At 41.9% G+C, this 68,151-nt stretch overlaps 2 protein-coding genes across 4 annotated transcripts in view; one reads left to right on the top strand and one right to left on the bottom strand.

The window, feature by feature from the left end:
* adamts3 (ADAM metallopeptidase with thrombospondin type 1 motif, 3) overlaps positions 1-6,377 on the top strand; it is a 136,466-nt gene extending 130,089 nt beyond the window's left edge. For both annotated transcript variants that reach the window (XM_085295590.1, XM_085295591.1), the window contains one exon: positions 2,318-6,377. In XM_085295590.1, coding sequence (XP_085151716.1) covers positions 2,318-2,787 — 470 coding nt within the window. In that variant the 3' untranslated portion in view covers positions 2,788-6,377. The remainder of the gene's footprint in view (positions 1-2,317) is intronic.
* Positions 6,378-29,201: 22,824 nt separating this feature from the next.
* Positions 29,202-67,899, bottom strand: npffr2a (neuropeptide FF receptor 2a). 2 transcript variants are annotated; one of them, XM_085295587.1, is made up of 4 exons: positions 67,702-67,899; positions 54,641-54,975; positions 47,276-47,375; positions 29,202-37,687 (listed from the first exon to the last, which is right to left on the bottom strand). In XM_085295587.1, exons 2-4 carry the CDS (start codon positions 54,966-54,968, stop codon positions 36,835-36,837), a joined length of 1,281 nt encoding a protein of 426 aa, XP_085151713.1. In that variant the 5' UTR covers positions 54,969-54,975; positions 67,702-67,899; the 3' UTR covers positions 29,202-36,834. The 2 variants fall into 2 exon arrangements, with proteins under 2 accessions (XP_085151713.1, XP_085151714.1); XM_085295588.1 differs by lacking the exon at positions 67,702-67,899 and adding an exon at positions 58,834-58,945.
* Between the last annotated feature and the right edge of the window lie 252 nt (positions 67,900-68,151).

Genomic DNA, 68,151 nt, shown 5'->3' with positions numbered 1-68,151 from the left:
ATTGACTGAAACGTGCCGTCCTGTCACGCTTTCATTTAAAGTCATTTCCTTTAGTGATTTAAAGCCCAGACAATGACATTTGTGAAGAAATAACACATTATTACTCTTACTTTGCTGCTAACGTCATTCTTCCAGTTGGAGCTGCTGTGATGACATTTGAAAGTGTCCAGCGTCTGTATGAAATTGCTTCACCCCACAAAAACTCTACTCTGTGGTAGCACAGGAAGGCGTCTGCGCCTGCACGAATGTTTGCTAGACTTTGGTTTGAAATGCATCAAAGCAAGTAAGGCCGAAGGAATCATCCCATTCTGCTTTGATCGAAAGCTCATTCATAGATCTAATGGAATAACACTTTTGTGTCTTCATTAAGTAAACTGCATAATCGCTCACTTTCTATTCTGAGGGGAAACTTCGTGGAGCTTACGATGTCATGTGCATAAATGGCCGACATTGTTTTCAAGCAGTCATGCTTCTAAGTGCATTGTGTGTTAATTAGCTTGTGCTTAATCTACAAATAGAAACATACAAAGGTTAATGACGAAGTCTGCTGCTGTTGGTTGTTTTAAAACCTTTCTGTCACACAACCTTAGAAGAAACCTTTTAGAGATGCTCCAAAAGATTCTTTGTTCATTCATCTGCAATGAGACAAGATGTGAAGGAAGTTCGCCAACAGTCCTGCAAAGATCTGTGAAGAATCTGAGGTTAACATACAAAAACCTGCAGAAAGCTCTACAATGAAGTAAAAACCATGTTATATGTCCAGTGTAGAAAACAAACCTGTATTTTGGCAGATCTCAGTTTTTCAAAAGAACTGAATGTTCCACACAAGATTTCTAGGACAGCGTTTAGCGAACAGATGGGACAAGAGTGTAACTCTTAAGCTACACTGCACACCAAAGCATGCAGGGTCTGGGTGACTTGTATTCAATAAAAATAGAAACACAAACAAACTCAAGGCAGGAGGCTGGCTTAGCGTTTAGGAGACGAGACATCGTGTTAAAGTCAGGACGAGTGAGATGCTGCGACATGTTTGAAGGGGGCTGTCCAGTGATGTAAACAGTTTGGTGTCTATGAGAAGCTAACACAGGTTGCTGCTGCTGAAGGACGTTTAACAGGTTACTAAAGTCAAGAGTTTACCTATTTGTACAGCCGTGACAGGACGCGATCACAAACATGAAATTTACAGATTGTGTGTCACTATTCTAGGACAACGTGCAGTGAAACAAAAAAGAGACAAAATCCCCCCAAAGCATTGTGTTTGTTCACAACAGCGATGAAAATCTGAAAATCAGCAAAAGGAGTCCAAACAGAATCCTGCCAAATCCAAACCTTTTCATGGAACTTCTTCTGATTTTAATAACCCGCCCTAAGCGCCTACGTGGCCTTTCTGAGACAGCACACAGATTTTTAAACCAGCGTATTTTATTGATCGTGTCAGTGGAAGTGCATGTCATTTGTAAATGTCGCTGCATGCTTTATGCGAAACATAAATGCCAAGTCAGTATTTAAGTTACAGAGATACATCTCATAATAATAATAATGTAGCACACTCATAAGTCGGCGAGAGCACATTAAGCTCTCTGCAGGTAGCATTCCAGCTGTTATATATGCATGTGTTTATTTTATCTGTGCATGCTGTGAGTTTATGTAGAACATCGTCCCTCAAAAAGCAAAAGAAGAGGTTTGAATGAACAAAACGTCTGTGGTTTGTTTGGCCGACGCTGCTGTGAGATTATTACCTTTACTTTCAATCTTTACCGTGCTGCCGTGCATATTTATTTATAATTTTAGCCGAGATAAAGGTACTTATTTTGCATTTTTGTGTTAAAGAGCAGCAATTGAATGGCAAAATATTAAACAAGGTAAAAGATCTTTCTGATTAGACCTGAGACATTTTCATGCATGTGCTTAGAAGAGTCGTTGAGGTCTCTGGAAGTCGTGTTAGGACGGATGTAAGTCTTGTTAAGCAACACTCAGCAGTTTTGTTAGAGAAACAAAAGCAGAGTTCTGGTGCCTGAGAGCGTGAGGGGGATGAACCGGAGCCAACACCAAACACGCTTGAAATTGGTTTGTACAGTAGTAGAAGAAACTGGGTCACATCTCCCGTCCAGGCAGAACAGAATGAGCATTGTTATGCTGAATGTGCCGTTAGAATGTGCACAGACACTTTCTTTGCTGTCAGTCTCTAATTAAAAGCAACGCCTCTGCGCTTTGTAAGGCATCCCTTCCTTTCTTTTGATCTCTTTCCAAGGCCATTTAAACTTTCCAGAGTTTTGACACTGCGGCGAGCTTACACTGTATGCTCTTTGACTTACAGATGAGCCGTGTAATGGGGACAAATCCATCTTCTGCCAAATGGAGGTGTTAGCGAGATACTGCTCTATCCCAGGCTACAGCAAGCTGTGCTGCGACTCCTGCAGTAAGCGCACCGGAGCCCTGTCTATGTTCTCGGAGGCGGCTGAGACCGAGGAACACGTTCGCTTCGGATCAGCCTCGCAGCTCCTTGAGACGTTAACGGCCGCAGTAGCGGCCAACGGCACTCGCGGTGGGAAACAAGGCGCGGGCAAAGGATCCGCCACGTCGGGCGGTGCAGCAAAACACATCACCACGCCTGCTCCAGTTAAGAAAACCCCATCAAAGATCGCTACAGCACCAAGGCGGGTTCCACGACATACGGACCTCACTGACAGGAAGCTGTCCACCCAGGCTGGTCCTACTCGGGGTCAAAGGTCAAGCAGTTTGGTGGACAGTCGGCAGCCTGTGGCATATTCTGAAGTGGAGCGATGAAAGTCATAGCTTTTGCCTTTAGGACTCGTAATGTACAGTAGATAATCCAGCTTCATCCTGAGTCTTCTCACACCAGAAAACACAGAGAAAGAAAGAAAAGTGCTGGTTCACTTTGTAAGAATTTGACCCTGATACGGACTCTAAATATCTCTTTAACCACCTGCAGCTTCCAGATTGCTGAGGCTGAAACAGCCGTGCTACTTTGCCCTCATACTTCTATATTAATATGAAACAAATATGAAATCATTTCAAGGTGTAGGGGCACGTGAGCCACGGGGAGTTTTCAACCGTGTCAAATGAAAAGCTAAATTACGTTCGTAGTGAATACTTTCAGGGATACAAAACAGCCAAAGGACAGTTCAGTATTCAAAAGATGTTTGTCGCTCCGACTCATACATTCCCGATGTCTGACATTTATTTCATTTTATCACCTTGTTCACTTGTTCAGGCAAATGTTTCTCTAATGTCACCTGCACAGTGAAAACTGAGAGAGCAGGTGGAGGAAGGTGTCTGCATTCCCCCTCCGGACGAGCGGTCGTCTGGTCTCGTTACTGAATAAACCAGACCCCTGCTGCCTGCAGAGCAGCTATGCTGCTGCAGGTATCCAGAGAGAAAGTGTGAGCAGGTGCAGAGACCAGAGCTAATCCAGCTGTGTAGATTTAGTAGAACTCAGAGAGCAAATAGATGCAAGAATTGGTTTAAATGCCTCTTGCATTTCAGTTCATTTAAAAGTGACTCCACTAAAGGCCGCCCATATGGAAAAACTTCTATGATTTACTCATGAAAGTGGCCACTTTCTCATTACTTTCATATATTGTTTTAGTATCCAAAACATACAAGTTTCATTATATAATTTTTCAAGGCATCTTATATCTGTTTTCACTCTTATATGCTTTTCATTCAAGTTTCACACAAGACAGATACAAACTTTATAAGATTTATAAATATCTTTTCCATATGGACACGTTTGCCACATTGGTTCTTTTTGGATAAATCTCAGCTTTACGATGCGTTTAATTGATTGCATCCATATCCTGTCCCCACATTGTGACCTTTGAGGTAGATGTCAGAGTTCGGTGTCATTTTAAAGTTAACAATAGTCAAAGCCAGATCAGCTGAGAATTCCCACTACTTGAATGTTACAAACTGCCAGTTTTCTTGCCAGAAATCGAACTTTAAAGCTCGACTTACAGAAAGTTCAGCCGTCAAAGTATTCAGTGAAAAATGATTTACCGTACTTTAAGTGAATATGAAACACGAACAGAGATGAATTTCCCCGACGCACTATTTATAAAGCTTCCTGTAAATGCTGTACATGAGAATATCAGTATTATTTTAAGAAGGTGGGATGCTTTCAAATACATTTTTAACCAGTTCTGACAGATGTTGGTGCCAGTGTTTACCCTTCCAGGGACTGTTCACATGGGCAGAAAGGGATTATTGACTGATTATTGATGTAGCTTTCCTTTCAGAATGCCATGAAGGTTTCTGTTCTAACTTAAGGAAAAGTCAAAGTGCAGAGAGATGGGATGTTTGATACCTTGTATGACACAATTAAGTTAGTTTTTCATAAACACTGAAAACATGGGGAAAGCTAACCGGCTCTGTCCAAAGAAAACACCACCTATCAGCACCGAAGCATTCATCCTGTTTCTGTGTTTAGTACAGGAACAGCTTTGTTAGACAGAGCTCACTTATTGCTAACAGTCGCTTTGCTGCACCAAGCTGGCTGCCTTTCATATTTAGCATGTTTTTCTCTTCTTCTCAGAAATACTTAAGGGCAAAGAAGAGAACTAACTAAAGAGCATGCGCATATAAAATAGACCGTACAACACTCAGGTCAAAGGACCAAAATTATTCATAATACATGTAAAATGTGTTTTTACTTTAGCCTCACTTTTACCGTGACTTTTCGTTAACCTGTGAAAAGAAAGAAATGCAATCCGATATCAGCACACCGCTATAAATCCTTGTCCTGTGAAGCTTTCTGTTTGTGTTTGTTATTGAGGTCATAGAGGGCAGTGATGTGGGAAGGAAGGGAGGCAGCCTATGTAGCCTACACGTCCTCACTGCCTGAAACCTCCATAATCAGGTAAAATCATAAGAACCTTTGAGGAATGTCAGCAAAGAATCTAAATGATGAGTTGTTAGCAGAACTGCTGTGTTAGATTGCATTCGCGTTCACAGGTGAGCCTAATAACTAAAGCTGCATTAGTTGACTTTTGACCACTAGGGACCAGACAAACTCAAAAACAAATTATCTTTAACTTTTAGACACATTAAATATTCTCCCCGTGCAATGAAGTCCGACTTATTTTAGCTCAGGAGTCCCCGCCATCTCTCACTGTCTTCACCACCCAGCTGTTTGTTCCAGCTGTGCTTTTAGCTTTTTTATGAAGAGCTAAAACAATGTAATCTGTCAGTACTGAGCTTGGAAAATTGATCTACCCTTTCACAGTCTGCCAATACAGAGCCATGTCATTCAGTTTTAATATGAAAATTGCTTAATGGCCCTTGGAGCTCGTTCGATCCTTTCATGATTGGCCTGAACGAGGTTCTCTGGTACGTGTTACGTTTGCAGGAACAAAGCTTTGTTGTAAGTACAATAAGCTGGAATTTAAAAAAAGACTTACTGTATGTGGAACATCTTTCTTTCCAGAGTATTCTCTAAATGGCTTTTTTATTAAGGTGGAAAAAGGTTTTGGAGAGAGAAAGCTATTTATTTATAAGTGGATTTCCTTGCAACCACCATGCATCTGACTGCAATAGCAAAAGGCACAGATTTGTGTTTTCAGCAAAGAAATAGCTTGCAACTATCCACACTCAGTCCTGTGTGCCAATGTATAGAACATGTATATAGCATTGAGTGCATAAATATTTATTGAAAGTTAAAGGGTTCTGCTTTGTTGTCGCAGCGTGTGCAGCAGCCGGCCGATAAGCTGCATTGGATAAACCATTGAAAACTGATCACCTCTTTCTCCGGTCATATTTTCACATTGGAAGCAGATTTGTGCTTGTTAACAAACACAGTAGACTAGAAATGACATTGTTTTTGCAAACAATTAGATGTAAATATACATGCTCAATTTTGAGATGTTTTACTTGTCAGAAAGCTGTTTTTTCACAGCTGTTTTGTAGAAGTCTTTATCCGAGTCGTTGCAACGCAGCAGCGTGAACTGACCAGACAGATGCTTTATTTTAACCGATAAAACATGAATAGCGTAGTACCAGTAAAGCTGTTTTATGCTGTTTGTAGTTGGCAGTATTTTCATTTTCCTCCCAGTTCTTTTCACATCATTTACTTGCTGCCTATAAACACTGCTGCTAATGCTATAGAGAGCTTGTAATGATAACTAGAGTAGCCGTAGATGTTACTTTGACAATCCCTGAGCCTCAGACAGCTGTTATTGCATAGGATTTTCCATGTACTGTATCAATACCCCTGTGCTGTCCATGCATTGAAGTATTGGATTGTCATGAACGCAAGTCACTCTGTTCTATTTGCTTTACTATGTATTTGTGTAGATTGAAGTGTACACTACTGATGCTGTTTGTTGTAATGGGGAGCACATAGCAATAAAAGATATAATTATCTAGTCTGTGTTCTTGCCTTCGGCTCTTTCCACCATTGCTTTTTCTTCTGGGAAGTGAATTGATGCAGAAAAGAGATATTCTTGGTATGTAGTAATAACAGTGATGTAAAATAAGCCCAGAGCTCCTGCAGTCTGTAAACATCCTGTCTATCTTTGGATTGTTCAGAACACGACATACACACAAAAAACCACGAAAGCATATTCAGAGATTTTGATCATCATGCTTAATTTCTTTTATTAACGAAAAGACCAATCATGTGTCTGCGATGGGTCCCTGCTTTTGGCTTTTTTAATGAAATCCAGACTAAAAACATGACATTATATCACTTTTCCTTTTCACATACAACGACACTGAAGCCGTTTTCCTGCACTCCAAAGTCTTCGTCTCCTTCAAATTAAAAGCCAATTCCTCATTGATCACAGCTTCCTGCCTTTTCCTTGTATCACAATTAAGTGATTGTTTAATGTTTTGAGTTATTCGCAGTTGGTGGCAGGAGATTGATAGATGCCTTCTTTTACATGTACAGTATGAGCTTTGGAGGCAGTTGTAGGTTTTGGTGCTGCTTTCTGTGTCCTTCCCCTAAACCATGATGGTGAACAAGCTTTGTCTTCAGGTCATGTGAGAGTTGTTTTGAGACCCCCGTGTTGCTACTGAGAGAAAATTAAAAGAGGAGGGAAACTTAGTTTACCCCCTTAAATACTCTTTCTCATTATTGGATTCACCTGTGTACAGAGATGGGCAGTAACGCGTTACTGTAATCCGATTACTTTTTTCAAGTAACGAGTAAAGTAAGGGATTACTATTGCAAAAACGGTAATTAGATTACCGTTACTTTCCCGTAGGAACGCTGCGTTACTGCGTTACTAAAACCGTGATTTTTTTTGCGAGAATGTCTCATGACAGTGACGTAAGCGAGTGTGACGTTCGTGACAACAGCTGTGTGCAGATCAACAATGGATCATATATCGAGTGTGGGAGAGAGTATGAGCGTGCAGCGTTTAAAGCGTGGAAGTACTGACCTTACTTTGAGTTTGATTCCATAAAAAGTGACAAAAACATTAGCGTCCGCTGTGCGTGGGAAGAAAACTTCTTTTTACAGCGAAAAAACCCTAAACTTCCAACAAGCACCGAGTAGCTACGACGTAATGGGAAACTCACAGAGAAACTCACGGATTCTTCCACTGACCGCGGCACACCTGCACCAGGGTAAACCTCCGCCTACCCCACTCCTGCTTTACAGGTGAAAATAGAGCAACAGGACCGCTGAGTCTTTGACTTTATTTATTTTCTGCTGTGTTTTACTTGCATCTATTTGAAAGACTGAGTGTAAACACAAAAAATATTTTATTTTATGTGCTGGAATGTGTAGAAAATAGGTTTAAATGTTAAACTAATTTCTTCCAGTCAGAGAATGTTGCATATAATTACATTTTTGCTTGATGCATAAAGTTAAAAGATTAAAACTAATAAAACAAGTTTTAAAAAGAGACTTTTCCATTTGATTACATTTTGTATGATGGATTATGTAGAAAAAGTAGAATTAGGCTGAACGATCTTTCACTTTATTACCTGTTCAGGTTGTAAATCGTGTTTTTAAAAAGTAACGAAGTAACTAAGTAATTAATTACTTTTGAAAATAAGTAATCAGTAAAGTAACGGGATTACTTTTGGGGGGAAGTAATCAGTAATTAGTTACTGATTACTTTTTTCAAGTAACTTGACCAACACTGCCTGTGTATGTAGGTCAGGGGTCACCTGCCTGATTTTGTTTAAACAATTCTTGCACACTTTCTATAAATCCAATAAACTTCATTTCACTTCTCAAACATCACTGTGTGTGTCTCCTGTATGATATATTTAACTGACATTTTTTATTGTACCAACCAACGATTTATACAGGAAAATAATGACTATTAACAAGGTTGCCCGATCTTTTGCATCCCACTGTAGGTTTCATGTTCTCCCCACTTTGCAAATCAAGCCTACACCCTTGCTGATGAACGCCCACACCCTCCTTTGTAAACCAGCCATTGTGTGGTCTTCCATGTTGTATTACATAATGTGCAGCAAAGCATTTTTCATCCTTACACTGAATTTCCTCCTAGATTTAACAAAAATGTCCTCAAAAAATAAAACTCAGTGCGTGCACCTTGTACCGTGTTGTCTTTAAATAGATTCTGTGCAATAGGATCCTGGTCTTGCTTTTAATAAGTGTGACAGCAGCAACAATAGCTGCGTGTGGCTGTTTGCTTGACAGAAGCCAGTATCTCACTGGTATTATTATCCTTTGACACTTCCTAAAATTGCTTTGCCCACACGTTGGTGTAGGAAAAACCTGATCTATTGTCCTGGCGATGAGAGAGCGGCGGAGTTCTGTTATGAGCACTCACCTTAAAGAAGAGGGCCTCTGAAAAAACACTGCAATCACTGTGCTGAGTGACCACAATCATCCTTAGATGAAAACTTCCTATTGTGCTGGAAGTAGTCTCCTCCAGGATGTTAAAGGTCCATAGGTCAGGAGGGGTCAGCGAATGGTTTGATGAGCTGGAAATGATCGCTGGCACATCTCAATCCCAAAAACACCCTGGGAGGATTTTACACACGAACAGGCTTTATTCTCACCGGCTGCACCTTCGACTCGTCAGTGAGGAGTCTAGATTACACGCTGCTGAAGAATCCTCCGTCACAATCATTGGAAAAGAAGGGACAAAAAAAGGAAGGAGCATCGGTCATGTGGGATTTTACCTGTAATGCTGCTGCTGTAGTTTCTTAAATTTGAATGTATTGTGCTTTCAAGGAAATGCTTTCAGTGTTTTCTGGGTTATAAAATTATATAATAAAACATAGGAAACAGAATTTTTTAGCTTATTAGCCCAAATTTAGCATCTTAAAAACCTCCTGAGGTCAACATCCTGAAACCTTCAGTGCTTCTGTTTTTTCTCTCGTTGCTCTTTTTGTATTTGAATATATTTATTACTGGATGATTTGTGGTTTGTGACACTGCAGTGTCCTGTAGTTCCACATGGGACTGAGACCATTTTTGGCACGATGATGAAATAACAATTAAGGCCCGAAACAACCCAACAGTCATTTTGAAATGAAATAACAGGTCAACACTGTGTTAGAACTGAAATGAGTGAATTTTCATTCACTTTGAGTAATGCGATTATTGACAGCTGTGCGTCTTTACTCTTCTTGTATTGACACGGCTGCTGTGAAAATGGTTTGTGATCAGATTTTGTCACAGGCCCACTGGGTAACAAATCACTGGTCTGAAATCAGATGCGCAGAGAGGAGCCGCCTCACAAAGAGAGAGACATTTTAACAGGGCTGTCTGTGCTGTAATTCCATAGATCCGGTCAGAGAACAGATAGATGGTTTTGTATTGACAGTTTTTGCAGCGTGCACTGCAACAGGCCGTCCCAGGGGAAGGTCACCACGTGGGCACAGCCTGAGCCCTGACAGAGTCTCTCATTGTGTGTGTTTGTCTAATTGAGGGACAAGCTTGCCAAAATCTTTTGTGACACAGCTCACTGTGGAAGCATGCAAGGAAGTCTGACAAAATCTTGGCACAATAATGATCATTTTTGTGCGGTAGAACATCTGTGATTTGACCGACGGCTGATTCTTCTTTGTTTGCTGAAAGAAAAGGCTGACAGCTCTTTCTTTTTTTTATTCTTTCCCCTTTTTTGTGCGTTAAACGTGACATTCTCATGCAAAGTAAAAGAGGGGGAAGTTTTCCTCAGGTAAAAATGGACTGATGTCCACCATGATTTTTATATGGAAAGTCATTCTGTTCAGAAATTAACAATGGGACAAAGAAAAGAGCTTCTGCATAATTTGCTGTCTTTATACAAATGCCTGCAAGGAAGTCAGTGAGAATAACATTTACACAAGCATTCAGACTAAATCTGTGATGTGTTCATGCTTGATAGACTTACCAGACTCAGCCAAGCCTACCTCTGTGCTCCAAGGAGAGGTTTTTTGTTATCAGCATGTTTGGGACTCTACAGGCTACAGGCAGACCTGAACATTAAAAGAACATATTTCATAAAAAGTCAGATGCTTTTATGTACAGTACTGTGACAGTACAGTACCTGATCCAATTTTATAATTCAATATTTTATCAATTCTTAATATTAGACTAAGAAAACCTGAGAAAATACAAGATGGAATTTAAATTGCGTTAGCAGCAATAACTGTAATCAAGCATTTGTGATAAGTGGCAATGAGAATAACAATGGTTAAAATTGCTTGTGAAAAGAAATGCATGTGATAAAAGACCCAGCACATTTACATCTTTGTAGTTCTACAAAGAAAAGCGTCTCTGAGCAGCTCTATAATAACAGATCCGGGGAAACCTGATAATGTGTTGTTTCTCAGTTCATTCGGTTTTCTTTTTAAGATCAAGTTTGTCAGAAGAAAATAAGCTCAATTCAATTCTTCATCCGCTTTATCCGAGGCCGGGTCGTGGGGGCAGCAGTCCAAGCAGAGAGGCCCAGACCTCCCTCTCCCCAGCCACCTCCTCCAGCTTATCCGGGGGAATACCAAGGCGTTCCCAGGCCAGCCGAGAGATATAATCTCTCCAGCGTGTCCTGGGTCTGCCCCGGGGCCTCCTCCCGGTGGGACATGCCTGGAACACCTCACCCAGGAGGCGCCCAGGGGGCATCCTTGTCAGATGCCCGAACCACCTCAGCTGGCTCCTTTCGACGTGGAGCAGCAGCTGCTCTACTCTGAGCCCCTCCCGGATGGCCGAACTTCTCACCCTATCTCTAAGGGAGAGGCCAGCCACCCTTCGGAGGAAGCTCATTTCTGCCGCTTGTATCCGCGATCTCGTTCTTTCGGTCACTACCCACAGCTCGTGGCCATAGGTGAGGGTAGGGACGTAGATCGACCGGTAAATTGAGAGCTTCGCTTTTACACTCAGCTCCCTCTTCACCACGACGGACCGGTGCAGCGTCCGCATTACTGCAGCTGCAGCCCCAATCCGTCTGTCGATCTCCGGCTCCCTTCTCCCATCACTCGTGAACAAGACCCCGAGATACTTGAACTCCTCCACTTGGGGCACTCCACCCTTTTCCGGCTGAGAACCATGGCCTCAGATTTGGAGGTGCTGATCCTCATTCCTGCTGCTTCACACTCAGCTGTGAACCGTTCTAGTGTGAGCTGGAGGCCCCCACCCAATGAAGCCAACAGAACCACATCATCCGCAAAAAGCAGAGATGAGATTCTGAGGCCAACTAAGTGAAAGCCCTCCGCCACTTGGCTGCACCTAGAAATCCTGTCCATAAAAATTATGAACAGAATCGGTGACAAAGGGCAGCCCTGGCGGAGCCCATCACCCACCGGGAACGAGTCTGACTTATTGCCGGCAATGCGAACCAAGCTCTTGCAACGGTTCAGTTCTATTTTATTTATGTGGCACCAAATCTCAACAACAGTCACAGTTATACTGTAAAGTGAAGACCCTACAATAACACAGAGAAACCGCAACAATCATACGACCCCCTTATGAGCCTGGCTTGGTAACAGTGGGAAGGAAAAACTCCCTTTTAACAGGAAGAAACATCCAGCAGAACCAGGCTCAGGGAGGGGCGAGCTGTTGGGGTGAGGGGACAAAGACACCCAGTAGAAGAGAACCAGAGATTAATGATAACTAATGATTAAATGCAGAGAGACGTATAAACACATAGATAGTACAGCTTGTTTGTATCCCGATGACCACACTTTTTTAAATTTTAAATTCTAAAAACTTATTGATGCAAATTTTCTGCAGGGGGATTTCATAAAATATTATCTGTACAGGATCCAATTCTTCAGAAATAATGCTTATAATGATGCAACGCGACCTCGGTTGTCAAAATTAGAAAACTATATAATACTTCTCATGTTTTTAGATTCAAATTTCAACATGTAAATATACATGATGCATGAATGATAAATATAACCTTCAAAAACAGAATACCCCCCCCCCCCCAGAAACTTAACAATGATAATTATTAATTATAAATAATAATTATTAGAATGTATATGTTAAATATTAAACATATATGTTAAAAGTTTAAAATGCTCAGCTGTTTAGCCTAGCTGGATTGTAAATAAATAAACATATTTCATGGTGGCATCACTGACAGTACAACAGAGGCGTGTGTGGGCATCATCTTCATCACTCGTTCAGGTGTGTTTGTTTTATTCATTCATTTTTCTGGCCATTGATGAAAATGACTGCATCTCATGTTTAGCCAAAATATTTACCAGTCTTATGCAAAATATAATAATAATAATTATTATTATTTGTGTCGAGGTGGGGCTATATTACTAATTGCGCATATTCGAGCGAGGGTTGTTGCACACTGGAAATTTTAAGATAACGCTACTGCGCATGTCAGAGGACGACTCAAACGTTTGGCGTCTGACTGCGGGCGAATGCTCGCTGTGAGTATTATTTATATGAATACGTTTAGTAGCTTGAGATTCAAACGTGTAAAAGGTGAAAAAAATAAAATATTGAAAAAAAATTCTTGATTTTCTATTTAAAAATAACACAATTCTAATTTTATTTCACTAACAATCTTTTCTCATTGCTGGCTAATGTATTCTAATGTATTCTGGTTTTAATCTCCCTTAAGCTGCATTTAGGAGGGCATATAAGGAGACTGTGCACCATATATTAATCAATTACTTCCACAGCTGGAAATGTTTAGTTAATGACATTTAACATAATATAAAAAATGTAATAAATGCTGCAGTCTGAGTTGATTATCTGCTTCCTTTCCTGCCTATGATTTAGGAAGGATGGAGACGGGTCATGCGTTGTTCCATGATTGGTAAATACTGTCTTTGACACATGCCTACAGGCTTGCTGTGCACCTCTAAAATGCAGCTATCTTGGTAAAATAGCCAACTCAGCTTAAGATGACAGAGAATTCAGTGCTTGCTCCAATAGTTTTAGACTATTCCTTAAGGGGGAAACAGTTTCCCTCCTCACGGGGTTATTCATGTGTGAAATTACACAAAATTACAAGAAACAGAGCAGAAGAATACTAGAAGAGTATTATACTATTATACAAGAGTGCAGTATCGAGGCAGAGAAAGCAGATGTGGTCACACGTGGTTGTCTGGTTAGCTGGGAGGGGAGTGTAAACAAGAACTAAAGTGGCATGTGAGAGCGCCAGCGGGTGTGCAGAGTGGATGTTACCCCACAGCCAAATGAAAAGCAAGTTGCTTGTCATGTGTCATTCTGTTGACTTGCTGGTGAACAGCACAGGCTGTAGTTGTGTGGGTAAACCTCTTGCTTGTTAGGCCAGGAGGACCCTTGCTCCTAATAGCAGTCGCTTCAATCATGCCCCATCAAGGTTGAGATGAATGTAACTGGGCACCTGCCTACTCCTCTGTACCTGGGGTTCTGTCAGATTTCATTGGTTTTTCACAGCCTGATTGCTGTGTTGCGATGTTTCTCTCCCCTGTGTGCGTCCCTTAACTGTTCAGTATAACCTACTTTCTTTCACGGTTATATGATCAGTGCAGCACGATTTGTTGTTAATAAAAGTGACAACCCATCTGAGTCTTCCCTCGCCACTTTCAGTTTGTTCCGCTTTGCCCAAACTGCCTGAAAGCCTTGATGATAATGATGGGATCCAGAGTTAAACCTGCTGCCATGTCTGTGAATCATGACATTATTACACTGAAGTCTCTTCAATTTCTCAGAATGGCCGCAAGCTTCTCCACTGTCAATTTTTCTCACACTGTCCAGGACGGTGTGAGATAATACAGGAGATATACAGCTTATATCTCAGTCTATCTGGACCCGCCTGTTTTCCCTCGTGGCTTTGTTCCTCCCCTGAAGCTCTGCATGACATCCTGTAATTTCTTTGGGTCTGTTCTTGCTGTGGTTGTGAATGCAAGGATCAAAAGACCTTTCATTTTGAGTAGACAACAGCCTGTGTTTACCACCCGCAAAATGTCATATACAGTGGGAAGAATTTCAGCCTGTAGATGTGCAAAGCTGGTAGAGTCAGACCCCAAAAGACTGGCAGCTATAATTGCAGCAAAAGGTGGTTCTACAAAGTATTGACTCAGGGGGCTGAATAATTACCACACCCCACTTTGCAGTTATTTATTTGTAAAAAATGTTTGGAATCATGTCTGATTTTCGTTCCACTTCTCACGTGTACACCACTTTGTGTTGGTCTTTCACCTGGAATTCCAATAACATTGATTCATGTTTGTGGCTGTAATGTGACAAAATGTGGGAAAGTTCAAGGGGGCCCAGTACTTTTGCAAGCCACTGTATGAGCTGGATAGACATCATCACCTCAGCTACAAACCCAAGTGCATGGAAGTAGTTGTCTTTGGCCTTTGGACAGCTTTGGTTGGAGGTAATGGTGGCTCTTTGGCCAAGATCTCCCTGTCGTCTTTCATCTGAAAAGCCAAACCACTGGCTCAAAACCCCCAACAATCTATTTGACCAGTTTCCAAGTAACTCAAAGCCACAACATAACTCACATTATGAGACCTCAGTAAAACCCGTCGTAGCTGGAACCCCACTCGGGTACTCAGTGTTTTCTGTATTTCACCCTCCTTTTAAATGGTCTTAAAAAGCTATGATGTGGTTTTCTTGTGGTGGTGTTTTGCAGAGTGAGCGAGACACTGAATCTAACGTGGGAGCTGCTCAGAGCTGAGTTATGGCCAGAAGGTGCTCTATTGGATTTGAATCTGGTGAAGGACACGATACTTTGGCTGAAAAGTATCACGTTTCTTCCGAATTCTGATGTTCATTTTGAACTTCACCCTGAAGTCCCCTGCATGCCTGAGTGCACCAACTGCTCCTGCGATTCACTCATTAAATATTTGGAGCATTTGAGCAGATGTACCTAACAAAGTGGCGAGTGAAAACCTTCTTAGTGAGGAACAAACCTCTTTTCATCAGAGTTTGTATCTTCATATATTGTCTTCTGCTGATTATTGAAATCAAAGATAATTGAAATAATGGTTAAAAACAAGATGAGATGAGCTTACAAAAAAAGACTTTTCTATATAGAATCTCCAGTGTTTGAAGGTAAAAAACAGCAAATTCATCTGTTACTCTGCGTATCTGTAGGAGGCTAACTGCTTTTGTGCAAGCTTTCCTCATTTAATGAATCATTGTTGTTTATCTCCTCATCGCTACCCAAGGAAAAAAGGTTAATGAGAGGAATTTAAAATTTGTTTAATGACGCAGTAAAATTTGTAATATTTTTCTTTCTTTTCATAAACAGAAAATTAAGTGTTTATGAGAAGTGTTTGTATTTAAGTGCTCAGTTAGGTGTAGATGAGGTGAAAAATCACCTGCACATGCATACTGTGAACATTTATCACAGCCTTTTTGTTCTTTTTTTTTTTTAAAGGCAAAGGGTTGAGACGCACACAAATGTACATCTTTTGTTAGGACAACAGTTACCAACTGTTATTTTGATTGGTTGCTTTATAAAACTGAATTAATAGAACTGAATTAATCATTTTCAGATATTTTTCCTGGGTTTCATTTCTAGAAAAAATGTGTGGAATGAAGAAAACGTGTGTTTAAAGTAGCCTGATTTTATAAATCACTTTGACTTCAACAATAACATGAGAAAAAACATTCTGGTACAATTTTTTTTCTTTCTTAGGACTGAATGAACTTTCTGAGGACTGGCCCAAAAGAGAGGAAAGCAGCAGCAGTATAAATAACTAGCCTTTATCTTAAATAAAAGCTTGCTCCTCTTTAATCTTGAAAGCATGATGGGGTCTGTAAGAGAGGATAATGGTGACTTTTTGAGCTGTCTGTATTCCTACTGAGGAGGTAATATCACCCCTGACTGAAGCCTAGTATGCACTATATGATGACACACCCTGCTAATGTGTGTCCCCTGAACGACTGAAAGGAAGCCAGAAATCTCAGGAAACTGAGTTGTTGTGCTGCATAGGGAACAATAACTACAAAGGCTCAATCATTAGCTAGATTTACTTCCTCATTATGTGATTTAGCATGGGATAAATCTGCTTGCTCCAAGCATTATTTAATACAAATGAGGATGCAACCTTGAGTTTTTCTATACTTGTTCAAAAATAAGCTGCTTTCATACAAACATGCTGATGTGTATCGGAGGACGTACACTGGGAATGCCAGTTGTATTAGCATGACCAAGTTAAGTACTGAGTCCTGGTAAAAGAAATTATCCCGTCCTTACTAGAGATGGCACGATACCATTTTTTTAATGTCTGATACCGATACCATAAATTTGGATATCTGCCGATACTGATATGAATCGATATAGTCAATTATATAACGAATAAAACTGTTTTTTAATGTCCTGTTGGCTTGGCTGGACAATATTTGCACATACAGCCAAGTTTGCTGCTGCCTCTTCAGCTCCTCCATCTGTCCTGGCACTCTCGTCTCAGTGAAGCTGGTTAATAGCAGCTGTGCTTCCACCTCAGCAGGGCTGTTTGTTTCCTACTTCAATTAGGAATAGCTAACTGTGAACTGCAGCGTGGTTGAAGATGCCGAAAGCTGTGGTTTACTGCAGCAGGACGGGTCTGTAGATTTTAAACCGGATGCTGTGTAGCTTATTTGACAGAAATCTATACATTTAGATGTTATTTATGATTGTTTGAAGACCAGATGATGGAACACAAATTCAGTAAACTATGAAAAAACTAGATCTCCACTCATGAAATAATGTAAGATAAAAATAAGAGCATATTTAGCAACAAGTGCACTCACTTGGGTGAATTTAGTATTTGACATTAACCACTGTAAAATCATATAGATTCTGCAGTCTAAAACTTCAGAATAAAGTATTTTACCTAAACTTTTTAGTTATGCAGTTTAAAGTAATCTATATTCATCCTCCACTGAGCCTTGAAGTCCCTCAGTTCATCCACTGTCTGAATATATTTTAGGTCTCTTCCTCATAAGGTTAAACAGCATGTGGGTCTGGAGTGTGGGGCCTTCCTGCTGCTGCGGAGTCGGGGCGGTCTGCCTCCCCCCACCGCAGGGAAAAGGGTAACACAACCTGGGTCTGGGTGCAGTTCCCCCTCCAGGGGCAAGGGTACCTAGACCCGGTTTGTAGAGTACGCTTGGGGAGTGTGATCGTGTGTACAACGTCTCTTTATGTCTGTCTCCACGTTGGGTGAGTGTGGAGTAAGTGCATATGAGAGTATGAGGGTGGGAATGGATGTTTGTATCTGTGTGTGCCTGTATGTCTGTGTCTATATGTCAGGTTGGGTGTCAGGCGCCACCTCTCTGGGGACATCTCAGGCCCTCCAAGGTTTGGAGGCCTATCTCCACCCACCACCACTTCCCCTGCCAGTGGCGGACTCCCTCAGGTGTCGGTGTGTTGGTGGTTCTTTGTGTCCGGGGATGGGCGTCCAGGTACACACCGGCTCACTCCTTGGCGGCCGCTTATCGGGGCCTGGAGCCTGGGGCTCGCTTGAGCCACTTCGGAGGTGGGGTGCCCCCGGCCTCTCGGCCTGGGGCTCGGTCACTCAGGCACGGCTGGCTGCTGGCGGAGCTCACGGGCGCGTCACTGCAACCCCCCCTGGCTTCTGCTCCACGGCTGCTGAGTGAGCCCTCATCTGGGACTCTCCTCAGCTCTTTCTGGGACAGTGGCGCGGCTGCCCCTCTGTTGGTCTTCCTTGGTCTCTTGTGTTCTGGGGGCCTCTGGATGTCTGGAGTTTTGATCTCCTCCATACCTGCTTCATGCCCTGGAGGACGGGGCTGTGGCCCCCCCCCACACAAACCAGAGCCAGGTAGCAGCAGTGGGCTTCCCACTGACTCCCTCTCCTGAGTCTGGATACTTGCAAAGGTATTCAAAAATGTCAGTAGACAAATAAAAACAACAACTCTTAGTAATTGTACATTTATTAACTTGTGTTCTTAAGAATTATCTTGTTGATAACACACATACATACTTTGTATTTTTTTAAGTTATCTCATTTCTTTCTGGCCTGCGAGGTGGGTGACTTTCCCCTGCAGGCCCATCTTCTCCAGAATTGTCCTGATCACACACAAAATATAAGAGACGAGAAAAAACCACGGCAACTATGATGATCCCTAAATCCAAAAGCTTTCACAGCAGAACACCAGAGGAACACCGTCTGGACATCACATTCGAGGACTCTTCTAATTTGGACAGCCTTCGTTGCGTCGCTGTGACATCATTGCCTCCAAATATGGCATTTGAAGCATCCTTCTCCTGAATTTGGACACAGCGTGGTTTTGCTTTCCCCTTGTCTTGTGTTTGATTGCTCCCACAGCTCTCCCCCTGTGTCCCAGTCCCTCGTTATCCCTCAGTCTATTTTAGCCCTGTGTTTCTCTCTGTCAGTGTTGTGTCGTCCCCTCACCATGTTGTGTCTCCTTCCGTTCTCCCTGAGATCTCTGTCTCTAGTTTCCAGGTTTCCCAGTGTTTTTGTTATTAGTTCCCAGTTTCTAGTTTGGTTTTTGCAAGTTCATTTTTGTGAAAAGCATGCAACTGCAATAAAACAGCCTCTTTACATTTATTCCTACGTTGACTGTTTTGCGTTAGGGTCCTACATCCTGCCTGCCACACAGCTGTACCGCGACAGTTTCTATACAGATGGGATGTGGGAATACAGGGAGAAATGCTGCATTTGTATCAAATATTGATTAAAATAATACAGTAAAGTGCTTCTTTGTACAAATGGGATATGGGAATACACTACAGCTTTATGATGCTCGGGGGAGAGGCTAATGTTGCGGGACAACCCAGGAAGAGTGGACGGTCTGATTTCTTTGTAAATTTCAGATGAAATACTGCTGTTTAAACAGCTGGAAGAATCTGACACTCTGCTTGTAGAGCTCAGCTCTGAATGTCGTGGCAGAAACAAACACCCAGAGCCTGTGCGGACAGAACATGATAACAACATGTTGCTTTTACTGTATTCCCCTCCTGCTGTCAATGACAGCTGTCAGGCGCTGGTGGGTAAAGCCGTCATCTGTCAGGGCTCTGTGTGCGGGCAGGAGGAGAGCAGGACTCGAACACTGAGTAGTAACTCAAAAAAAACTCAGCTTTATTTGCTGGCAGAAAACAAAACAAACTGAGCAATGGTACTGAACACGAAAACACACAGGCATAATCTGAAGGTGCGGCAGGAAAACACAGGGCTATATACACAGGGTGGTAATCAGGGAACGGGCAACAGGAGGGAGTCACAGCTGGGGGTGTGTCTCCCAGCTGTGTCTCCCTGACTAACGAGACAGGGGGAGCAAAGCTGCACACACTGACATAAGACATAGACCTTCACAATAAAACAGGAAACAAGAAAACACTAAACAAAGATGCAGACCCGACACAGAGAGACAGAAAATGACACGTGGAACTGAACTATACATGAAACAACAAATCCTTAAATACAGATACACAGAAACATGAAACTAATAATAATCTATCATCATCATATCCATCACCACCACCACAAGAGACTGAGAAAACAATCCATAACACCAAGATAACTGAAACACAAAGACCAGAGAAACCTAAAGAATAATCCATCATTCAAAAATAAACCAAAACGTAACAACTCAAAAAGCTGGGTCAAAATCATCGCTGGATTCTCAGTGGCACAGAATCTTTAATACTCTGAGGCAGAAGGAAGTTGTTACCGTCAGACTGTTATGGGTGATTGAAGTGTAAAAGCTCACTGCTACCCCGCCCTGGCAGGAAGCTTTTTGACATGAGGAGAAGTGGGAGGGAAAAAATCCCTGATGTGATTTAAAAAAAAAATGAAATCATTGCTCAGCAATTTAGTTTTAGTCTCTTATGAAAACTGCCCATTAGTTTCCCAGAGGCCGATGTTTTATGTCGCCTGTATTCCCTGAAAAGCAGACACAACCCTAAAATTTCCAATCAAGGGAATATTTATCTGTGCAACTGCAAAACTCTGCTTGCTGTAATTTTGATTATGCTGCGCTGCATGAAAGGTGGATGGCAACAGAAAGCCTACAGTCTATCTGTGACGCCTACAATAACAGTAGCTGGTAGCTCTGATGAGCTGTGGGTGTCATTTCGCTGGCATGATTCAGGTCCATATTCTGTATCCTGCTGTAAAGCGTACTCTGTGGCACAGACGGAACCGCAACGCTGCGTAGGTGTAGATGATGTTACTTCTCCTCTGCAGACACAGTGTATCTGAAGAAGAGCGAGAAGTAGTTCTGAACATGTTTATGTGAAGTTTCATAAATTGAGCATTACTTTTGGACATTTCCTTCATCACACGGTGCCACAGTGAGTAGCTCAACGTGTTTGATTTGGCAGATTTGGACGCCTGATGTAATGGTATTGGTGTCTCTGCTGGGATCAAGCCAGGGATCTTCTGCTTGTTAGATGAATGTGTAAACCACTACTCTCTCTCACTAGTTAATGAGTACTTTAACAGGCTTTAGAATACACAGGAACAATGTTTCCTTAATTTTGATCCAGAAAAACTTCTCTTGCCAATTGGTGCCGGTGATCGTGGTCCTGTCCGAGATGCCCTCTCACACAGTGCAGCACTTATTGGAGTTTTCTTCATCCACTCTTTCATTCATTCAGTGATGGCTTCTCTCCTTATGCCTCCGCTTCTTTTCCCTTTCATTTTTCCCAATGTGACATCATATTACAATTAGAGATGGCACGATACCACTTTTTTATGTCCAATACCGATACCGATATCATAAATTTGGATATCTGCCGATACCGATATGAATCCAATATAGTGTTTTTTAATCAACAAAACTGTTTTTTAAAATATCTTGCTGCATTTTGCAAGTCTGCAAGTTCATACTCAAGTTTAAAACAACAACTACACTAAAGCTATTCTGTTATACCTGTATACAAAAAAAATATTTCATAGTTCAGCAATACTGATCAATCTAATAAACTTAGACCTACACCATCCTCCCTATTCTGGTATTTTAAAGAGTACTTAGCAGAAATATTAAGCAACCTAACTAACAGGGTTCCAACTCCCAGCAACAACAAAAATAAATAAATAAAAAATAGGGAACCACCCCTCACGCGCCACCTCATGATGCTTAATCGACGTAATCAACCTTAATTTGATGCAGTGTGAAAAAAAATGCACAGAAATCAATTATTTTTCAAGAAATATTAAATAGATTCAACATCTTTCTTCAACAAAATTGCAGACTGCACAGATGGTACCTTCCCAAAGGAAAAAGTACTATAGCTTACTAGGGTATATATATTAGACTTAATAGTTACTATATACAGTAATTGACTTCTATTCATTTTACATCAAATTAAAACTTTGTGTGTCAGATAATTATTTATTAAAAGCTCGACATTTTAAATGAGAATAAGAAAGAAAAGTATGTCTTTGTGCCCCCTTTTCCCTGTTCATGCCCTATCGGCCCCCCTGGCTAAACTTTGCTAGATCCGCCCCTGCACAGTTACCAGCCGTCAGCTACGTAGAAAAAGATCCTGAGTAGAAAGTAATATTAAATAAATTCTAACAACAGCTGATCAAGCTTAAACGTGCTGCTGTTGTTCAGCCGCTGGTTTCCTCTTTCTGGTGCAAAGTGGACCAAAAGCAAACTAGAGACAGAAAAGCCGATCAGCTGATCAGTTTCACGATTGAAGTAGCAGCCGGAGAGCGAGAGGCAGTCACTTGTTAAGCTTAACGTGGGAATGCTTTACAAACATTCAGAGATGGACTTACACACTTGCTTTACTTCTCTCGGGGATAACTTTGTCGGAGATGAAATGCCAGGTTGCTAGCGAAGCTCCAAATGCTATCCAGACCACCGACAGGTCCTGCATGCCACAGCCGCTCTATCACGTGATGCATACTGCTCCGACATGCTAACGTTCTGAGGTGAGTTACGGCGTGTTGCAAGTTTTGTGAGGTGCTTTCGTGATATTTAATGGATCGGATTACATTTTTTATTTTTCTCCGATATCCGATCCAGTAATTTAGGTCAGTATCGGACCGATACCGATACGTAATATCGGATCGGTCCATCTCTAATTACAATCCTCCTCTTCTCATAATTCATCCAAAGACTCCCTCTGATCTTTTCACATAATGATCTTTGGGTGTTTGCTCTTTTCTAAAACTCATTAGTCAGTCTGATGAACCACATTTCTGCTGCACTGATGGTTTTTACACTTTTTTAAAAAAATGTCTGCACTTCACTTCCATGCATGAGGACTGGTGTAATGTATGCATCTAGAACTCTATCTTGTCTCAGAAGAAATTTGTTGGTTGATTAAAATCTTGTCAGTGAAAGCCAGCTTTGCTGCTGCAATCCGAATCTTAATTTCATGCAACGATCTAGTGTCACTGCTCACAGTCTTACCCAAAAAACTGAACTTGTTGAGTTTTTGTAGTCTGATGTTACATGTTGGGTTGTCTTTTTGGACATGACCAGTGTCTCAGTTGTCTTCACATTCGGGAACAGTCCCACTTCTTCATTCTTCTCGTTTACGATGTTTTCTGGTCACGTTTTCTTCAGATGTTGACGTTGTCTGCATACCTCAGATTATTAATGCGAAAAACAGAAACATTTAAAATGCCACTTAATGCGAAGTTTGTATTTTATACTTCTGTAAAGAAACCAAGAAAGATGTTGCACATTTGTTTTGGGGTTTTTTGGGTTGTTTTTTTTTTTATTTAGGGTCACATTGAAAAATAATTGAGATTAGACCAGTGGTTTGCTGTTTGACAGGCGATCTGTCTCTTATTAATGCTACGTGGAACTTCTCAAGCTGAGAGGCCAGCAAATTCAGCTAATTTGTTTTTGCATACACATTATGGATGAACTTGTGGTGGAGTGGAGTGGAGACTGATGGGAGATTAGCATGCCACACGAGTTGCCACTGGCTCTGCTTTCACTGCTCTGAGATGAGTTGCGCTTTGTGTGAGAACACAACTATCATTAGTATGAGATGAGCTTCTGTGATTTATCATCACAACAGATACACTTTCCCTTACTGAGCATCTTGGCTATTTTGAGAGAAGATGGGGTGCAGAGTGAAGAAACTTTGAATAACTCTGTTAGCAGATTAGCAAAGAACGCCTTGATGATTTAGAGGAGACGCGAGTTGAACGGGTGCAGGCTCAGCAGCTCGTTCACTGTCTCTGGTTGCCTCTCTGTAAAAGTTACTGCACTCCACTTCAGGATTAAAAACTTTTATTTGTTCTTGTTTAGATTTTTGTCTGTAGCACTTTCATGAAAGCAGAAGTCCCGAATGCTCTTTTTGTTTCTTTTCTTTTTTTTTTGTAATATATCCCTGGGTCTTCTGAGGCAGCAAGATGGTGTGGATAAATTCAAGGACGGGAAGAAGGCAGGCAGTAATTTTCTGGGTGGAGAAATGACCTTCTAGTGCACTCCCCTGTCTGCTAAGGAACAGCCAGTCATCCCTGCAGGGCTGCAGTAATATAGCAGTATCCCAGTGAACAGTAGTAGATGGACACCAGTGGTTCCCCATTAAAGTTGGTCTGTCTGATGATGCTCTGAGCGTTTCTGATTACAAGAATGCGTTAGTGATCCACAATAGGCTGTAAACTATTTGCACACTTAGAAATCTGCAGCACACAGTTCCTATAAAGATTTTCTTCCTACTACAGTCGATGGTGACTTCTTCTGTTCAGAGGTGGATGTGTTCTCTGAACAGCATCTCTTCATCTCTATATATTTCCCCCCACACGGTAAGCCTCACTGCTGTGAAGTCAACACACAGCCCCCGTGGGGGGCCAGCACTGAAGGACAGTCCTCCAACACTGTTGGATGCGTTGATTTTCAGGCTGTTAACAAGGAGAGGTGATGCACCAAGCACTGTTTCAAGTAGACTGAAGAAAAACGTCCAAATGTTTTGAACAATGTAGCTCAATATAATCTTGGCAATTTTTAGGTTTGTTTGTTCGCACTATTAAAAATAGGTGGCTCGTTTTGTTATGAACAAGACATGGCTGTGTTTTTTAAACTTTGAATTGTAAACTTGAACTTTTTAAAATCATCACCAATGGTGTTTCACAGAGAAAATAAAGTTTTGAATGAGTGGTCGACCTGCATCCGTCCATCTTTGAAGTTTCCTCACATGGCCGAAATTGCAGTGGCTGCTTGTGATGATCTGCAAGATTAAATTAGGTTCAGTCTGGTGTATCCTCATTTATCTAAGAAATGTTAACTAAGCAGTGCATCATCTGTGAGTATGACATCAAAATATGCATCTGTAGAGTGATTCACATTACCTCAAGAAAATGTGGCCAGTATTTTTTGTATTATATTTGTATTTTTATAGAATCTTTTGCACCTGTATAGTTTTATTGGTGATGTTAGATGTTTTTCATGGACACTGAAACCTAATGAAACCTTTAGAAGCCTTGGATACAGCACATGAAAAAAATATAAAGAGTAACTGAAGTTAAGTTAAATTATGTGTATTGACAAATTCTTCTATACTTTATTTTATTTACTAGGTGCATTTCAAAATATTGTCAATAGTGCTTAATGGTACTTGAGACAACAATTTTTTCTTCCCTGAATTAAGTTGAAGTAGTTGCAGCAACTAACCAGAGGTTGAGGAGGTTGCACGCTCAACCTCTCGGTGACCACTTGGTTGCCAAAATTCCTACATTCAATTGCAAGGGAATTGCACGGGTCACCTAGTGGGAGGCAACCTCCAAGTCATTGTGCTCCAACTCAGACTGATTGCAATCACTCTCAACAGACATAATTGCCATCAAATATCTAAAAACTCTTTATGTTCCATCTATGCTAAAGTCATCTGCAATGCATCTCTTTGTGGTTAGACTTCACTCAGCTGGTTGTATTCTGATAACGTTCCTGACACAGATGCAGGGCTGCCAAGCATCGTTTTCATATTTGAACTCATTCCTGCAGCAACGTTGTCACTATTTGTGAAGTCATTTCTTCCAGTCTGAGGTTCCGGCTGGATAATGATAATGGGAATTTCTGTATGTGCAGCTGGCAACAGATTTGCACGAGACGTTTGTACAATATTATCTTTATTCATGACCATTTGGATGTTTTGTTGCTCACAAAAACACAGATACACCCTCACACGGTCTGGGCATGTTGAAATATCCCTTGATTTAAAGAGGAAAAAAAGACAGAAAAGAAAAAAGCAGGACAGAAAAAAAAAAAGCATACAGGGAGTGCAGAATTATTAGGCAAATGAGTATTTTGTCCACATCATCCTCTTCATGCATGTTGTCTTACTCCAAGCTGTATAGGCTCGAAAGCCTACTACCAATTAAGCATATTAGTTGATGTGCATCTCTGTAATGAGAAGGGGTGTGGTCTAATGACATCAACACCCTATATCAGGTGTGCATAATTATTAGGCAACGTCCTTTCCTTTAGCAAAATGGGTGAAAAGAAGGACTTGACAGGCTCAGAAAAGTCAAAAATAGTGAGATATCTTGCAGAGGGATGCAGCAGTCTCAAAATTGCAAAGCTTCTGAAGCGTGATCATCGAACAATCAAGCGTTTCATTCAAAATAGTCAACAGGGTCGCAAGAAGCGTGTGGAAAGACCAAGGCGCAAAATAACTGTCCATGAACTGAGAAAAGTCAAGCGTGCAGCTGCCAAGATGCCACTTGCCACCAGTTTGGCCATATTTCAGAGCTGCAACATCACTGGAGTGCCCAAAAGCACAAGGTGTGCAATACTCAGAGACATGGCCAAGGTAAGAAAGGCTGAAAGACGACCACCACTGAACAAGACACACAAGCTGAAACGTCAAGACTGGGCCAAGAAATATCTCAAGACTGGTTTTTCTAAGGTTTTATGGACTGATGAAATGAGAGTGAGTCTTGATGGGCCAGATGGATGGGCCCGTGGCTGGATTGGTAAAGGGCAGAGAGCTCCAGTCCCACTCAGACGCCAGCAAGGTGGAGGTGGAGTACTGGTTTGGGCTGGTATCATCAAAGATGAGCTTGTGGGGCCTTTTCGGGTTGAGGATGGAGTCAAGCTCAACTCCCAGTCCTACTGCCAGTTTCTGGAAGACACCTTCTTCAAGCAGTGGTGCAGGAAGAAGTCTGCATCCTTCAAGAAAAACATGATTTTCATGCAGGACAATGCTCCATCACACGCGTCCAAGTACTCCACAGCGTGGCTGGCAAGAAAGGGTATAAAAGAAGAAAAACTAATGACATGGCCTCCTTGTTCACCTGATCTGAACCCCATTGAGAACCTGTGGTCCATCATCAAATGTGAGATTTACAAGGAGAGAAAACAGTACACCTCTCTGAACAGTGTCTGGGAGGCTGTGGTTGCTGCTGCACGCAATGTTGATGGTGAACAGATCAAAACACTGACAGAATCCATGGATGGCAGGCTTTTGAGTGTCCTTGCAAAGAAAGGTGGCTATATCAAATCAAATCAAATCACTTTTTATTGTCACATCACATGTGCAGGCACACTGGCACAGCACATGCGAGTGAAATTCTTGTGTGCGAGCCCCACAAGCAACAGAGATGTGCAAACACAACAACACAAACGAGCAAAATACAAGAATGGCCAACCTGAAACTAATAAATATATGTACAATATATAATAGTGTATGCATTTCTGGATGTGTATACTAAATATTTTCCTACGTGTGTGTGTGTGTGTGTGTGTGTGTGTGTGTGTGTGTGTGTGTGTGTGTGTGTGTGTGTGTGTGTGTGTGTATACACATTTTTACAAATTAAATAGTAAAAAAATAAAATAAAATAATAAAATATATAAAATATACAGAGTTGAATATGTGCAAAACAAGTGGCATTTATATACAGTGTGGAGTGCATAATGTTCCAGTAGTGAAGCTGAGGTGTCTATGACGTGTTCAGCAGTCTGATGGCCTGATGGAAGAAGCTGTCTCTCAGTCTGCTGGTACGGGACCGGATGCTGCAGAACCTCCTTCCTGATGGAAGCAGTCTGAACAGTTTATGGCTGGGGTGACTGGAGTCCTTGATGATCCTCCCCGCTTTCCTCAGGCACCGCTTCCTGTAGATGTCTTGGAGGGAGGGAAGCTCACCTCCAATTATCCGTTCAGAGCACCGCACTACTCGCTGGAGAGCTTTGCAGTTGTAGGCGGTGCTGTTGGTCGCTGATTTGTTTTTGTTTTGTTTTTGAATGTCAGAAATGTATATTTGTGAATGTGGAGATGTTATATTGGTTTCACTGGTAAAAATAAATAATTGAAATGGGTATATATTTGTTTTTTGTTAAGTTGCCTAATAATTATGCACAGTAATAGTCACCTGCACACACAGATATCCCCCTAAAATAGCTAAAACTAAAAACAAACTAAAAACTACTTCCAAAAACATTCAGCTTTGATATTAATGAGTTTTTTGGGTTCATTGAGAACATGGTTGTTGTTCAATAATAACATTATTCCTCAAAAATACAACTTGCCTAATAATTCTGCACTCCCTGTACACACAACCACCACTTTTCCCCACTGATTCAACACTAACACAATTAGGGTCCTTAAGGGAATATACACTCAGTGATCAGAACAATGAAACTACCGGTCTGTGAAGGAAGGTGTTTTCTGTCAATGTGGAATGAGCGCTGGAGATGGAGGGCTTTCACTTGGCACAGCTTTGGTTCATCTAATCATGGAAATGATTAGCTTGAGTCATGCCCTGCAGAATTTTTGCAAAAAGCAGCAAAACATCAGAGGCACATAATAAATTAAGAAAATGGGGCATTTTATCCTGTCATTATAAGAAGATAAACAAAGAATAGTTGTAGGAATGTTCAAGGAAATTAGTTTGCCATTAGACTCGGGAGCATATTAATGTTGAACTGTACTTCTGCTTTTGTGCACAGCCAGAATACTTATTGTCTCTGAACTCCCCTCGAGCCAGTGGTGCTTCAAGGTGGTACTAAGCAGAGACTCTATTGTTCTGGTCACTGAGTATATAAAACAGAGATGGAAGGCAAGTATCAGCTTTTGAAAGTAGAACAAAAAGAAATCAGAAAAGCATTAAACAGAGATTCTGTCCAAAATCACTCACTATTCCAGACTAGCTTAAAAAGCAGGAATGAGCTTAGTTGGGAAATTGCTTTCCGATATTCACTGGACACCATTTACACATTATTCTAAGGCAGTCACATAAATGAATTCATTTTTAATCATTTAACTACAAGAAAAATTATAAGTCGTGACCATCTATAGATTTCAGGTCATGTTAATGAGTCATTTTAACATACTTGATAATTTTTGATCACTGTACATAGACATTAATTCTCACTAGACAGCTGGACGACATTAGAGGAAAAAAAGGGAGAATAGAAATTTGTAGACTAAAAGAGAAATAATGAACAATTTTGGACAAATATGCATCTTTTCTCAAAGACACTATCAAAAAATAGACCAGAGTAATCCTGTGTTTGTTTTTATAAATAAATAGTACTACAGCGTGTGCGTCGTACAGTGGAGCAGCGTTCACAGACCTTGAAGACACATCTAGTTCCTTTCAGGATGGGATGAATTCAGAGCATATGCTTTGCACTCACGAAGTCTCACCATCCTTCTCGTCAGCAACAACAACACAGACTGTTCGTCTCAGTCTACATAGCTAAGCATTAAGCTACAAGTACGTCATATCACAGGTAGCAAATCATATGAGAACACAAAGTGGCTGCCATAAAGTCACTAGCAACCAGTTTGAGACCACGTTCAGACTGGTCTGCGTAAGAAGATGCTTCTCTTATTCATTATCTCCAATAAGGCAGTGCATAAGTCATCATGGGTTAGATTGCCATGTGTGCCACACCAGGTCAAAAATGCCCCCCCCCCCCCTCCCTTTTTTTTCTTTTGTAAATGATGTCACTAGGCCACTTTATTAGATACACCTTGGAGTACTAGGCTGAACCTCATTTTGCCACAGGTCGGCATGAGGTGTTTAAACAAAGGTCAGCTGGCGATAATGGCCCCAAAGTGGACCAAGGAAATATCCTTCCCATCTTAATATTATGAATCCGAGTCGGACTCTTTCCCGATGGGTGATGGACTCTGGCAGGGCTGGTCTTTGTCACCAATTCTGTTGTACTCAAGGTGCAGCCAAGTGTCAGAAGGCTTTCACTTCGGTGGCCTCAGAATCTCATCTCTGCTTTTCGCAGATGATGTGGTTCTGTTGGCTTCATCGGGTGATGGCTTTCAGCTCGCACTGGAACGGTTCACGGCCGAGTGTGAAGCGGTGGAAATGAGAATCAGCACCTCCAAATCTGAGGCCATGGTCCTCAGCTGGAAAAGGGTGGAGTGCCCACTCTGGGTCAGGGATGAGTTCAAGCTCCAAGTGGAGGACTTTAAGTATCTCGAGGTCTTGTTCACGAGTGACGGGAGAAGGGAGCGGGAGACAGACGGTGCTGCAGCTGCAGTGATGCTGGCGTTGTACTGGTCCATGGTGGTAAAGAGAGAGCTGAGTGTAAAAGCAAATCTCTCAATTTACCATTCGACCTACGTCCCTACCCTCACCTATGGCCACGAAAGAACGAGATCGCAGATACAAGCGGTGGAAATGAGCTTCCTCCGAAGGGTGGACGGCCTCTCCCTTAGAGATAGTGTAAGGAGCTCAGACATCCGGGAGGGGCTCAGATTAGAGCCGCTGCTCCGCCACATCGAAAGGAGCCAGGTGAGGTGGATCAGGTCTGATAAGGATGCCTCCTGGGCACCTCGTGGGTGAGGTGTTCTGGACATGTCCCACCTGGAGGAGTCCCTGGGGCAGACCCCCCAAGGCTGGCCTGGGAACGCCTTGGTGTTCCGCCGGACAAGGTGGGCAGGGAGAGAGAGGTCTGGGGTTCTCTGCTTAGGCTGCTACCCCCGGAGAAGCAGATGGATGGCTCAGTCAGTCAATATTGGTGAGTTTGTAGCCTGGGTTTCCTGTTCTCAGCTGACAGAAGTGGCTCTGGTCTTCTGTTTCTGTAGCCCTTCTGCTTCCAGGGGGGGGGGGTTGAAAAAGACCAGCCCATCTGGCACCAACAACCTTCAGTTGGTCACTCCGAACATGTCTGCACACCTGGATGCTTAGAAATCTCTGTTAATAAGCTGAACAGGTGTACCCAATAAAGTGTCTAAGATTTGTCGCAGGTCTGTCTGTTTTAATGTCATCAGGCTTTTTCAGAGGCACATCTGTTTAAATCTGGTCATTAAACTTCTGGTCTCCCTAATATATAACAAACGTGTCAAGAAATTGTTATTTTACCACTATTGGCATGAATTAGAGGCATTAAGACATTTCATTAGAAACTTGATTATAAACCTTGCCTAAATTTTGTGCTGACAATCACAGAGGTAATAGATAATCTGATGAATAGCCCTTCACAATTTAAAATAGGACACCGTTCGCTTCCTCGCCTTCAGTAAAAACCTACAATCTCCATTCTATTAAAAAAAGTCCACATTTGTGTCCCATTAAATAAACAATATTTACGAACACAAACACAAAAGAACACACATGCTACTACACAAAATAGTCACATGCAAGCTACACAAAGGTACCAAGAGATCACAAAAAGTATTTCACAGTAATTCATTGCAATGTGATTATTTTTTTTCACCACAGGCACCAAAAAGTACAAATTCATTACATTCAAAACTGGACCTTCACACATGTTTGTGCTAAATGTGTTTGCTGGAGTGTTGTGTACCTCAGCAGTGTTGTCGTGTTTAAGTTATTGTTGACGTCTTTGGCAGTAAAATCAAAACGGCTCACTGCTTGAATCAGAGAAAAGTGTAACGGCTACATAACAAAATGAGAAACGCACCAAAATGTGGAACCAATATCTATTTTTGGCTTAACTAATGGTACAACTAGTACTTTGAAGCTGAAAAACAAAAATATGTGAGTATTGTCTGATGTCTTGGTATTAATTATCAAATGCACCATCTGGATCTTGGTTCTGTTCATTTAATATTTACAGTGTTTATTTTTCTGCAGGTATTTTTGTTTGTTTGTGTAAGAAGTTAAACCAGGAACCAGGAATGATGCTATAAAATGTGTTATTTGGACGCTGTAGCGAAACTTGTTCTTTATATTAGCATTAATATTTAAAAAAAAACAACCTTGTTGTGGCTGTGATGTATCCATGCTGTGGCTTGCTTGGATAAGAGAGGCTGGATTTGCTACATGCACTTTGGATCCAAGTTTAGATCTCGTAACTGCCCAGATTCCCCAGTCTTAACTTAAATTTTAAGCGCTCTTGAGCCACTCCTCAGTTCTTTGTTTTTGCTTCCAAGAAGCCAGATTTTCTTCTCATTCTTTTAAAGCAAACCTTCTCCAGGCTTTCTGAAGGTCTTTCAAAGTTTTTCTTTGGACATTGACTGCTTTTTCACTCATTTCAATCCTCTGATTATTTTTAGAGCAATGCTTTTGTTGTTTTTTTAAGCCACTTAAATGACTCATAGGTCAGTATTAAGTGTAAAAACTGCACTTTAATCGAGGGATGAAATATCTGCAGCAGCTGAACAATATCTAATGTCAGGTCCTTAGAAAGAGATGCATTTCTTCAGGACCTGAGATCCATCTGGCCCTCCATCCATATACTGTTCACTAGTCTCATCACAAATGGTCTCAGTGGACACGTTGGCTGCCAGGAAGCCATTTTTGAAGAGAAACAGTGGGAAAAGGCTAAGGTTATAGAAATTACACACAAATCAGTGGCAACAGGTCTGATGGCGTGATGAACCTAAACGGTATAACTGTGATGGTTTAGGAGCGTTGTCATGTTTGGGGCTGCATTTCAAGCAGTGGTGTTGGAGATCTTCTCAGAATTGATGAATTACGAGCACGGAAAATTGAACCACCATCTGAAAAGCACGTGGATTAGCAATCGCTACATTTTTCAGCATGACAGTGATCCCAAACACAGTGCCTATGCAGTAAAAGCATACCTGGATAGAAAAACGCACACTGGAACAATATATTAAAGCAGACTGGGAACGTCTTGACGGAGACCGGAATAAAAGGCAGGAACATTCAGAGAAGAGCTTTGAATGTCTTTGCGGGAGCCTGGAGAACTATTTAAAGAAATAACAAGAATAAATAAAGCTTGCCTTATACGCTGTATTTCAGTTCATGCTGTCCATAAATCAGGACAACCTCAGCAAAATATGAAGAAATGAGTGGTGGCTCAAGACTCATGTAAATTTTTATTATTATTTCATGAGAATTCATATTTGAAGTACTGATTTGATTAAAGGACCAGTGGCACCCAATGCTCTAACTTAAAAAAAACACTCAGCTATACTGAGTATATGTTTCTTTGCCCACATTCACGCTGCATTTTTTCTCTCTACAGTGAATTATGAATTCTTTCGGCATGTATAATCAATATGGCACAAAGTTGAATTTGAGTAGCAGTATGAAGTGAAGAAGTGAGCAGGCTGTTTGGGGTCAAATCAGGGTCTAAAGGGAGACATGCACCCTCTTCAGCAGACATGTCGAGGTCAGCGGTTATGTTGTTAGCAGTTACATTAAATGGCAGAATACGTTATGACCACAAAGACCAAGGGTGTGACTGCAGTGTAAAGGTTAGCGGGAGTTATAAAATGCCTGGAAACCATGTCTGGCACCATAATAAAACAGTGTAAAGATGGCAGTTTGTTTTTGATATTTCTAAACAAGACAGAGACTTGGTCTTCATCTAATCATTGAAAACCTAATGTTTTGGGACAATGACTCTCATATAGCAATAATTGATGACATCGAGTCCAGTACATTGTGCCCAGTGCACACAAAAAAAGTGTCGGATGGATGTCACCTCTGAGCCTTGCATTCATTCATTCATCATGCTGAGACCGTGCACCGGTCAACTGCAGGGAAGCAGCCACTTTCAGGCTAAATGTGTTTGTCTCTTGTAAGTTCAGTTAGTTTCTACGTGCACGTGGATATCCGTTTACTGAACTGGTTGATGTGGACAACTTGTCAAGCGTAAGTTTGCCTGCCTTTGAGAAGTGTCCGAGTTTTTTAGCATTAGCGGATCCATTTATTTCCCTCTGGGACGGCAGTGATCACTGTGCACTTACTCACAGCAGGCAAAGAGCTACAACCTGCTGTGCTGAAAGGCTTCTGCTGATTTTGCAATAATTTGATGTTTTGATTTTTTTAAAACATGACATATTCACACTAAAGCTAAAGGTTGGAGTGATATGAAGAAATTTTAGGTTGTAGAGCTCAACTTTAAAACTTTATCACATTACATGGCATTTTATCAGTGCGTGTATATCTGTGCTGTAAAGACTCAGCAGTAGAAATCTGCATGAAATTAGCATCTAAAACGTGGAAATTATTGGACTGTGAACATGTTTATCTGAGAGGTAAATAATGCCTACCTTAACTGACACCACATGCCTTATCCTGGATGTAGTGGTATTCTTTTCATTTCGGGATGTAGAATTTTTTTTTTTCTTGCAGTCTCAGCAAGCATACGTGATTCAGCTGCACTGAGCTATATTAGCGATTGGGCTTAGCGGGTTCATGACTTCTTGGGTGACTGCCTTGTCCCTAAAAGCAGCTGTCCTGCACATTTCACTGCAGGCATTCATCGTTAGAGAACGCTGACAGTGTTTCCAAAATGGATCACTGACTGCAACTCATTGTAAACTCCAACTGTACGCAAACTCATTACAGCCTGATATGAAGTTGCTCTGATGCTATTTGCAGTAAATATTTGCCTGCGGTGGTTTTGCCAAAAGCAGCGACTAAAATCAGTCGAGTTTCTGGGTGATTTTATTTAGTGATGGCTGGCCTGGTTAGCCTTTGCTGCACTGTTCAGGCTTACTTGAGGGGTTTTGTAGCAGGAGAGAGATGCAAACACGAGATGTGTTGCTTACTGAAAGGGTAAACTACATAAAGCAATGTTAAATTTTAACCTTTGTATAAATCGACACATATAAAGATGTCAACAAGACCAAAGCATTAAAGTGTTGGCAATCTGAATGTGTTGTGTATTTACCGAGGTACCCCTTGAAGTTGTTCTAGTTTAGATCTCACAGCTGCCAGAGTTTATAATGTAAATAATGTAAAATCATGATGTTTTTGTTGATTACAGCTTTACTTTTTCTGTGATTTATAATCTTTTCTATGAATATTTTCAAAATTGCTTGAAAAAGGACATTTAGTACAAAAAGCGACTGAAGTCATTCATTGGATCATATTTACAGTGTGACGACAGCACAACAGGGTTCAGAGAGATTTTAAAAAATAAAATAAAATGACAGGAAAAGATTTGATGTGTTTACACGGCACATTCATAAAGGGCTCATTGAAGGTTTCTGTATAAATAATGTGCATAATTGCACGTTGACGTGTGGGTGTTTACAGAGCAGATTTCAGGGTAAAATCCTGAATGAAAATTTTGTAAATGGATAATCATAGCTTTCATCTCTTTGCCATCTATAGGGCTTTATGCCCGAATAAAAAAACCCAGTAAATGTGTCACCTGCAGAATATCTGTTGGCAAGTATCATCTTTCCTGCTTAATGTCTTTCTGTCAATAAAAAGACACAAACTGTCTTCAGTTCAAAGCAACATCTTCACAAAAAATGATTCTAATGTTTTAATGTCAACAGATCATTAGCACATTTATTATGTGACCTTATTTTAGTTATCATAAGCAAAGTACATGTTTATCATTTTTAATTCAATCTCTATAGCAGGGCTCTCAAACCTAAGCCTCTTTGCCCATCTCCAGTGTCTCTGAGAAAAATCTTGGTGAATATCAGAACTCGCAGCAAACTCTCCTAACTACTGGTGTGTTTGCTCTGCTGCTGGACTTTAATCAAAATCAAGTGGAAACCTTCCTTTTTTAAGTTTTACAACCTTTAATTATCACTTTTGCACAAACAGGGTTTTTTCTGTCTTTGTGGTTTTGGAGTTACTCTGTTTCAAAGAAGGCCATCCATTCTCTTAGCTGCTTATCCGACTGTCATAGCGGAGGCTACCCTGGACAGGTTGATTGCCACTCCTACCCCCTCTGTCTCTCTCACTCTCCTCTCTCCCCAGGACACAGCTGCTTTTGATTAGCCTCGTTTGCCACCTGACTCCAGTCAGCAATCACCTCTGAGGCTATTTAAAAAGGCTGATTGCTCCTGCTTTACAGTCTACTACTTCTCCTCCTTTGAGTTGATTCACACAAACTTGCCTTTCTTAGTGTAAAGATGTCACCTTTCTGCACCATTTTTATAGGAGCAGCTACAAACTGGGTTACAAAACAGCTTGTTGTAAGCCTCTAGATTAATGGCATAAAAATCATAGAAAAAGATTTCATATTTACTGAAATTACTTGTTAGTTGATCTCTGAAGTGAGTGTGACATGCTGTGGCTGTGATAGCAGAGCATAAAAACATGCCTCGCTTTAAAAAAGAACTGTTCTCATGTATTAATGCATCTGTGAATATAAAAGATCGTGATGACTAATACTTGCTAATAGTTGCTACATCAACCTCCACTTCTTTTCTCAACTCCTTTATTCCTCATTTGAGCCCTTTGACTTTTATATCTTGTGTATGTTGTTTGACTTAATAAAGCAGTTCAAACATTAGGCGACACAAACCACACAACGTGGGATTTCTCCTCGTGATCTGAAAGTTGCCGAAGGTTTCAGCAGCAGCAGCAGCAGCAGTGAATAATACGAGACAGATGTTGGGAGAATTTTTGTTCGTGTAGTTTGCCACATTACAAAGACATATCTTGAAATCTTCTCTGCAAGTGTCATGCTGTCATGTTTGATGCATCTTTATACATTTATACACAGAAATTTTATATGGTGCAGATTAAAGATTAAAGGGACACTTGAGCATTACTGTGAAGGGATCTGGGGGCTCTTTTATGCTTTCGGGGACATTTATCAGATTTGTACGTCTGTTTTTGTCTCCTATAATGAAACGTTTCTGTCGTGATCAGGGCAGTTTCTTCAAGTTTGACAGGGGCTCCTTAAAAAGTTATGAATCATTAAAAGACTAGAAATGCATTTTGAAAGGATGGCGCTCATCCCTCCGTCACAGTTTTGGACCTGAAATCTTACATGGTGTTGTTGGCTGCTCTTTTTTCCCCTTTAATTTGACACCATCTGTATGTCAAGTGTGCAGCAGCCTGTTATCAAAGCAATATTGACAAGTCTAATTGACCATTCTGCAACGGACAGCAGGAATATTAAGTCCTGCCCTTGCACGTGTGTCACATGGTGTGCATCTGAAGTGATAAGATTACAACCAAAGGCTGTGTTCCCCTTAAAACTAGTCACTTAAAGATGTGTATTTATTATTTTTATTTATTTTCTTGCCTTGAAATCTTGTATTGTATTGAAATCTTGGACATTTTCCAGCTCACCATCCGCTTGTAAAATCTATTTAAGGGAGCCTCGTGGTTTTCTTAGGCACAGCACAGCATGATTTAAGATTCAAATATCTTTCCTCACCACCTACAACAAAGTGTGTGTGTGCGTCCTCAAATAGACACTGCAGTCACACCCCCACTACTGCAAGATGCCTTTTCCAGGTCCTCCATGACCAAATCCTGCTCTGTGACATGGTTGATTCGCCTGGACGTGTTCTTTTCCAAGCTGTTGAGAGAGATGGGTTCCAGGCAGGTCTGTGCATTATTCGCAGGGAGGACAGAGTTTCCCTGCAGCCTGTGCGAGTAGGTTTTCCTCCGCTGGCCGTCGGCTGTGCACAGGCTGAACTTGAACACGGTTTGAAAGCCTCTGCGGAAATTCTCATTGAAGAAACCGTAGATGATGGGGTTGACGCTGCTGTTGAAGAAGGCCAGCCAGTGGGCAAAGGGGTAGATGTAAATGTTGATGATCCTGTACTGCTGCTCAGTCAGCCTGGCGTAGTCGCTCAACATCATGAGAGTCCACAGAGGCAGCCAGGACAGGATGAAGAGCAAAGCAACTATGAGAAGCATTTTAATGACGCGTTGCTTTTTCTTGGACACCGTGTGGCGGTTCTCGTGGCCCGGCTTTCCTCCCGTTGGAACTGCTGTTTTGAAAAGCGTAATCCCAATCCGGGCGTACATGATCACAATGAGGGAAAGAGGGGCAAGATAGATGTTGGCAAACAGGACTGTGGTGTAAATCTTTCTCATGTCTTGGTTTGGCCAGTTCTCTCTGCACCAATAAAAAGGAATAGTTTTGTTATCATATCCCAGCAACACCCGGATGGTTTGCTCCTTGGTCACTTGTAGCATCACGCCAGAGGGACACATGATGGATACGGCCAGAACCCAGATGATGACTATTATCAGCGTGGCTGTGGAGATGGTCAGCTTTTGCTTGAATGGGTAGACGATGCATCTGAACCTGCAAGAGGGTACAAAAGGTGATGGTTAAGATGCATGTAGGCATTTAAAATACTTTTTCTGACTACGTGAGCATGTGCGTCTGAAAAGCCACATGGCGTTCACATCATATTGCACTAAAGGTCACCGTGCACCTGGCATGCTGTTTGAATAAATGCTGCTTATTAGCTCATTAGGACATTAAGGTTTACAAGGACTATTTTTGTGTCATTTTCCTTTGTGTTCAAAGCCTTAAGAAGCACAAATGTGTTCTTTAAGGTTCAAGGTTCTTTATTTGTCACATGCATAGTTATACAAGTATAACACACAGTGAAATGTAGCCTGACACGCTCCTCGACATGTGCAGAAATGGGGGGTGTAGAGGAAGAACATTATATATATATATATATATATATATATATATATATATATATATATGTGTATGTATGTATGTATGTATGTATGTGTATATATATATATATATGTATGTATATATATATATATATATATATATATATATATATATATATATGTGTATGTATGTATGTATATATATATATATGTGTATGTATGTATATATATATATATCTCTAGCTGTGAGAGCAGCTCCTCTCTTTGAGTGCGAGAGGAGCTGACCTGAAAAATAGGATCATGGCCAAGCTTGAAACCTGGATCCCCCGTAGCCGGTTACCAAGATTACGTGAAGTACCCTCAGAAGGTCTGCTAGATGATGTTAATGCAGCACTACGGGCAATACCTACAACCACGATTACCGACACTAACAAGCTGATCTACAATACGGCAGCAGTGATCAGTGAGATGCTTGGCTACAAGTTGAACAGCCACAAGGGGCAGTACCCTCCATGGAGAAGGAGGCTAGAGGGCAAGATCAAAGTAGCACGGAGGGAGGTTAGCCAACTAACGGAGTTGCAGAAAGGTGCGACAAATAAGGTGCCTAAGAAATACAGCAAGCTGTCCATACCTGAGGCCTTGGAAACTGCCAAGCAAAGACTCACAGCCTTGGCCAGCCGCTTGAGGAGGTACACCAGAGAGATAGAAGGCAGGAGAATAAACCAGCTGTTCTCCACAGAACCAGCAAAGGTGTACTCTCAGTGGCAAGGGAACAATAAGAGAACAGCACCACCAAGGCTGGAGACGGAGCAATACTGGAAGAGCATATGGGAGAAGGATGCAACCCATAACGGCAATGCTCAGTGGCTAGTGGATCTGAGGGCAGACCACAGCGACCTCCCTGAACAGGGTCCAGTAACCATCACAGTGGCAGATATCCAAGAAAGGGTCTCCAGTATGAAGAGTTGGACAGCACCAGGGCCCGACATGGTTCACGCCTACTGGCTGAAGAAGCTGACTGCACTCCACGAGCGTCTGGCAGCACAAATGAACCAGCTGCTAGTTAACGAGAGACACCCGGAATGGCTAACTGAAGGCCGGACGGTCCTGATCCCCAAGGACCCCAAGAAGGGACCGGTCCCCTCCAACTACCGACCAATAACCTGCCTCAGTACTACATGGAAGCTCCTGTCAGGCATCATATCGGCTAAGATGAACAGGCACATGGGTCAATACATGAGCGGGACACAGAAAGGAATTGGCAAGAATACCAGAGGTGCAAAACACCAGCTACTGGTAGACAGAACAATCAGCCGAGACTGCAAGACCAGACTGACCAACCTGTGCACTGCCTGGATTGATTACAAGAAGGCCTATGACTCAATGCCCCACAGCTGGATACTGGAATGCCTAGAATTGTACAAGATCAATGGGACCCTAAGAGCCTTCATCAGGAACTCAATGGGGATGTGGCGTACAACACTAGAGGCCAACTCCAAGCCCATAGCACAAGTTACCATCAAGTGCGGGATCTACCAAGGAGATGCTCTGTCCCCACTGCTGTTCTGCATAGGCCTGAACCCCCTCAGTGAGATCATTAACAAGACTGGCTACGGATACCGACTACGGAACGGAGCAGTTGTCAGCCACCTCCTGTACATGGATGACATCAAGCTGTATGCCAAGAGTGAACGAGACATCGATTCACTGATCCACACTACCAGGCTATACAGCAATGACATTGGAATGTCGTTCGGACTGGAGAAGTGTAGTCGGATGGTAACAAAGAGAGGGAAGGTAGTCAGAACTGAGGGGATTGAACTACCAGAAGGCAACATTGCAGACATAGAGGACAGTTACAAGTACCTGGGGATCCCGCAGGCGAATGGGAACCATGAAGAGGCCGCTAGAAAGGCTGCAACCACCAAGTACCTGCAGAGGGTCAGGCAAGTCCTGAGGAGTCAGCTGAATGGTAAGAACAAGATCCGGGCCATCAACACGTACGCCCTGCCCGTGATCAGGTACCCTGCTGGGGTAATAGGCTGGCCAAAGGAGGAGATAGAAGCCACTGACATAAAGACAAGAAAGCTCCTTACCATGCATGGAGGGTTTCACCCCAAGTCCAGCACCCTGAGGCTGTACGCTAAGCGGAAGGAAGGGGGCCGGGGACTGGTGAGTGTCAGCACCACAGTCCAGGATGAGACAAGGAACATCCAAGAATACATTGGGAAGATGGCCCCAACTGACCGAGTGCTCAGTGAATACCTCAGGCAGCAGAAACCCAAGAAAGAGGAGGGAGACGAGGAACCATCATGGAAGGACAGAGCCCTGCACGGTATGTACCACCGGCAGATAGAGGAGGTGGCTGATATCCAGAAATCCTACCAGTGGCTGGACAAAGCTGGACTGAAAGACAGCACAGAGGCACTAATCATGGCAGCACAAGAACAAGCTCTGAGTACAAGATCCATAGAGGCTGGGGTCTATCACACCAGGCAAGACCCCAGGTGCAGGCTGTGTAAAGATGCCCCAGAGACAATCCAGCACATAACAGCAGGGTGCAAGATGCTAGCAGGCAAGGCATACATGGAACGCCATAACCAAGTGGCCGGCATAGTGTACAGGAACATCTGTGCCGAGTATAACCTGGAAGTCCCGAGGTCAAAATGGGAGATGCCCCCAAGGGTGGTGGAGAATGACCGAGCTAAGATCCTGTGGGACTTCCAGATACAGACGGACAAAATGGTGGTGGCTAACCAACCGGACATAGTGGTGGTAGATAAACAGAAGAAGACGGCCGTAGTGATCGATGTAGCGGTTCCGAATGACAGCAATATCAGGAAGAAGGAACACGAGAAGCTGGAGAAATACCAAGGGCTCAGAGAAGAGCTCGAGAGGATGTGGAGGGTGAAGGTAACGGTGGTCCCCGTGGTAATCGGAGCACTAGGTGCGGTGACTCCCAAGCTAGGCGAGTGGCTCCAGCAGATCCCGGGAACAACATCGGAGATCTCTGTCCAGAAGAGCGCAGTCCTGGGAACAGCTAAGATACTGCAGGACCCTCAAGCTCCCAGGCCTCTGGTAGAGGACCCGAGCTTGAAGGATAAACCGCCCGCAGGGGCGCGCTGGGTGTTTTTTTTTTTTATATGTATATATGTATGTATGTATATATATATATATGTATATATATGTATATGTATATATATGTATGTATGTATATATATATATATATGTATGTATATGTATGTATGTATATATATATATGTATATATATGTATGTATGTATATATATATGTATGTATGTATATATATATATGTATATATATGTATGTATGTATATATGTATATGTGTAGATGTAGATATATGTGTATATGTATATATGTAGATGTAGTGTATATATATATATGTAGTATATACATTGGGTGAATGTGCAGTAGTAGCAGCAAGCAGGTGAATTCTGTACATTAATATGAATAGACATCTGACTATTTTACAGGATAGACAATATAAACATATTTAAAATTAAAGGAATTTGAAATGTACATTGTGCCTTGGTTTAGTGTCTGGAAGAGTCCTGTCTCAGTCAGTTATAGATGATGTGAGAGGGCGGGTGTGTGTGTTTAGGGCCTGGATGGCTTGGGGATAGAAGCTCCTCTTGAGTCTCTCTGTCCTTGCCCGGATGATGCTGAACCTTCTACCAGATTGCAGAAGTTGGAACAGTTTGTTGCCAGGATGGGACGGGTCCTTCAGTATCTGCTCCAGTCCGGCATCTCCTGGTGTAGGTGTCCTGAAGCCGGGGGAGAGCAATCCTGCAGCAGCGTTCTGCTGTACGGATCACTCTCTGGAGAGCTTTTTGGTCCTTCACACAGCTGTTCCCAAACCATGATGTCATGTTCTGTGTGAGGATGCTCTCCACAGTGCCTGTATAGAAAATCCTGAGGATCTTTGGAGAGACCCTGAACTTCCTCAGTTGTCGTAGGTGATACAGGCGCTGCCTAGCCTTTTTGGTCTGGACCTGAATGTGGGCAGCCCATGTCAGGTCTGAGGAGATGTGGACACCAAGATACTTGAAGGACTGCACCCTCTCCACTGGAGCTCCATTGATGATAATGGGCTTGTAGTCTCTGTGCTGACTCCTTCTGAAGTGAGCACTTGCCAGCTATAGTTACAGTGTACAATTCATTTAGAAATCAGCTTATATGGTCGTGTTCTCACCTCTCCATGCAAACATTACACCATCACTTTCCATTTGTTTGCAGTATCTGACAGTCATGTCAGCTGCATTGTGTCTAAGCATGCAAACTGTATTTGAAAAGTTTCAGTTGGACTTATTTTGGTGTGGCTAATTTGCTTTGTGGATGTCATTGTGAAGTAAAGCCCTTTTTTCCCTTGATGCCTGTCACCGTGCAGCGCTGGATAAACGAGTGACTAAATAAGTTCCCCCGGGCCAGTCTGCTTTTTCTGTGTTTACAAATGTCACTGCCGGGTACTTCAAAAATGCTAATGCCCTCCTTCTTCTGTGCCTTTTTCTCCAGCCATTGTCTGAGATGTCTTGCCCACTGACTTCACGGTAACACAACAACATATAATCAAAAGCTTCAATCCAACTGGAGATGCTGTGCAAACATTCAACCTGCATGACTCTCGGAGTTTAAAATGAATTGCTCGTAGACTGAAAAGATATTTTGGTATTAAATTAGTCATGATGATACAGTGCTGTGTAATGTGACAGCAGTAAGGTGAAGGCACAGAAGATGAGACTGAGTGATTACTGGCTCACTGAACAATGACAGCAAAGGTGACAACACACAGCTCTGTGTCTCCTTGTCCTTTCAAATTTAATTCTAAGTATGTAGCTGATGGATATTGAAGGTGACTTTCAATTCTGTATGTCAAAGCATTTCAAAATCTGTCCATCCCAGAGGCACAGACAGCCTCTAGTGATATCAAATAGTGATGGAGTGATATCGCTGCATGTCTAGTGTCTGAGGACAGAGAGATGATAATATACAGCGCTGTCAGTTTACACCACGCAGAGCTTTTGTCACCCTCATATTTACACCTTCTAACTCCACTTAGGATGTGGGGCTTTTTGTGGGGCTCGAGTGCTGGCGACAGACTGGATTCTAAAGCCTCTTGCTTTGGTTTGTAAAGCAATTAAGCAGGATTAACATCCGACTGTTGACATCTTTGTGGACGGCAATGAAGCAATTCAAATGAAGACATGTGCCAGTTAAAGATAATAAAGCTGCACAAGCCTGTCCAGCGTATGTCTTTCTCAACAAGACATCACAAAACGGATTTCACTGACATTTGGTGGATTTGAAAAAAGGGGCAGGATAGTTGTTTTGTTTTTTAATTATTATTATTTTTGCCACTTGAGGGAAACAAGCAGATAAAATTTTAACACAGCCGCCACTTATGGCTAAGTAAGACTGGCAGTGTTTTACAGACGTGTCTCTGTGATCTAATGCCTGCAGTCCAATATTCTCCAACTTCAAGCATTATGAAGAACCCTGCACTACAGGCAATTTTAAGGATTGTTTTTGGTCTCCTTTTGCACCCAAGAGAAAATCTTTCCTCCTTTAGCTGACAGATGCTCCGTAGCTGCGGCACATAGGTGTGCCGTGGAAGATTATCCGGTTCCACCTGATTAGTACTCTAAGTGATCGGTGTGAGTAACAACTACATTCTCTTCCACTAGAGGGCAGCACAACTACCTGCTCTTATTACAGTTTTTTACAGACACTAGGACACATTTCCCAATACTTAGGTCACTTTTGCAAAACTCTTCACACAATCCTCCTAACTGACCGTCAGCTTGGCAAAGCAGTTCATTTCACATTCAAAATGCACTACAACTACCAAAACACTTCATTCAGGTCTCAAATAAACTCATTCTTCCAGAACACTAGCAAAGGTTGACAGCCGACAAACACACTTTGTCACCCACAAAACAATGACCTAAAAAACACTAACAACATGTAGCATTACAGTGTTTTCTTGTGTAAAACAAGGACACATCTCTGTTTATAATTTCAATATATGTTACTGGAATGAATCAGACATCATGCAGAATTCGTTAATATTTGTTTATGTATTTTTATTTTTCTGCACTAAGTAATCCCAAAATACAAGAATTTGTATACACACCATCCACTGATACACATACAATAGTAATGCTAATCTACTCGGTCTTCTCCATTTGGCCACAGGTTCTCATCCACATCACATCTTATGTCATCTAGGGCAACACACCTGGGAAAGAATCTTCTGGCTGCCAGAATTGAAGGAGTTGAACAATTGGAGGAGTAACACCTGTGCAGATGTTCATCTACAATGAGAATCAGCTGTGGCTGGTTAAACTGCATTTTTAGATTTAAAATATGTTTCAATAAAATATTGCTGTTGCATTTTGCTGTCTTTTTAAGTTTTGCATTGTGTTATTGTTTTGGCCATAAGTTTAACAGTTTTGAAAACAGTATGTAAGCACATGCAAAATGTCCTGTACGTACAAAGATTTTTGGCAGTTGTTGTGTCTGAGTGAGAAGATAATTCATGAAATTTGAGAGATGTAGTCACTGAATGCATTTTGTGCCAAAACAATGATAACTGGTCCTCAGTTTAGCCCACATAGACTTCTGTTGTGCTCACTGTGTGAGGAGTTTTGCAAAAGTGACCTAAGTATTGAGAAATGTGTCCTAGCGTCTGTAAAAAACTGTAAATGGGTTGCCAACCGCCAGTAAAACAGAAGACAAAGAAGAAATTACATAATGTCATGCTGTGAGTGAGATAACCAGCGTGTAATAGCAATAGATACATATTTGAAAAGGAAAAGTGGTCAATCCGACCTGGTCCCGGAGAAAATTCTCACCCAGATGAAGGCAGGAGTAGTGGTCAGAAGAAAGCAAAAAAGGTATACTGGGGACAAACTGAGCCAATTCCACTGTGCCTGGTGAAAAATGATCAATATGCTTCTTGTGACACTTTTGTTTGGTGGTGTGCCGTGTGATTTTTCTAATGTGAAATATGTGCCGCGGCTCCAAAAGGTTGGGAAACACTGCCGTAGCATTTCCATTTCCTGCTGAGGCAAAAACAGCAACAGTCTGAGAATGAAAAAAAAATTATTGGTATAATAGCTCAGCTATTAAATACCCAAAGGCTGAGAGAAGTTAGATTAAGGCGATTCTCTGGTTCGATTCAATTTTTAATTCAGTTTTATTTATACAGCGCCAAATCCCAACAACAGTCGCCTCAAGGCGCTTTATATATATTGTAAGATAGATCGTACAATAATAGATACAGAGAAAAACCCAACAATCATATGACCCCTATGAGCAGCACTTCAGCGACAGTGGGAAGGAAAAACTCCCTTTTAACAGGAAGAAACCTCCGGCAGAACCAGGCTCAGGGAGGGGCGGGGCCATCTGCCCTGACTGGTGAGAGAAGGACGACCGGATGAAGACAAAGGTTCTCTGTTTGCTCAGTAGTTGTTCAGCCCATGCACTCTGTTACTGTAATGGTACAAATCTCCTGTAACACTCACCAAGAGGACGTAACTAACTGTGATGGCTTAGGTGCATTTCTGCACACACGAGATAACAAAAGAGGAGACAGGATCCACTGTTTCCGTCACTGACATGCGTGTAATCCACGATTAGAGGACACAAATAGATGTATGTCAGCTATCTGTGGTGTTTGGGGCCAGCAGGGTGCCCAACTCAGGCCAGATGGGCCGCAGAAAGTATAGAAACAAGGGGATTTTATGGGAATTTTGATAATCCCCATAAAATTATCTCAGAACTCTGAAGCTGCAGTTTCCTGTTTCTTTGCATCAGAGCACTACCATTTACTTGCCTACTGTCATCAACGTCTTCTTGTTTGGGCTGCTGCTTTTAGAGTCTCACTCTTTTCCTCCTGCCTGGCAGCTTCATATTCAAAATCTTTTGTCCAGTATCTCCAGCATCCCTAAACCATCTTACCCGTGCCTCTCTACCTTTGTCTCCATACTTTTTAACCTGAGCTAGCCCTCTGTCCCTCTAATCCTGTCCTTCCTGGTCTGTCCAAATTAAGTTTTACTATCTTCAGCTCGACCTCTTGTCTTTTTATCAGTGCCATCACCACAGCAGGTCTTCCTACCATTTTATAAACCTTCCCTTTCACTCTTGTGATAGAAGGACACTCATCTCCACCTGCTCCACCCTGCCTGTGCACTCTTCTTCGCCTCTCTTGTTTACTGCCCATCGCTTTGGATGCTTGACCCCAGGTATTTCATTTCATCCACCTTCAATATCTCTACTCCTTACATGTTCACCTTTGCTTCTGCGTCCCTGTCATTCACACACATGTATTCTGTTTTGCTTCTGCAGACCTTCCTTCCCCTTCTCTCCAGAGCATACCTCCCCGCTACAGATTCTCCTCCATCTGCTTCCAACTCTCACTGCAGATCTCAAAGTTGTCTGCAAACATCATAGTCCACAGAAACTCCTGCATAGCCTCACTTGTCAACCTGTCCATCCCTACTACAAACGATCCCACACTCAACTTAAACTCATCTGTCACTCCTCACACTGTACCACTGTCTTTCCTATGCCCCCTCACATACCTCTGACTTCCTCATGCAGTACCACAGTTCTTCTCTCGGCACCCCATTATTATTATTATTATTATTATTATTATTACCCATCTGAGCTTTGTCATAAGCTTAATGATATCATTCACTCTAAAAGACTGTTTTAAATAAAGCTGGGGGTGGAACTGCAGGAGAACTGAAGGCTCAAATACACAAGAGGTAATCTGGGAGATGTAACGCACCGGGGAAACACAGCTGAGCTAAATCAGGGGAAGCATGACAGAGTGAAACAAAGCTACACGCAAAGCACATGAGACAAGGGACTGGCAAATTAAACAGGAACTAAGTGAACAGGTGACTGACTGATATATACAAACTTGACACGAAACAAGAAACACCGAACTGACATAGAAAAAGAAATCCAAACAGATGGGGGGACATGACTGAGGAGACAGAGGGATGACAAAGGAGGACGAGAATATAAAAATAGTACAAACAGATTCCAAACGAGAGACTCTTACAACTAAAAGGAATCACAAGCTCACAAAAAGCCCAGGATCATGACAAGACTTCAAAGTACTTAATTACACAAATTCATGGAAAGCACATATTGAACAAATTGCATAAAAGACGCTGCGACCTTTATATTTTTCAAAAGCAGCTTAAAAGATAAAATACATCTACGTTACCTGTCAACAGCAATAGCGACGAGCGTGAAGACAGAAGCTGACACAGAGATGCCTTGAACCATGCCGCTCATTTTGCAGACCAAGCTTCCGAAAGGCCATCCTGTTGACAAGAGAGATGCACTCAGCTGATTTACTACTGAGACAACAAACTGTGACAGTTGGCATGATGACTGTAGCCCCAGGCTGTGACTCTCATGTAATGGCATACTTCTGGGACACAGAAGAAACCATCAGTTCCTCTAAGAAATATTTAACCAGTGAGTTCTGAAAAAGCCAGAAGGCCATTTAGGAAACACTTTTCAAAACAACCTTTTAATAATCCAGACCATAGTGTTAAACACTGCCGGTTAGTCTGGAAGGACTAACGTAATTATGCGACCCACATGTATGCAAAGGCCTGAGAGGCACGACTGCTCTATATGATAGTTTTCCAGTACCTATGTAAATTCTGGAGAAGAATAAGAAACGAGAAAACAAAGATTACACCCACAAACTCACCAGTGTACGCTGAAGCTGAGGGGATTTGTCTTAATGCCATAAGCAAGTGTTTTGATTGGGAACAATACGTAATCAGTGATGCTGGTAACAGTAACACCTACAGTGTTGATGTTTAATATGCCTGCAGACAATCATCAGTACAGAGTGAACAGGAAGAAGAAACACGGTACTCAAGGAAATCCTCAATCCGCCCTTTGTGCAAGAATAGTTTAGTAAAATCTGCAGAAAATGCTTTTAAGCATTCAGTAAAACGTGTGAATCCCTCTCCAGTTCATTCATATAGGAGCTTCACTGCACAAACAAGCGCCCGAGAGGCCAGCAGGCTAGAAGGATGTTGATATGAGCCATTTATCTGCACTTGCAATTAATTGTTATACCAGATGAAGGTTGAATGAGACTAACAAACCTCACGGGGTTCCTGGCAGAGCGTGTTGTTCTTATTAGTGAAGTTGAAATCTGAGTTTTAAAATATTGGCATTGAACAGTGACGAGAAAAACATTTATAGGACGAGATTTTCAGGGAACTTTATAATAGTGTTTCTATCTCCACCCACCAGCAGTATTACTACGTTTTGGGGGATCTGATGAGGGCTCTTTGAGTTTGAAAATGAACCTCACTGTAAGAAATGTACATAAAAATGACAGTTAATAACTGTAAAATGGTAAATTACCATTAAATCAAAAAGAGTAATTTATTGTAATATGGACATTACATTTCTGTAAATTGAAAAATGGTGATTTGCTTTTATTTTTACACTGCTAATATGTTGAAAATAAATTAATGTACTGTAATATGGCACATTGTCTTTGAAAACAACAGGAGAAATCTGTAACATTATTTACAATGAATCACCCTACAATTTACATAATAACTCTGTATGAATGGCAATCTTTCCTGCTTTTTTCATTTGAATTTACGATTTACAACTGTATATTACCTAAAACATACCGTACTTTTAATTTTAACAAAATGTCAAAACATTGTTAGAATTATTGTCAAAATTACGGTGAAATGTTTTTAATATTAATAAGCTCAGGCTGTTTGATAAAACAGTATATGTTAACAGTACATACAAACAATTACTAATAATTAAAAAAATATGTATATTTCTTTAAGTTCTAGAGTCTCACCAAGTATAACACAGCTATTTACAATGAAAAAAAATATTTTGTGGTATAGGGAGGTTTAAATCATGTATTTCCCACTGTTCAGTCCGTGTTCAATCTGTTCGAGTGTGATACCACCTGCTGAAATTAAAATTAATTGATCAAAATGAAATACAAAAAAATTAATGAAATAATTTTTCTTTTCGGTTTCTAATAATAAGGCATATCTCTGTTACTGGTTTAAGATATTAAAATGTATATCTAGGAAACAGAATAAGGGATTTGAAAGAGGAGGGGATAGTCTTGTTTTTGAACTATGTAAATTATTTGAGGATTAAGCCTCGCACAGCTGGGAGCACAACGATCTGGAAGTTTGCTCTCTTACATGGATGATGTCAGATAAATATAATGGCAGAAATAACTGGACTGAAAGCGTATTTTTATTTCACTGTGTATATGTTTACCTCCTTGTCTTCCTTTCTTTCATTTTTTAAGGAATAAACAGATTAACAAGCTGTCTACATAATACGCTCAGCTTCTTAATCCCTTTCAGAACAGAAAACTCTAAATAAGGCAGAGACAGACCCACTTTCATCAAATTTCTTCTGTGTAGGCAGACAATATGCTGATATCCTGAGCTGCCATCCATCCGCATACTGGATTTAGAACCAGCAGACACGGTCTAGTGTCATTATTAATTACGGTTTCCATAATAAAAAATATCCTCAAACACCAATTCCTTCTTGCTGGAGGTCTGCAGTTACTGTTTTTTACAATAATTTCTATTCACAAAATTATATTATACAGTGCGATAGTGCACTTCTGTTACACACAATATGTTATTAACCAAAATTACACAGCATCTGCCAAATCTGCTCACAGTGCTGAGCAGACGAGCAGGCAGATTTTGGGCGTCTTTAATCTTCTTGTGATGCCTCTTTCATATAATTTGAATTGCCAGTAAGCACTGATGCAGATTCAATACCATCAATCACGGTGAACTAGAGCATCATCACATGGGCTGTAGATGAAAGCTTTCTTAGAAACTGCGGCAGATTGCGAGTAGTCCAGTCTTTTCAGAGCACTCATGGGCTAAACAAGAGCCTCTTATCACTATAGCTGAAAGAAGATGACTGTAACCGTCATCGCACTGCTTTTCGTTGGTGTTGGGAAGCTTCACAGTCTCATTGTCAAATGGAGAGCTGTACATTTTATTTATTGCTTCACTTCATTGTGTTAAAGCCCTGACCCCTGACCTCCATTAACATTGAGTCCAGTCTCGTTTCCAAAAAAGCTGAAAAAATGTGAATTAAAAATGCAGAAACACATTTTAGTATGTTCATTTTTAAATTCATGCCAGCAACATGTCTCAGAAAGGTGAGATGAGGGGCAAGTTACCTCTGGTTGCATCACCTCTCCTTTTAACAACATTTCTAGGTGTTTTCAGCCACTGAGGGCTTAGCTGTAGTTTCATAGCTCACATAGATTTGAGTGCTGAGCACCCAGGAGATATCAGCATTTCGAAAATGTGCATTATGCATCTGTTTGTTTGCATTTTAGAGTTTTTACTTGTTTTCCTGATCGCAGAGAGAGTGCTCCTGAGAGGCCGAACCTCACATTTACTTGTTTATGTACCAAAAATTCTTCATAATTGTGAGACGTTTGCACACGCAGTCCTTCAGAGTGGTGATCCTCTTCTAGTCTCTATTAAATTTGCAACCTCTCAGGAAATGTCTGTTTATTCCAAATAATGCTACTAATTAACATCTTAGTTATCAGATGTTCCACTGTGTGTTTTTTAAAATGTATTATTATCACTTTTCATGTTTTTGTCGCCCCTGTCCTAACTTTTAATTATTGCCTACAAAATTAAGTTGTGCTTTTCTCCTTTTGTCCACAATCTCTCATCAACACATTTTTTCACAGAAATATATCTTTTTGGTATTTGTGAAATTTTAAATATAAATCAAACACCCAGAGTTTTCATTGACAACCGAAACTAACATACAAAAAAGGATATGCATCACATCCCTGAGCCTTTACAGGTGTGAGCAGCACACGAGCGCAGTATCAGCAGCAGCGGCTCCCATACTGTCTGTGCCTGAATGCATCGTGCATTATCACTCAGCTGTAGGTCGCCCATGCTTGGCTGCACTCGAAGCTCGGTGCACGATCACTGTAAACACATGACTATTACGCTACAAGGAGAAAAAATTATGCATAAGGTCATGTTTTCATACATGCAGCCTGAGTAACATGCAAACTGCAGACAGACAGATTACAATGGCATCTAATCTGTTCTGACGCAATAATGGAAAGCAGAGCTGAATTGAGATGTCGGAGTGATTTATTGGCCAAATGCCACTGAATTTCTCTGTATCCTACTCCTAACACTGAAAGAACTGAAAGATGGAGTGCAGGCAGACAGGTGATGAGCTCTGCCCACTTTATGATTGACACAGCCCTTTACGTTCCAGCTGAGTGAGCTCAATTTTCATCTCTGTGCCAAAAGCTCTTTGGCCTGCTGGCGTCTGAATGAATCTTTCATTTTGTCCTCATACAAACTGCAGCTTGACTCACCTTGAACCTTTTTTTTTGTCTGCTGCATCACATTTACCATTATGTCCACTGATATTTTACTCAAATCTCAACAGTCGATCAGCAAACATAGAGGGCCATCTTTTTTCGCCTGATCATCACTTTGGGCTCCCTTCTTGCTCAAATGTTTGGATCTTCAGTGGCATGAAAAATCTGCTGGAGACGCCGACGGTAATCTTTCTTGCCCTGTTAACACGGCCTCTCCACTAGGTCATGCAACATAACACACTAAAGAAACTGCAGAGAATTTACTGGAGTATATTCTTCTAAAACATCTTGTGTTATCCTATCTTGTGTAACATGAAATGTGACAAGCTGACTCATGAATTCTCAGAACAGACCCAAAAAATAAAAGTGTTGCAACAGGCATCTAGTGGTCGGGGTCATCAGCCACTTGTTCCTCCCTTTATTGAACCAGGCCTTCATTTTGATGTCTCCTATCCCGCTTTATCATTTCATGATTGCATGAAATTGTGTGGCCATGACACCTTAATGTTGACAGAATCTTCACATAATCACCTTCTGGAGCGATCAAAAACAGTTATGGCTGCAGGTGGCGTCACATAATAAGATGGTATATCCACATTTCATTTTTTCTATAATCTTGCTGATAAGAGAGTCAGGTAATGTAAAGCTCTCGGGTGGTACATCCTTTGCAAAGGCTAATGCATTCTGGAAAGCAATCAGGATCCCCGCTTAATTATGACCTATAAGCATGCACCTCCCACCAAAGTGTAATCCTTTTAAAATCCATATCTGATGAAGCCTAATCAAATATTTTAGATTTCTGTATGGAGACGTGCTCTGCAGATGACCTGAGTTTGGTCAATACTTGACCTCAACCAGAGACAGCCCCATAGGCCAGCCCTGCCAATCACCCTTCCTACTGGCTGGGGGGTCCACTGGTGTCTGATGCAATATGAATGGGGAAGCAGTCGGGGGGGAGGTCTGGGCAGTCAGATCCAAACTGGTTCTTGGCACTTCGAACAGCAGCAGCTGGAGCTATTGCACCAGGCTGAGAGATGCCAGTTGTATATAGTCATGCTTTCTTCAACGCACAGCTCGGGTTTTGAAGCCTATGTCCTAAAGACGGTCTGTAAAGTCGTCCTCAGTGAGAGGTGGCGAGCAGGGGTCGGTATACTTGTATCTCCTGGGTTCAGTGTTTACACATTAGGCTTCTTCTGTGCAAGACGTTTGTTCCCCTGCAGATATGGATATATCCAAGTTGCACAAGTGCAAAAATCTTGCTATTATTAGCCAAATGTAATCATCATTCTCTCCAATAAGCTACATCACAAAATAATTTTTACTGATGTTTTTTCTATTATTACTATTATCCTGTTATTTCTATTATTTTGTGCTCGGCAGGTGTTGATTCCAGAGCTCAATTCCTACTCCGTTGACATGTCTCTCCTCTAGGTTTCTTTTATTAATGGATGACACTGGGATTGCATACACGCTTTATTTTATTAAATGCTTTTGTTATTTTTAGCTGTTCCAGTGCCATTCATAGTGCAGCAAATGCTTACCCACTGGTGTATTCTTGAACTGTTGAGGTTAGAGGTTCGCACTGAAAGAGATTTTTCTAAAACTCTGCATAATTTTTAATGCGATAATCTACTGGAAAGCTAATCTGGAATATGCTTCCTGCTGGTGGGTGCAAGCCGTCCCTTACATTTCTGGATTAAATTCATTGTTATGTCATCGCAGCAGGAATTTAATCACACAAAGAATTCCAGCCAGCTGTACGTTCACATGTCTGGTTTGGCTCTTGATTCAGACTATAATGGTTTTTTTTTCATACCAAATATCTGCTCTTACAAAGAGGAAAGATGTGGATAATTGGTCTGTAACTGTAATCACTAATTGCAGATTCCGCTCTCGTTATACATCCAAAATTGTTGCTTTAAATGAGTAAAGCAATTTCGTTGTCACTCAGTTGACATTCTTATTGTTAGCAAAATACAGAAGCTCGTGGGCTTTAGTTTGAAACTGTCATTTCATATCAGAATCAAAGGAATTTGAAAACACTTTCCAAGAGTAAATTATCATAAAATCATTGTCAGGAAAATTTTAGTCATTTAATTTCAATGTGTAACTGTAGACAGTATCTGAACCCCCAGCTACTATCACTTGCCTTAAAAATTGCTCATGTGTGATTTAGTCATCAGCAACCAACTGTCAAACGGAATTGGAGCACAATGTGGAAAAAGCCCCGGTTTCTCCATCTCAGCTCACAATTTCAACTCTGCCGAGCCTCTTCTGTTTCTCACCACCACAGACGATAAGAAAGCGGTGGGTCATGTCTCAGTGCTCACAAGGTTCAGATGGCTCTACAGAAAACTTGGGTAGTCCACATTAATACAACTCAAAGCCAGCAGCTCTGACGCTGTGATTTCACAGTAGAAAGCTAAATGTCTGGTTGAACTCTGGAAAAGATGGTGAGAACACTTTTTTTCATACAGCATTTTCTTTGCGATCACTGAAATGTGAAGCAAGTCTTGGTAAAACAGGGCAAAAGTGAAGACGACAGAAAAACCTTAACCCTTCTGCTCGGTGGCCGTTTCAGGATACCAGGAATCAGATCTGGTTCCACTGCAGTGACTCAGCTGTTGCTGGTCAGGCTGGATTTTACCATACTCCGGCTGCCTTAACATTCATTTGTAATTTAGGTTTATGTGTGCAGTGGGTATACCAAATCTTTCTAAGATGTTCTATCGCTACCAAAAAGTGGTTATTTTCTGCTTCAGAACCTGGTAAGTAGCTGGTTATGATTCTGCTCATTAGTATTTGCTGAGTTCTGCAGATAATCTGCAAAACTTTCATCAAGGAAATTAGATTTTAACTTTCATGTTGGCAACCTTTTATTTTGTTGTCCATTATTGCTGTTCGGTCTACACACTGAAGCTTAAATACGCCTTTCGGGATGTTAATCACAATAGAAGTTTGTCCTCTATCTGGGTTATCAGGAAGCAAGAAGCAATAAATCATCTAATTTATAAGAATCCACATGCAGAAATTCCTCTGTGCTAAAAGGTAATAGTTTCTTCCCTACTCCATGCTCAACCTCTCAAATTTGATGCAATTTCACCAGGTAGTTTTTGGGTAGTGTTGCCACTGATAGCACAAAAGAGCAACACACCTCTATTACTGTCTGCTCACCTGTAATTATGTTGTCAAGAAGCGTTGTTGGCATGCAGAAAATCCCCACCAGCAGGTCACTCACGGCAAGGTTTAGGATGAACAAATTGGTAACAGTCCGCATATTTTTGCTCCTCAGCACGATGAAGCACACCACTCCATTTCCCACCATGCACACGAGGAAAATCAGCAGGTAGGACACGATGAAGATGGCTGCCGTGTATGGCTGATGCAGGTAAAATCCAACATAAGTGATGTTGCTCCTGGGTATGACAGACTCCAGGGAGGAGTTGTACAACGTCCAGTTGTCATTCAGTTGAGTCAAGTTGTTTTCAAATCCTTCGTTCATTTTAACCCTGTAATATGAAAAGTCGTTAGAAAAGTGCAATGAGAAGGTACTGGAGTATTTATTTATTTATTTTAAGATTAGTTTTGTATTAAGTAAAATCCTGCAATCGAAGGTTTGTTAAAGGATTTTTGGTGAAAACATGTTTGTTGACCACGGCTGAATCCCTCTCTAGTGTTGTAAATCATTTCAGTTTTATTCACATGGCACCAAATCACAGTCACAGTCACCTGAATGTGCATCATACTGTAAGAGCCTACAATACTGGAAAGAAAACCCCAACAATTAGATGACCCTATGAGGAAGCACTTGGTGACAGTGGGAAGGAAAAACAAGAAGAACCAGGCTCAGAGAGGGACAGCCATCTGCTTGGGGGTTAGGGAGGAAGAAAGGAAAAAGACGCACTGTGGAAGTGAGCCAGAGATTAATAGTATTTAAAAAAACAAACAAACAAAAAAGATGTGAGTGAAGAAGAATCCCCCAGCAGACTAGACCTACTGCAGCATCACTAAGGGAGGATTCAGGTCACCTGATCCAGCCTTAACTATAAGCTTAATCAAAAAGTTTTAATCCCAATCTTTTAAAAAAGCACCCATTAAGGAGTACAAAAATACCTTAAAAACATATCATCCTGTCAGATTATAATGTGTAATGTTACACAAGAACGGGAAGAAATCAAAATGAAGAAAGATAATGCTCCTCTAAAAGTAAAAGAAATACCCTCACCTCTTCAAAGAGAAGTTTTCTGCCTTTGTAGCTGAATGATAAAGTTCAGAGAAATCTGTGATGAAACCTTGTTCCTTTCACTCTCACATCACTGCAGCGTGTTGGGTTTTTATTGTGTTACAACAATGCTGCGATTTTTGCATGATACCAGATGTTGAGTGTGGGCAGATACATTTTGATTTTGATCATTTCTTATCAAAAAAGCTCGAGTCGGCTGATGTATCTGATGGTTATCTGATCACCCGCTGTGTTTTATTTGTCTGTTATTTTAATGGAGGTGATGATAAATTATTTTTTAAAAGCTCCATTTTGAGCAGCGTTGTTGTAACTGCTTGTACTTTATCCCCTGAGGTTTTCCAGGCTGGAGTAAGTCTGATTTTAAAATATAAATGCATTTGTATAACGCTTTACTCAGTCCCTAAGGACCCCAAAGCGCTTTACACTACATCCAGTCATCCACACATTCACACACTGGTGATGGCAGCTACAATGTAGCCACAGCCATCCTGGGGCGCACTGACAGAGGCGAGGCTGCTGGACACTGGCGCCACCGGGCCCTCTGACCACCACCAGTAGGCAACAGGTGAAGTGTCTTGCCCAAGGACACAACGACCGAAACTGTCGGAGCCGGGGCTCGAACCAGCAACCTTCCCATTACAAGACAAACTGCCAACTCTTGTCCAACTTTTACCTACTGGGCGTTTATTGGCCATTATTCAAACGTAGTTTAGTATAGTCAGCATTCAGTACATCAGTACATTATGAAGTACAAAATGAAAATATTAAAGTGTCCAATAAGACTTTGAAACTTGCAACTCAAACTCGTTATTGGAAAAGCTGATGGATTAAGTTTTCCCAGTCGTCCTCTTAACAGCTGCACTTGGTTTTACAACCACTTGTTTCACTTTACAGATCCCAAGCTGTGTCCATCTTTTCAGTCTCTGGTATAAATGAGATTATCAAACCTTTCCTCAACATTTTGTTTAAGCCTTTTTAATAAAATAAATAAATCAGCATCTCTTTCAATACATGTCAAACCGGCCCCGTGCCAGCAGCAGCGCGCTACTTCACTGTCCTATTTTCCATCTGTGTTGCTACTTGAAAAGAGCACTTCTTCCCCCTTCACTTTTTCAACCCGAGCATTGCCACACTGGAGCAGCTCTTGTTGTGGGATCCTGCTGTCGCTGTCTGATTGTGTTTTATAAAACGAGATAAGATGGTTGTTGAGGGAAAAAGAAAATGCCAAAGAAAAAATTACCCACCAAGTCAACAAACTCGCAATTGTGAATTTATGTTCGTATGCTGTCGAAAACATTTCAAAGGTGAACGTGTTGTAAGTACAGGCTAATCATTTCTACTCTGACATCCTTCTGCATTCAGAACTGTGAAGGCTCTTTTAGAGCGTTTCAAGCAATCTTCCTCTTTTTCAGTGAAACCAGTGGTTTATGCTTTGTAATAAACCCTGAATGTGTTTCTATTCATTAAGCCAACTTTGGTTTGTAAATGTTGACAGTGACACGCTTACCCCCTCAAAAAGGGTCTTGCCTTGGTTAGATGTCATCCACTCTAGTTGGCCTCTATTTAATTCAGTTTTATTTAATCACAACAACAGTCTCCTCGAGGCGCTTTCTGCAGTCTTTCAGCTTTTTTTTATTTTTTTTCTCTCTCTGACAGGCTTATTCAGTCTCTTAAACCTTTTGACAGCCTCCCTCCCTTGTACTGGTATCTCATATCATGTTTGATGTTAGAATGAAAAGCTATGAATTTAACACTTTCATTTTTTACTCTCTGCTCGTACAGAACTTAATCTGTTTTCTAAGAGTAGGTCCACCTGAATTTGACACACGTGAAGAAAAGTAAAATAACTATTGATTATATGTGAACAACAAAATGGGCCAATGAAAAAGTCAGCCTCCTCTCAGCTGTCTGAGTGTCACACTCGTGTGCCTTCAAGCAGACAGCAAATTAACAGCTGTGATAGCGTCTACTCAAGCAATTATATAGAAGAGATTTGGATCAGATAAGGGTAGCTGATGAGAATCATTAAGTATGATTTGAACTGTCTGGTCATGATTGGATGTTACTTACATGGAGTAATATGAAAGTCTAGATGGAAGAAAACACAATATTACTTTGGAGCTGACTTCCTGTGCTTTGCTGATGTCTTAAATTGATTCCTTTAATCACCGTCATCCTCCCATCACATTTTCTGAGTCTCCTTTATGATGCATCACAGTTTTTACAATTTCATCATTGAACCCAAGATCAACAATTCCCCTTCAGTTAAGTGTATCACATGGTGTTGTTGACAGATGGTTTCTGTAACACCTTTTTGATAGAAGTATCGAGCTCTTCTTCATCCGTCTCTGCATTTCTGTGATTTGATATAAGATATTATTTTCAAAAAAGTGTAGGATTTAATAGCCTGCAAATAAATTATAATTCTAATGTAATAGTCATTAATCTGCCAGTGTAGCCACATCCTGATTTCTGTTTCTCACAGTTCCAATGCATGTATATACTCTGTCGATTCTAACCCTTTTTTTATGTTAAGTCTTATTCAACATTTAATCAGTCCAACAGCAGGTGGATCACCTCAGTGTTAGCTGCCATTGTTTGAAATGCACAAAAAAGCCCAGCTCCGCATAGAAAGCCCAGTGCAAACTAAACTGCAACATAGTTACAGACTCATGCAAGCTGGCTACACTTTCAGTTAGATCAATCAACAAAAGTTAACCTAAGTCCAGTAACCTGAGGTTTTTCTGAGGTTTGATTCCAGGTTCTAATAGCTGCTGCAGATTGATATAGAATATAGAAATTATCAATTAGATTACATTAGTCTTGACACAGCCTCTGCCACCACATTAGATCAATTGCTCTGGACCCCTTTTATCAGCTCCATCACCTAGTGGGGGTGGGGGGTCATAGTTTGGTCCCGCCTTCACTGTTGTGATTGGTGAGGGGGTAGGGACAGGCTTAGGGCGTCGGGGGGTTCCCCGGAGGCATCTTCCTTGGGGGGCTCAACCCGGGGTAGCGGTCATGTCCGGTTAGGGGCTCTGTTGGCTCTCAGGTGACGGTTTCCTCGTGGCTGCGTGCAGCGGGGCTAGGGGAGGGTCTGTGCTGACGGACGTGGGTTACTGACCTGGTAGCCTGGCTGCCCCTGGGTGGGTCCGGGATGGGCGTGAGGTTCTGGGGGCGCTCCGTCTCTGGGCTGGGGCCCGGGCCGGGCCTCGGGGGCTTGGGTCCTGGTTGGTGTGTTGCCGGGGTTGTGGGCGGGTGGGTGCATGGGGGCCTGGCCCTGGAGCAGGGTGCCGCCGGTGCGTCGAGCCGCCTGGGGGGCTCTTCAACTGGTGGGGGGGATGGTCACATCTTGCAGGAGCTTTCTTCTCTTCAGGAACTCTCTGCAGGAGGGGGAGATACAGGAAAGGTGGAGGAAGATCTCAGCCTGGGCGTTTACCGTCTTATGTCAGAGCGTTCTCACTCCCGAGGCGTAACATGTGGACGTTTTGTCACGTCCCGCGGCGTTCCTGAGGAACGCGAAAGGAGACCTTCGGCGTTCTTATGGTACGCGGCGGGTTATGGCTGGAATCCAGTGCAATGACGCTCCCGCGGTAGTAGACGTTCCAGACCTGTATTCCAGCCCTAAACCTAACCTTATCCCTAGCCCTGACCATAACCTTATTCCTGACCTTAACCAGGACTTTAATGATGTTAAATAGCGTGTTTCTAAGCGATTTGAAGAAAAAGAGCGAACATGTGTAGGTTCAGTCCAGACGGTTCTCATATTTCCGCTTTTTCCGAGGTCGTCATTTAGGAACGTGGTGGGTAGCCGAAAACGTAATATGGTGACGATTTGTCACCTAGCGTAAAATGTTACGCTTTGGGAGTGAGAACGGGTTGCTTATGTAGTCTGGAAGATGAGTGGATGGTGGGGTGGGTGCAGTTTTCTCTGTGATGGGGTTGGGTGGACTGTCCAGGGCTCTGTGGAGCCGGAGGGCGCTACTGCACTGGGCCCCGGTCTGATGGGCCTGGGCCCCCCTTCCCTGGCGGGTCGCGGAGGGTGGGAGTGCCTACTGGGGTCAGCGGGGGAGCTGGCCCCAGGGAGGGGTTACCTGCCCCTCCCTTCCTTCCCTCCCCATCTCCAGCTGCCTCCCTCTTCCCGCTCCTCCACAACCACCCACACATGCAGGGCCTTGGAGTGGGGGTATGTCACCAGGGTGCAGAGGAGGCTACCCCCCCCCCCCCCCCCCCCGTCCCCTTCTGGCTGCCTCTGCCTCAATTTTATCCCACAACTTAGACATTCACATTATTCACACTCTCATTACACATACATATAGGATCTTGGGGGTGGGCACAATCACGGAGTCCAAATTACCATCAGGGTGTACACCCCACCCCTGGCGTCGTTGCCCACCTCTCAATTTTAAATACACGTAGACATTGAGGGCTAGCAGGAGGGACTTTGCGCTTACCTGCTGCTCTCTGGCAGGTAGCTCCATGCCCTCCTGGGTTTTAAATGCACCTTAGAACACACATGCATCAACATTACAATGAGCGGGTGGAGGGAGGTTTGGAGTCTTCTCCCACCCCCATTCTCTGCGGCCTGCTGGAGCGGGGGGGCTAGTAGGAGGAGTTGGCCGTCCGACTGCGGTCTGGGGTGTGGGGCCTCCCTGCTGCTGCGGAGTCGGGGTGGTCTGCCTCTCCCCACCGCAGGGAAAAGGGTAACACCACCTGGGTCTGGGTGCAATTCCCCCCTCCAGGGGCAAGGGTACCTAGACCCGGTTTGTAGAGTACGCTTGGGGAGTGTGATCGTGTGTACAACGTCTCTTTATGTCTGTCTCCACGTTGGTTGAGTGTGGAGTGAGTGCATATGAGAGCATGAGGGTGGGAATGGATGTTTGTGTCTGTGTGTGCCTGTATGTCTGTGTCTATATGTCAGGTTGGGTATCAGACGCCACCTCTCTGGGGACACCTCAGGCCCTCCAAGGTTTGGAGGCCTATCTCCACCCACCACCACTTCCCCTGCCGGTGGCGGACTCCCTCAGGTGTCGGTGTGTTGGTGGTTCTTTGTGTCTGGGGGTGGGCGTCCGGGTACACACCGGCTCACTCCTTGGCGGCCGCTTGTCGGGGCCTGGGGCCTGGGGCTCGCTCGGGCCCCTTTGGAGGTGGGGTGCCCCCGGCCTCTCGGCCTGGGGCTCGGTCACTCAGGCGCAGCTGGGGGCCGGCGGAGCTCACGGGCGCGTCACTGCAACTCCCCCTGACTTCTGCTCCGCGGCTGCTGGGCGAGCCCTCATCTGGGACTCTCCTCAGCTCTTTCTGGGACAGTGGCGCGGCTGCCCCTCTGTTGGTCTTCCATGGTCTCTTGTATTCTGGGGGCCTCTGGATGTCTGGAGTTTTGATCTCCTCCACACCCGCTTCACACCCTGGAGGACGGGGCTGTGGCCCCCCCACACTCCCTAGCAGATCATTACATGGAGAAACCTTTGGAATGCAAGCATGCTGATCCACACAGGTATGCACACATGGGTATTCACAGACGCGGACTAAAGCTTTCTTGGCTGCTGCCTCAAAGCACACTGTGCGCTGTCTATCTTGCGTGCTGCACAATATCGTTTATTATTTAGTAAATATTGATATCTATGACTAGCTAGTTTATTGTGATGGTGCTTTGTTTTCTCTATTATTATGTTGCTCTTTGTTGTTTGCTGTCTCCTCTGTTTGTTTTTTTTTTTGTTTGTTTTTTTTTTTCTCCATACAGGTGACCCAGGAGTTCTTTTTTTTTTTCTCTCTCTTCCCCCCCCCTTCTCACCGTCTCTTCTCCCCTTTGGTTTTCTTTCTTTCTCTCCCCCTCTTTCTCTCATTCATTCCCCCTGTCCTATTTATTAAAAAAAAAAAAAAAAAAAAAAAAAAAATAACAAAGGATGAACTGAAGCTCTGCCATCACGTAATGTCGCATACTGCTGTTTCTGATGTCATTTAAGAAAAAAAAAAAAAATGTGACTGGAAAAACAATCACTATTGTACTTGACTCGACTGTCCAAGAGGCAATGCTGTTTAATTTTTAACACGTTTATAAATATGATTTCTCACAGCAGAGGGCCGTAGGTGGATGAAACAACACAGGAAGATAGCAAACAACAGCGTGTGAAGACTGCAAGACTCAGAGGACGAGTAAAGATGGATGGATGTGTGTAAATCTGTGATTGATTTCTCTGAAACTGGGGGATTCAGATGGATTTCAGAAATCTGTTCGCTCCCTACAAATGAATGTTCTTTCCCTCCTGTCCCTGGTAAATACTCATTTCCAGCAGAACAGAATCCATTCAGCAAAATGAAAACAGAGTCCCACTGCTTACTGCTTTTTCAGTCTTTTATTGTGCAGTTTCAGCAATAAGGTGGAAAAACAGGACTAGAGAGGATTCTTTGGCTCACCTATCACTCCTAAATATAATTCAAACAATATATATGTAGCAAGTAACTTTTATAAATCACGCTGGGAAAATAGGAAGTTACTTAAGCTGACTACAGTTAAGTCCAAAAATGCCCTCCTTAACATTTTCCAAAGTCATCCGGTCTTTGGAGTCTTTGCTAGAGCGATTCTGGGTCACGGGCCTTATGTTTACCACCCCTAGTCATAGGCTTACTTTGTTTCTTACCATCCATCCATTCTCCTGTATCATTAAACACCATCTAATAATTTTTAATGCTGTGGAGCTTGCTGTTGAACATAAAAATAAAATAATAGCAGAACATGAACACTAACAAAGAAAATTAAATCCAGACTTTTCAATACTGTGTCATGCTTAAAAAAAAAACAAAAAAAAAAAAACCATCCGTTCTTAGTTCCGCTGGCAACCATACATACTTATGCCATAACACCTCCACCATTTTTGACAGGTATGCTTTGGATCACGAGCCAGTTCAACTCCTCCGCCATAATTTTCTCCATCCTGGTTTCATCTGTCCAGAGAATTTTCTTTGTCAGAACTGTGAAGGCTCTTTTAGAGCGTTTCAAGCAATCTTCCTCTTTTTCAGTGAAACCAGTGGTTTATGCTTTGTAATAAACCCTGAATGTGTTTCTATTCATTAAGCCAACTTTGGTTTGTAAATGTTGACAGTGACACGCTTACCCCCTCAAAAAGGGTCTTGCCTTGGTTAGATGTCATCCACTCTAGTTGGCCTCTATTTAATTCAGTTTTATTTAATCACAACAACAGTCTCCTCGAGGCGCTTTCTGCAGTCTTTCAGCTTTTTTTTATTTTTTTTCTCTCTCTGACAGGCTTATTCAGTCTCTTAAACCTTTTGACAGCCTCCCTCCCTTGTACTGGTATCTCATATCATGTTTGATGTTAGAATGAAAAGCTATGAATTTAACACTTTCATTTTTTACTCTCTGCTCGTACAGAACTTAATCTGTTTTCTAAGAGTAGGTCCACCTGAATTTGACACACGTGAAGAAAAGTAAAATAACTATTGATTATATGTGAACAACAAAATGGGCCAATGAAAAAGTCAGCCTCCTCTCAGCTGTCTGAGTGTCACACTCGTGTGCCTTCAAGCAGACAGCAAATTAACAGCTGTGATAGCGTCTACTCAAGCAATTATATAGAAGAGATTTGGATCAGATAAGGGTAGCTGATGAGAATCATTAAGTATGATTTGAACTGTCTGGTCATGATTGGATGTTACTTACATGGAGTAATATGAAAGTCTAGATGGAAGAAAACACAATATTACTTTGGAGCTGACTTCCTGTGCTTTGCTGATGTCTTAAATTGATTCCTTCAATCACCGTCATCCTCCCATCACATTTTCTGAGTCTCCTTTATGATGCATCACAGTTTTTACAATTTCATCATTGAACCCAAGATCAACAATTCCCCTTCAGTTAAGTGTATCACATGGTGTTGTTGACAGATGGTTTCTGTAACACCTTTTTGATAGAAGTATCGAGCTCTTCTTCATCCGTCTCTGCATTTCTGTGATTTGATATAAGATATTATTTTCAAAAAAGTGTAGGATTTAATAGCCTGCAAATAAATTATAATTCTAATGTAATAGTCATTAATCTGCCAGTGTAGCCACATCCTGATTTCTGTTTCTCACAGTTCCAATGCATGTATATACTCTGTCGATTCTAACCCTTTTTTTATGTTAAGTCTTATTCAACATTTAATCAGTCCAACAGCAGGTGGATCACCTCAGTGTTAGCTGCCATTGTTTGAAATGCACAAAAAAGCCCAGCTCCGCATAGAAAGCCCAGTGCAAACTAAACTGCAACATAGTTACAGACTCATGCAAGCTGGCTACACTTTCAGTTAGATCAATCAACAAAAGTTAACCTAAGTCCAGTAACCTGAGGTTTTTCTGAGGTTTGATTCCAGGTTCTAATAGCTGCTGCAGATTGTTATAAAAATTCTTAGGTATGCTGTGAATTATAGTTCTCAGAAAATCAAAAACCTCAAAAAATTGTAATAAGCAGATGTAACTTTTAAAAAGCAAAATGTAATCAGCCAAGAAAGTTAAAAAAGGGGCCGTCTCTTACTTCCTCTCACAGGTATAATAAAATCAGATTTACACAGCACAATTAAAATTGAGCTTTTGAATTGCTGTGCAAAGAATACAGTTGCATTAAATTTAATTACATTAAAAATACATACAAATACAGTGGAACCCCGACTTACGAATACCCCGTTAAACAAAAAATTCAAGTTACGAAGGCGCTGAACGGCAATATTTCTGCCCGAGTTACGAAATCCGCTGGCTCTGATTGGCTGAGCCCACAATGCCTTCCGAATCATGTGACAACCCCTTGGCTTTCATAATTGCGCTTCGCTGTTCCACTTGAACAACGTGTTGTTGTTCTAGTTAGCAATTAGCCTATAGCCTATCGTTCAGCATCGCCTCACTCAAAAGGCGCGACGGGTGCTTCGACTTACGAAAATTTTCAACTTACGAAAGACCCTCAGGAACAAATTAATTTCATAAGTCGGGGTTCCACTGTACAATGTAAAGTAAACAGTGGAGATGCAGAATACAGAATTAAGTGGCCTTCAGTAGCAGGTACATAACTACTACTACATCAACCAGAAGACAGCAGGGTTACAGATATAACAACAAATGAGAGGTTAGTGGGTTGGAAAGGCCAGAGAGTAAAGGTGGTTTTGAGCCTAGACTCTCCTTTTATCTCAAGCATTAAGTGATTCCATAGCTGTGGAGCAGTGACTGCAAAGATGGTTACCTTGTTACTCCAAATGTGATATTGGAAATGTAAGAAATCAGCAATAAAATCTAGCTGCTGAACTCTGTTAACGTGTTTAAAGACACAGGTGACACCAAGGTACAGGAATCTCCAAAAAAGCAGACATAAAGTAATAAAGGAATGGATGAACTTCCAGATCACGAAAAGCCAAAAAAAGATTTGCGTTTAAAGATGATTTTTAACAAGAGAACAAATGGGTTTAAAAAATTGCATCGGTATCAACAGCACCACTAAGCTCCAGCGTAATCAGGGCTGGTCTATCACCTGTAAACCCTTAGAAAAGGTAGCACCTTTGGTTGCCTTGTGCATGTTACACACTGTGGACTTGTGCACTGGTCTGCACAAATCTCCTAAATCTCTCACATACTGGCTCCAAGCACCACAGTTACCCCAGGACTGATATTACAAGGACATCACTTGCTCTAAGGAACCTTTGGGAAGAAAGTCGCCGAAAAGGGCAAAAGAGCTTTTCCCCACTCAGCCGGCTAGTGTTTGTGAGGAGGAGGCAACAATGCTTGTTACAGGCTCCAAGCTATGGTAGACTTGGATGCTAATTTCCATATGAGAAGCAAAATTTGACCCAGAAACACTCAAGGACTTCAGTGTCACTGTCCTAATGTGCTAACCCACAGCAGCTGAGCCTTCAGTATAATTGGTGGGGACATACTAATGAACTTTAAAGCTTCATTGTGCAGCTATGAAGCCATCTTTTCACACTATGTTCACATTGTCAACCACCACATTACCTATAACGATGAGAAAAGTGCGAAAACGACTGAATTCTGCAGGACAGTCATGTGCTGTGGACACAGATATATCAGCCACTCCAACCAGCCCACCCTCCAACAAAATCAAGTCCATTTTGGAGATCGGTTTCTAATCAGAGTGTCTGAATCTGTTAGTGTATGAGTGTTTTTCTGTGTTTGATGCCGCTGGTACACTGTGTGACACTTCACTAGGGAACTGTAAAATAAAGTGCAACTGAAGTGTCTTCCTCCTTCAGTGAATTACTTCCACAGCAGATATACTGCAGGTAAAAGAAAGCACCACTATATGAAATTTCAGTCAGAAACATTGTTGGATTTCAAAGGAAATCATTTGTAAGCTGGAAATATCTAAACATGGTTTTAGAATCAGAATCAGAAAGGGTTTTATTGCCAAATGTTGAGCGGGTTTACAACATTAGCACATTAGGTGGACCTCAGGAATCACATGATAACTTCTCAGTTTGTGTTCTGGTTTGTGCTAAAAGCTTTTGAACTTCAACATAAAAGTGTATCAATCCTTCTATCTGGGTAATTCTCTGTATTTCAACAGCACAAGTATGAAAGGGGAAGAGCTGACCAGCAAAACGAGCCTCGTCTCAGTCATCTGACTAAGATCTGCGTTAAAATAAGGCTTTATAAAATAAGGTTTTTTACTAATTACATTACTGCACTGGGGAGGTACTGTGTTAAGTGGTCCACAGCAGCCCAACAATACATGTTATCATGTTAAAACATTTACATTTTGTGAAAAAACAAATTTACATCTTAATGTTAAAAAACCCTCTAAAATTCAATCGACTGATCGTGACCTCTTAATTAAACACTATCCAACCATAACTGCTTCTCCTTTAGCAGGCAAAAGACCACGTTCAGAGCAGCTTCCTCCTCTCACTCATGTTCACTAAACAATAAAGTTATTACAATAAACAGTGGAGGTTCTGCTGTCATTAAACATGCTCTTCACATGATACTGCATATGAGCTGGGAGCCGCAAGGGAATTCCAGACTGTGTTCATGTCCCTAATATGCCACTGATCATTTTTTGGTGAACTTGTGATCACAGTGCATTTATCCAGGGTGTAACTGGAAATGTAGCTCAAAAACGAATAAGATCCTTTTGCCTTCTCTAATGTTTGTCAAACATGCAGCTTAAAATAAACTTAAATGTCAGATCCAGTCCATCATCTTTCACCAACCCCAGATTTTGCATTTCTCATCATTCTTTAAGCATGTATTAAAAGCAGCCATTGTAATGGCATTAATAGAGCTGCATTGTGCACGTTTGTATTCAGATTTTAATGCTCCACCTTCGTCTGCATGAGACAAGAGGAGCTCATTACGTGTTTAGAAGTTAATTAATTAGAGTCAAACCCAGTTAAATTTTATATTTTAATGAAAAAGGTGAAAAGAAGTTACGTTTTTTTATTAACTAATCAAACAATTCAAATGTAATTCTAATGGAGCTCCAAAAGTCCCCAGTGATGACTGTGCATGATCCTCTTTCCCACTAATGATAATGATAACACGTACACAGGAGCTCGTTAAGTTCGCGTCCATCCAGCAGCATTCTGCCTGATGCATCGAGGCGAGCAGACAGCTCCATGAACACACTGTGCAACCATTATGCGCACATCACTTAATGAAACATTAAAGTTAATCAGGACATAATATCGCTTCTTCAGATTCCCAGTAAATCTCACAGGAGAGGAATTGGATGCAGACTTCAGGAGCTGAATGACTGAGCGCTCCTGGACAAAGAGCGTCCTGTCAGGCAGTGGACAAAAACGCGGTGATAATGGTTTGGATGGATGCGCACTTGTTCCCTGCCTCTACACGCCCCAACGAGCTTTAAACGCTGTCCAGTTTTAACTATTCAGCTTGAAGATAAGTAAAAGTTACTGAAAATTAATTCTACAGATTCACGTCGCCCTGCCAAACACTGAAATGTTCACCATTGCCTTAATTTATGATGTTGTCCTACCTTGTTTGCTTTCACCTCAACGGGCAGCGTTCATTTAAAGAAAATGTCCAAATTTCTACTTTTCTCCGAATGAGACAAATTTATATGAAACCGAAGAAAAAACAGAAAGAAGCCAGTCTCTCTCTCTCACTCAGCTCCGTACCAATCCACGTTCAAGCGCGTCGCCTGAAAGCGCGCTTCTCGTGGCACATGGTGCGCTCTGCCGGCCGCTCAGAGCGCAATTGTGGGATTTGTGCAGATCCAGCCGTGTTTGATGCTGTGACGTCGGGGGCGCAGGGGTGGGATTAGAGGATGAGGATGAACGGGCTAATGGTTGAGTGATATCGCCACGATCTCGCCCAGCTGCTGACTCTTAAATGTCATTGTCTGTGATGGTGGAAGTGTGGGGGGGCAGAACACAGATGGTCTGCGCAGTAAAACATAGCCTCAGGAACCGTCACACAACACCCC

This window comes from Mchenga conophoros, linkage group LG12, assembly GCF_057382185.1.
Source record: "Mchenga conophoros isolate Kocher_MC1m ecotype Shallow Benthic linkage group LG12, M_conophoros_male_GT1.1, whole genome shotgun sequence".
NCBI classification, from domain to species: Eukaryota; Metazoa; Chordata; class Actinopteri; order Cichliformes; family Cichlidae; genus Mchenga; species Mchenga conophoros.
The sequence above is the reverse complement of the archived record's forward strand: the minus strand, read 5'-3'. Positions and strand labels throughout refer to the sequence as shown.

Bases quoted from the DNA above. Each gene is read 5' to 3' on its own strand.
- npffr2a (XM_085295587.1), bottom strand. From the start codon at position 54,968: ATGAACGAAGGATTTGAAAACAACTTGACTCAACTGAATGACAACTGG. The intron at 47,376-54,640 runs GTGAGCAGACAG...TCTTGTCAACAG, and splicing joins TCTTGACAACATAATTACAG to GATGGCCTTTCGGAAGCTTG. The intron at 37,688-47,275 runs GTAACGTAGATG...ACCCTCTTGCAG, and splicing joins GTCGCTATTGCTGTTGACAG to GTTCAGATGCATCGTCTACC.